Source organism: Hermetia illucens, chromosome 1 (genome assembly GCF_905115235.1).
Source record: "Hermetia illucens chromosome 1, iHerIll2.2.curated.20191125, whole genome shotgun sequence".
In the NCBI taxonomy this organism is placed as follows: Eukaryota; Metazoa; Arthropoda; class Insecta; order Diptera; family Stratiomyidae; genus Hermetia; species Hermetia illucens.
The window spans coordinates 44590222-44661004 of NC_051849.1; the positions used below are offsets into that span (position 1 = coordinate 44590222).

The 70783-nt window shown below is 41.8% G+C and overlaps 3 protein-coding genes across 4 annotated transcripts; 1 reads left to right on the forward strand and 2 right to left on the reverse strand.

Moving 5' to 3' along the window:
* The first annotated feature begins 7942 nt into the window (after nt 1–7942).
* Nucleotides 7943–16615, forward strand: LOC119661792 (N-alpha-acetyltransferase 35, NatC auxiliary subunit homolog). Of its 2 annotated transcripts, none has more exons than XM_038071276.1 (12): nt 7943–8095; nt 8154–8308; nt 8365–8513; nt 12930–13153; nt 13207–13357; nt 13423–13618; nt 14993–15174; nt 15237–15431; nt 15497–15646; nt 15703–15881; nt 15936–16398; nt 16455–16615. In XM_038071276.1, exons 1-12 carry the CDS (start codon nt 8070–8072, stop codon nt 16593–16595), a joined length of 2211 nt encoding a protein of 736 aa, XP_037927204.1. In that variant the 5' UTR covers nt 7943–8069; the 3' UTR covers nt 16596–16615. The 2 variants fall into 2 exon arrangements, with proteins under 2 accessions (XP_037927204.1, XP_037927205.1); XM_038071277.1 differs by having other exon boundaries at nt 8154–8303; nt 8360–8513.
* A 3562-nt stretch (nt 16616–20177) lies between these two features.
* On the reverse strand, nt 20178–38214 carry LOC119646383. Its single transcript, XM_038046827.1, has 9 exons — nt 37894–38214; nt 29407–29625; nt 29184–29346; nt 28105–29055; nt 27935–28050; nt 26813–27873; nt 21133–21263; nt 20548–21075; nt 20178–20497 (listed from the first exon to the last, which is right to left on the reverse strand). Exons 1-9 carry the CDS (start codon nt 38151–38153, stop codon nt 20348–20350), a joined length of 3579 nt encoding a protein of 1192 aa, XP_037902755.1. The 5' UTR covers nt 38154–38214; the 3' UTR covers nt 20178–20347.
* Nucleotides 38215–43947: 5733 nt separating this feature from the next.
* On the reverse strand, nt 43948–56580 carry LOC119661286 (tetraspanin-11-like). Its single transcript, XM_038070562.1, has 4 exons — nt 56359–56580; nt 44696–44884; nt 44318–44635; nt 43948–44263 (listed from the first exon to the last, which is right to left on the reverse strand). The coding sequence occupies exons 1-4, from the start codon at nt 56416–56418 to the stop codon at nt 44111–44113; spliced, it is 720 nt and encodes a 239-aa protein (XP_037926490.1). The 5' UTR covers nt 56419–56580; the 3' UTR covers nt 43948–44110.
* Between the last annotated feature and the right edge of the window lie 14203 nt (nt 56581–70783).

Sequence of the window (70783 nt, forward strand, 5' to 3'; positions counted from 1 at the left end):
GCTTGAACGGCACCACAGTTCTCCAATTTAGCTCTGCGTTGCAGGCTGATCTCATACCGAGTGATAATCTGCTTGATTACTTTGTCTCATGTGTTAAGTTAACTTCCATATTCAGAAGAGTAAATAATAAGAGATCATCCGGTATGGATGGCATTCCCTACGTGGTCCTCTGGCATTTTACCAGACATTGCCATTCGTAGTTATTGCATTTTGTTCAATAATTTATTGAACAATTCCTTCTTTCCAGAACAATGGAAGAAAGCCCGAGTATTCCCGATTTTAAACAGAGGGAAGGATTCATCCAGCCCTCAAAGCTACCGCCCAATCAGTTTGCTGCCTAACATCAGCAAGGTGTTTGAGGTTTTGGTATTGAAAGCCTTGAACGGGCATATAAAGAAGAAGGAATTATTGCCGAACGCGCAATTCGGATTTCGATCTGGACATTCGACAATACGTGCAATAACGAAGGTAACGTCTGATATTTGCTGGCGGATTAACAATGGTGAGTGCGTAGGCGCTTGCCTTATAGACATGGAGAAAGCCTTTGATACCGTCTGGTTGGATGGACTGATTTTCAGGCTCCTGAAGAATGAGTTTCCCAGTCACCTCGTAGCGATGATGTGTAGTATGCTGTATGGCAAGTGCTTTGTCATTACGGACGGAAATCTCACTACTAACAGAGAATTTCATGTTCTGAATGGATTACAGCAAGGGACAGTGACTGCGCCTACACTTTTTGCGGTATTTGCCGGCGAATTGCTCAATTCTTTCGATTTTAATAAATCTCCTAAAAGGTCGTTGGTTGCCTTTGCTGACGATCTGATAGCCTACACGGCGCACAAGAAGGTAACTGAGGTGCAAGTTGAACTTCAGAAAATGTTCAATGATATTAAGTTCTTCACGAACAGTTGGCGGATGAAAATCAATACGCAAAAGTGTGAAACGATTCTGTTTCGGAACTCCTTGGCGTATGCCAGTAGGAACTTGAAAAGGAATTGGAGAGATTTCCACATTGTCGCGAACGAGGATAGTTCTGAGCGCATTCCTCATAAGAAGTGCGTAAGATACCTGGGTGTGCGTCTTGGCGAACGTCTCCAATTTAACGAGCACGTTAAAGTCGCGCTAGAAAGCGCTCGCAAGGCATTCATGTCTCTTCGAAGACTCTTTTATGCTCCACATCTTAGCCGGAAGGTTAAGATTATTTGCTATCTTACTTTGGTTAAACCGGTGCTCACCTACGGGTGTGCTATCTGGTTTAATTTGAGTGCTAGCCAAATGGAGAAAATAAGGATCTTTGAAAGGAGATGTCTGCGTGCTTGCACGGGGCTTAATAGGACTGCTTCGTCAAACTATGAGCACTATATAACTAATGAAGTGGTGTATGCAGCTACTGCTGTGCCAAGAATCGACACAGTTATCGGTAGATTGATTCGGAATCATATAGTACGATCTGCTTCGCATGGTGAGAACCCTTGGGTTTCGCAGCCGTTCTACCCAAATGATGGGTATTTCGAGAAAACTCTCACGACACGCTTCATTCCTCCCGAAGCGTTCGTGTATCTTGACAGGAATGGTCTAATTCTTGATTCTGCCGGTGATCCGGTTATGTATCATATACATAGACGGGCCACGGACAAAAGGATAGAATACCCCCCGAATTTGACAGTGGGGGCTCCGGGATTCGACTGGAGATACACCAGAGCGAGAGCAATTGACATTAAGCGGGTGGTGGCTGCGGGATGCCGGTTAGCGGTGGCCGTGCTCAGTTCTGCCATTTGTTTCTTGGTGGGGCTTTGTAAATATGTACATATTGAACGGGTGCTGATTTTGTCTCCAGTTGTAACTTATAAATACATACGTTATTATTCTTTGTTTTTTTGTATGGATGTTATTGTAAAAAAAAGAAAAAATGTATAATATAAAATATATAATTATGATAGTTTTAAGAACAATAATTTAAGTTAAAAGTATCTTTTGAAGCGATCAAATATTTATTATTACTTTTATATTTCTTTATTTGCCACTAAGGCCAAGTGAATTCTGTCGGGTTTTTGACCATTTCCCGATAACTTATTGTAAAATTAGATTTTCATTTCTTACGGCTTCTCTTCTCTGTCTGTAAATCGTTATTCAAAAATTTTGAGAGCCCACAGTGGCCATTAGATTTAAGTTATTTTTTTGTTATTTTAAAAGATCGTTTTTTATTGTTCATTTTTCCAATCTATATACTATTGTTGCCTATTTCTTAAAAATAAAAATGATTTTAAAAACAAAAACAACGATGTCTAGGTAATCTGTTGAAGTTCTTTGGGTTTGAATAGTCATCTTTCTCAGACTTTGCTATGAAGACTACCTTAACCTTCTGCCAAGAGGTAGGCACGTCACCTAGAGCGAGACATGCGAGAAAAATATTTTGAACAATCGCTCTAGATGCTCTAAACTCTCCTTCAGTATCGGTGGATAGACACCGTCCATCCCAGTTGCTTTGAAGTGTCCAAAAAACATTATGATAGCTCTCACTTTTTCATTGGTAACAATCGTTCCTGCAGTATTCCAGTTCCCCTTGCAAAGCCCGGGGACCCGCCAACCCTCTCTGACAGAAGTACCTGTTCTCCCGAATGTTGTCCTTCTCAGAGTGTCTGTAGTAATTCCACTCTGGGGTTTCATGGGAGTACCATCTGATTTCTAAGAGAGTCCAACTTGGCCGACTTATCCCTTTTAGGGATTCGACACAACCATACAGACTCTCTTCGACTTCCAGTTCCTCTCAGTATGCTCTAAAGAAGTCTCGTTTTGAGCACTAACGAGCGTCTTAAATTCAGATTCTGAGTTCTGGAAGTTGCCTAGTTGATTTTCTGATTTTTTGCAGTGCTTAGTTCCACTAAGGAAAGACAAGCGTCTTCGTAGCACTCTGAAAGTGTGTGGCCCAGAGTTTCCAATTGATCTCCTACCGCCAAAGAAGTACTTAGTCGCTAAGGGAGCTGGACTTCATTTCCAATCTGGAGAGTGTTAGGCAAATTCTCACTCTCTGATTAGCATTACTTAGACTCTAATCTGACTATTACAGGCGAACAGTCTGTAATACAAAGGCGGAATCCTAGGAACATCGAATGGACAAAGTTCGATTAACTTCTTGGCGAAAAAGTGCTGGTACCTAGATGGCTTAGGACTCCTTTGGCGATAGAAAATCATTTGAAAACTCTAAATCGCCCGCTTTTAAAATGCTGCCAAGAGGCTTGTCCTATTTCCCCAGGCCAAAGCAGCAAAGCGGTTACTTGATGAAACCGAGAACTGCGAAGACTCAAGAAATTAACCAAGACCCTCTCGGAAGTAAATCCACCAGACTACTTCTGAATCGCGATTGTAAAAACAATAAAAATAAGAATTAGTTACACTTTCGGAACCCACAGTATGAAAATAAGATATAAGAGGTTCGTAAAACGTTCGAAGCGAGACTTCTTTTAAGCATACAGTGAGGCACTGAATAGTTCCAGACTGTGCTAAATCCTTCAAAAGGATGAGTCAGTCAAGTTGGACTCTCTTCAAAATCCGGATGAAACTTTCACGAACTCCAGAGTTGAGCCTATACAGATTCTCTTGGAAGTACACCACCCGGGGAAACATTAAGTACACCACTCGGGCAAACAGGTGACAGAAGTGGAGTGTGAGAGAATTGCCGGTTTCTGCAAACCTTTCAAGTATTGCAAGGGGAATGGAGACACTGCGAGAGTAGTTTTTACCAATGAAAAGGCAAGAGCCGCAATACTAACCTTTGAACACTTCAAAACACCTGGCTTGGATGGTATCTACTCCGCGATGCTGAAGGAGCATATAGAGCACTTAGATCAATTTTTGAGAAATATGTCTACCTCTTGGCAAAAGGTTAAGGTAGTCTTCGTTCCTAAGCCTAGGAAAGATAACTATTTAAATCCAAAGAACTTCAGACAAATCAGCTCAAAATCATTTTTGCTAAAACATCTGGAGAAACTGGTTGAGCATCACATTCGGGAGAAAGCGCACCCGCTAAATGAAAACCAACATGCTTACCAGCGTAGAAAGTCGTGTGAGTCGGCTCTTCACTATAGAAGACGCATCTCTGAAAGGCGAATTCGCGATAGGGGTATTCGTGGACATTGAAGGTGCGTTTAACTGAGCGCCATTCCAAAAGCTCTGTGAAGTCACCATAGGGCATGGTGTTGATGAAGCTTTAATTAAGTGGATCTATGTTATGCTAACGCAGAGATTGTTGTGTATTGAAGTGGGTGTTGATTGCTACCTAACACAAGAAGCGACGGAAGGCTGCCCACAAGAAGATGTGCTATCGCCACCTCTGTGGAGAATGGTGATCGACTCACTACTATGCCAACTGCAAAATGTTCCAATACACTCCTAAGCTTATGCTGATGACGTGGCTGTGCTAATTATTGATCAAGATCTCGGGACGGTGTGTAGAAATTAACACCGTGTCGTTGACTTGATTGACAGTTGGTACTTCAGGCATGGTTTTTCAGTAAATCCAAATAAAGCTACAATGGCAATATTGACAAAAAGAAATGGTCTTTGCCTCCCAGAGGTGACAGGTATAACCCTTCGACTCTCCGAAGAAGTGAATTATCTGGGAGTTATTCTATACAAAAAGCTTCTTTTGGACAAACATGTTGAGGTAAAGATGAAAGCCCTCACATCATATGGGCTGTGCAACGGACCTTTGCTTAGACATGGCGACTTATTCCTCAGGTTGTACTTTGCTATCATTAGACCGATGTTCGCTTATGTATCCATAGCGTGGTTGGTGAAGGTGAAATAAAAAAGTGTTCGCTGCAAACTAGCCACACTGCAAAGACCTGTGTATCTGGGTATTATTGTATTTAGCATTACTCAATTTACAGCCACTGGATATATCTATTCAAAGCACTGCAATGAAAGCAGCTCATAGACTAATTCGCTTAGAGCTATGGGAAAACAATGGACGTGGGGACACAGAGCATTGGGAAAGCTATTGGGAGAACTGAATCCAGTTTTCACGATGCCTTCCGATTCTCGGTAGAAGACAATATGCTACGGTCTTTCGGGCTTTGTATGGATGTGCATGCGATCCTGAGTGTGGCAAGCTGGTAATTGATGAGCGATTGAATAACAGCGATGATCCGACTGCATTGATGATGTCAGTCCTTTGATTAACTCGAAAAACGTTCAGGAATATAGAAACCGATTGGACTCTGTTTCTAGATTCAATTTAATACGGTGGAACTACTCTGGGTACCCGGTCATTCTTGTGTAGAGGGAAATGAAATCTCAGATGTTTTAGCAAAAGGGGGTCCAATTGCCCCCACACTCGGACCGAAACCAGCATTTGGGTTGCCAGTAGCATTGGTTAATGCGGCTATCAAAAACTAGGAATAAGTATCCCATAATGGCAGGTGGCAGAACCTTAATGCTGCTAAGCACACCAAACTCTTCCTGTCAAAACCTAACAAACATATTGCAAAGTTTATTTCGTCCAAAAGCAAAAAAACTTGCAGAAGTGTTGTGGGCATTCGGTGTGTAGAAATGGTCATAATTCACTAGCTGGACATATGTTAAGGATAGGAATTCTCCAAGATAGTACATGTCCATTCTGTAATAAGAAACCGGGCTCCACGGAATATTTTCCCCCATTAGACATCAGATTTTTGATGCTAATATGCTCCAATTGCAGCGAGTAGTATCACATCCACTAACGAAAATCCTACGATACATAAAAGGATTTGGATTGGATTGATCCGTTAGATGGTGGAATTGAGTACAATCGACCACTAGGATCTGAATGCTCAGAGGCCTTGCAACATCCGCCATTCTGTAATCAACTCTATCCTCTTTGAAATGCAGATTGTTAGGTCAATTACATCACTTCTTCTTGGACTCACGATCGTAGCGGCGCAACCTTACGTTCGCATTCATGAGACCAATTGAAGTGATGAAATCAAATATCAATATATCAAATGTTTTTTGCTCTCGCCATTAATCTGGTGATGTAAAATGACCATAACCTGAGGCCAGAGTGGTATCAGCATACCGGTCACGACCAGCCCCCCGGGCAAAGGCTAAAGAAAAAGGAAAGAAACATTTCGGAAGCTTAAGTAAGAACGGTAGTAGGAACTTTTAAACTTCTCAAAAATCACCCGGAGTGGATAGTATCTTCCCAGCACTACTCCAAACCAGCCTATAAATCAATATAGCCTCGAAGAGCATACCACGGTCATGGAGGCGAACAAACGTGGGTTCTATTCCGAAAGCGAGAAAAAGAATCCTTATCACCCTAAATCTTCCAAACCAATTTGCCTGATATCCTTTGGTCTTAAAACAGTTTTGTACAACTGCATCTCTTCTTTTTCTTCAGCTTTTGTCCCGTTCACAAGCGGGGTCGGCTCGTCGTGATCGGCTTCGCCATTTGGCTCTATCGAATGCCTGATCTGGGTGCAATCTCGAGGCTTTCAAATCCCCATCCAGCGTATCGACTTCGATGTTCAGATGTCCAGTCTTGGACAACTGCATAAGAACTAATATTCCAACATCCATGCTAGCGTTCTAACAATTATTAAAACATATTTATAAGGTTGAATGATCTAGCGAAACTCTTGCCACAGTGTCATCCACTAGCGTAAGCTTGATCACTTAAAACCCATTAGACTGCACAGGATAGGAGTTGGGAAGGAAATAAATATAAAATAATTGGAAATTATGCCACTCTGGAAGACACATGTCCAAAGAAAACTTACTTGAAATCGATGGGGGCATACAACTATATTTCTAACAGAAATATACGCCATAAATAGGTGTGCCTACTTTAGCCTGCGATCTAAATACTCCGAATTGCAGACCATATTTGGTTGGAAGGAAATGAGGGATTGGATGAACTGGTCAGGACTAGAACCCTCCTGTGGAATCGAGAAGGAGTTTATGATCAAGAAAATAAGGAAAGGAAAGGAACGGTTGAGGGAACTATACTGGGCGAACATTCTAGGAATGCAAGACACAAGGGTGCTCATGAAGAACTATAAACTAAAGTACTCGGAATGTTTTTTTAAACTTCACTTAAGGATCACTACAGGTTAAACTACCACCTATGGAAGTTAGTGGTATCTGCGGATACTGTCCTCATATTATTTGGGGAGAGCAATGAAACCTATAAGTTGAAAAAAGAGAACTAGGTTTTTTTTCCTTATCCTGTAAATATTTTGATTTTTTCCCGCATACGATCGTTTTGGAGACCACGTGCCTCCTTCCTCTTCCTCTCTTTTTTCAACTTATATACCGACTGTAAAAAAAAACATGGACACTAATTTCAACTTACAACGAAACCTCTTTACATATTTTGAAACAACGTCTGGCACTAATGGAAACTAGAAAACTCCACCTGGGAAATGTCGAATACCAGACGTAATGATCAGCATATGGAAACATAGAACATGCTAAAATTTCTGTCGGTTATAGGATAGCCCCATATGCTACATCTAACAAGTGCACTATAACCATCAACAGGGCTCAACAGTTGTTTAGAACGACCAGCACTTTTTACTTTTACTTCATTCTGTAGAATATCAGAAAAGCTTTGAATTCAGACAGATTCAAACGTGAAGCAATATGCCCGTCACCAGGCATTACTTTCTGCGACGCATCAGCGCGACCTAATGTAATTCACTAAAGAAAGTCAAAAATTTTAGCCCCAACTCATATCATAGTTGAATACATTAACAAAAAGGACGTCTGCACTTGTTTTCGTTTACTTTACTGCTTTTTCAAAATGGTTACTACTTGTTCCATGCCAGCAGTCTGAAACAATCTTCACCGCTTCCAATGTTATTGGCAGTTACAATAGTTCCAGTTACTCTCAAAATGACATTCACTAGCACGCCACTGAACAAATTCCACAATACCATCCAGTTTGCTGTCACTTGTCATATTGTACGCTGTCATTTTGGCAGGTTAGTAATGGTTAGCGGCGCAAGGTTTATTGGTTTAGTGTGTTTTCGAAATTCCTCGGTCCAATTTTAATTTTTTGTAGTTGGTGAAGTGCAATAGCAGCCGAGATGCCGGGCAATGAGTTGCAAACAGGGTAAGGAACGTGAACTAGTGCCATTGAACATATTTTCCAAGTTGTCAATTCATCGCAGATCGGAACAAGAGGGCGAAGTTAGAGGCGATGATGGGTTGGGTGCTGCCGAGGATCAGATGTCTTCCCGGGGAATCGCCCTGGGACAGTCGTATCGGCGATGCCCCAATTATGAATGGAAAAGTGTGACAACTGAATTCTTCGAGGCATGCTCGGGTGAGTTGACTGCATTTTTTCATGAAACCGCAGGAAAATCGAAATTAATTTTTCAGAACTGTCTCTGGGAGAGCTGGTCCACGATGAGATCTTCGGTTTGTTTGAAGCGATGTCAGCTATTGAAATGATGGACCCAAAGATGGATGTTGGCATAATTTTAAACAAAGACGAGCCTGTCCCGCATACATTTCAAACTGCCGTCTCCGTGAGTATGAAATAAGATATTCCTGTGTAGGGAGTTTCTCCCTGCAAAATATGCAAAAGGATTTAGATGTAAGAGGGAAGCCAACAGTCCAGAATCTTTTGAGTTGATAACACAATAACTAGGGCACCACCCCTTCCGGCTTGAATGAAAAGTTATATTTTATAACCTTCTGGAAAGTCCACACCCAACCAAGTTATTTGCGATTGACTCCCTCGAGTGAGTTTGATGATGGCTTTCTTAATAGTTTCTGATAGAGGGTGAGCTCCTTGAACACTGTTCGGGTAAAGTTGGGAGTTGAGTTGAGGTGCTAGATATGCATCCCGCCCCCTGGTGTGAACGTCAAGTGTACACATGGCGTTACTTCTAACTCAAGGGACATATGAGTTTTGTAAATTTCAATGTAACAAATTTTTTTTTGCTACATATTTCGACTCTAGAAAGTTATGCATTTCTAAATAGACTTTAACCCTATATACACAAGCAGATGTTCAAGTGATAAATAAAAAGAAGGCTTAGGCCTTGGCATGCTGCAGGTTAACCTTTATATCCGTAGCTATAAGTGTAGTCTAATGTGAAAACTGCCGCTACCTGAAAAATCTGCCGCGTTAATTGTGAGTCTCACCGGGGTTATCTACTTGTCCTCACCGCCGAAATTTCCGCTTTCTTGCGCCTAAATATCGCCAGACTTGGTGCTGTAGAAACGCCCATATCCTTATTCTCAAGAAACTTCGCCTTCTTTCGCAGTTCGCTCCGTTGTCGTCGGCTGGGAGCCCTCCTAGGTTCACAGTGTCCGGGCTGCGTGGATCTGTTTCCACCCCCCAGGTTCGATAAGTTGCGTTCATATCACAAGCTTTTTTTTGTTCCGTTTTCCCTGGAAGAGGCGAAGTGAGGGTTTTAACAGGGAAGCATGTCATCCCCTCTCCTTTACGGCTGAAGTTTCCTTCTGCCGAGGCTTCCTCTCCTATTTTCTGGAATAGTTAGGCAACAGTGTCACCGACAGGCCGGCGTAGTTAGGTTTCCAGTTTCTCTTATTAAAGGAGTTGCTGTCCTTTCTGGCTGACCGCACCTAGACACCGAGTGCAGGTTGTCCAACCTGTCTTCCACAGATTTCTCTGTGGGGTAACATGAATTTGATGAGGTCTCCAAAATCCATACCTCGGCCACGACCTAATTTCTCAAAGTCGCTGGTGGATTCGAAGTCTGTGGCTTCTTACCACTTGAAGAGTTACAATCCATTGCTTCCATCTAGATCTGTTTTTGGACACTCTTAGTATCCTAGTAAAATATCACGGACTCCCCCAAAAAGCCAAGGTGGTGTTCGAGGGGAAGGTCTAGAATGTTACTATGGCCGTATGGCTTCACTGTCCATCCGGACTCACGTAGTCTGACAGAACTATACGGTACAACGTATTTAATGTGGAGCTCTAGAGAGAGGAGGTGAAGAAGTGTATTAAGAGCCTCTGCAGGACTGCAGAGCTAAGAGCCTGCCACTATACAATAGAGCCCTACATGAAGATGAGAAGTACTAAATTGAAATCGATGGTAAGCGACCAAAAGGTCGGCCGAAAGAACGGTGGCTTGATACATTGGATGGGGATTTAAAAGCTTCGCGATTGCATCCAGATGAGATAGATAGAACCAAATGGCGAAACCGATCACGACAAGCCGGGACAAAGGCTGAAGAAAAAGAAGAAGTTAGGATGGGACGTACTACACCTGTATACATCCAGAAAACCATCCTCGGAGGAGACCCCATTTCTTAGCAAACGGGCAGTTTTATGTTCACTCTCCAATTTAACTTGGGATCCAGGATTACACCCAGATACTTTACATTGGAAGAAAGAACCAATCTTTGTTGATTCGGCCGCAGGAGGTGATGTAGCGGAGTGATACCAAACGTAGGCTAATGTGCGGCGTGCCATTGGCTGGAAAAAGTGCGACCACGAAGCCAGTTAAAAAAACCGTGACTAGTTTTCAGTCGTACCTGCTCGTTTGACGTAAGAAAAAGTTTTATGTGAGACTTTCAATTGAATAATTATACAATTTGTCCAATATCCATAAAATTTCGCCCATCACTATCAACCAGAGCGCCTCTGTTCACAGTTCTTGTCAAGTGACTACCTCCCAGACACGACTGAATTATCCTGGTTTTTAACATGGATGTTATCGTTTGCATAAGATACCCCTCTAATACTGATCAAGAATTCCTTCATGGCGTTGGTACTAACATTCAATATCCATCCATATCTTTCGCTGATTTCCGAACTGCCACAAAGCGTATGCCTTGCATTGGCGTCGCCGCCTATCAACAGGTTGGTCTTCTTCCCTGCAATGGTGAACGTTAAACATTGCAGTTTTTCTGGCGGAACTGATTGGTTGTGAGCTATGTAAGGCAAGGAAGTCTACACGTGTTCCGCTCTCGGTCAGTCGGGCTACGATTAGGTCGCTGAAGATATATGCTCTAAATTTGTCCCGATCCCCGTAAATTATAATATTTGCTTTGGAGCCCTTTGATGGTTCGATCGGCTCTGATCCAAGGCTCCTGTACTAGTGCGGCGTCGATGTTTTTCTCTAGGAGGAAAACAAGAAGATTAGCCGAGGCGCACTTCGAGTGTTGCAAATTTATCTGCGCCACCCTCTGCATGATCTGCTTGCGTAGGAGGTTCGTTAGTCCTCGTCAGATCGCCGATCCTCATCTTCTCCAACAATCCGTTGGCGGCGTCGATTGGACCCAAGTCATCGTCCGGTTTCGGGAAGTGAAACACTTCCACCTTTGCGTTTCTGACTCTGAACTGCATTTTTGAGTGTGGCTTTTCCAGTGCCGCCAGGCGTTCTCCGTTTATACAGAGCAAAAAAAGGTTACATGTTCGCCTGGGGTTCCTCCTCCTTGATAATTACTCAGTCGACCATGGGAAACCTGGGGTTTTGAGGACGCATGAATTGAACGAGCTTGTCCTCATCCATGGTATCTCCGTCAAATAGATGCGAGCGAGGTCTCTTAGGTATCTCATCATAGAGGATGGCTTTGAGCTTTATGTCCTCCCAGGTGTCGTCGGCTGGCTTTTACGGCTTATCGATTTGCAGAGGTTACTTAGCTTCCGAGCTTTTGCGCACACTGCTCCACTTGTGTTTTTGTTCGCCTGGCAACACCACCTCTTCCTCTATTGTCTTTTTTTGTTTTTTATTTGAGCCCATGTCTTGGTCCCACGAGTAGTATGGGAAGAATGTCCACCCTGGCCGAAACAACGGTGACTTGATACGCTGGATGGGAATTTAAAAGCTTCGCGATTGCATTCAAATCAGGGATTTGATAAAACCAAATGGCGAAACTGACCGCGACGAGCCTACCGCGCTTGTAAACGGGACAAGGGAAAAGAACAAGAAGTTTTCCATTGAGCTAGCAGCCTTCAGCATATGCTTTTCCGCCTTGACGAGAAGATCGTGTGAGGACTTGCCGAATTATGCAGTCTTAACCTGAAACATAATCACACCAGACCGCCGTTGTTCCTGTATATATCGGTTGTTTTGATCAACTACAAAATGGTCGGCGCGCAATTCATATGCTCCCCGAAAGATAGGAGAAATTCCTGACCGACCATAGGCAATATTTTGAATCATATTATAAAATTTATAATCAGTTTTTTTTTCGCAGTAACGGGTCGAATTTCAACAAAAGGTAAATGAAAGTTGGACACCAAATAATTCGGATGTTCGCCTAGTTTAGCACGTGCTATCTCCACTAAACCTAAACAGCGTTTCAGGAATGCAGCAAAGTTCTGAAGTGAATGCCCGAGGTATACTCATTGTCATTCAGTCTTTATTCAACAACGACTTGTTTATGAACCTTGGTTTGGGTACTCCAATGAAAGGATGAGTGGAAAATCTCGCATCATTACAGGTCACACTGCAGAATCTGATGTTGAAAAATTTGATACAACTCGTAATATTATCTGCAAAGTTGTAGTAGGCCAAAGTTCAGATTAATAAATGAAACGAACTTAAGAGAAAAAATCAACTTCCACCCTTAAATGTCTTGCTTCCTCACTTTCATATCTGAAGCGCCGATTTCCGATTTTTTACTTATTATTACTAATATTGTTCTTACCATTGAGCAAATGTTGGCCAAGACACTATGTCAGGCATTTGTTTCGGTACCAACGGAGTGAGGCCTCGATCCAGCTCAGATACCCCGTGAGGTACCGAGCTGAAAGTGCTACCTTCAGCTCTACAACGGGATTAACTTCCGCTGCAATATATGTATTAGATACTCTTAGATTTTCAAAGCTCCTAATTGAAAAGCTGTTTACCGGATCAAATTGTTGCCACGACCTAAGTTATTAATGTTAAATTTTCGTTTAACTAAATTTTCATGGTAAATTAGGATTTCGCGAATATATATTGTGGGCTATATTTCAGGCAGGTGTACTAAAGTTAGAAAACTTCACGAATGAAGAACTGATCGGCATCTTCGATTCAATCTATTCATGCTTGGTTTGCTGGTTGGAAGGGCACTCGCTAGATCAAATTCTATTCACTTGCCTTTATCTCCATAATCCACACGAAATTGCCGACAAAGTACTGAAAAGCTTTTGTTTAGCAATTCGGAAACTGATTCCCATCATAAAGGACTTCGTTATTGAGTATGTATAGGTCCTCGCAATTATGAACTGAGTTTTAATCCAAACTTTTTCAGAGGCAACGTTAGCGAAGAGGAAGATTTTCAGCTTTTTGGAGTATCAAATTTAGGTGTTATCGATAACCCAACGGAGACACAAGTCGTGGGTCTCTTGAAAGAGTCTGAAGATGAATTAGTCCGGAGGTCAAGAATTGAGAGTAATGCCGAAGTATGAATTTACATTATAAGTAAAGTACATGGACTTATTTGACACAATGGTTTTCCTGCCTGTAGGATGTTTTAGCGGTAATGCATCGAGTTCGACTTTTACGATTCCTTTTCCAGTCGCTATTTCTTCTCTGGCCGAGAAAAGATACGACATTTGGCGAACCGGTTCTTGTAGAAGTGCAGAAAAATTTGAATGCTGCTTTAGAGCTCCTGCCGTTTATCAAGAGGACTGTAGAAAAGGGAACACAACCTGATCCAAAATGTAAGTAATTCGTCATCGTAAAAACAACATAATTCAATCCCTAGTAGAAAGCATATGTACGTAGTCATGCCATAAGTTCTGGCCCTACTAGCGATGTATGTGTAACACATTTATGAATGGCAGTTATGCTTTGTATGTTGTTCAATATAAGACAAGTAGGTGCCACACTAGTCAACACAAATCATTGTTTCGCTATACTTCGTGCATTAGTCGGGTGTTAAAAAGAATCATATCGCTGTAATCAGTTTACATAAATGTCATTTTGGGTACTCTGGCCTTATACAATTTCAAATGATGCGCACAGCCCAATTATCCGTGGACGCATTGGTGAGAAGGCAGAAATGGCAGCTGATAGGTCACACATTATAGAAGGGCGACAGCTCCATCGCTGGTCATGCCATGCAGTGAAAACCACGATCCCAGAAGCACTTAGGACACAACAGTAGAAAAGGAGTGCGGACCTCCCGGGACGCATGTCAGCAAACCTTGAGCAATGATCCGTGGGTGTGGTTGACGGCTAAGGAGTGGTTGCCCCACTAAGGAGTGAACGGCAACCATATATATATAAAGCATTTAAAAATATCGAACAAATCTATTTACCGAGTCATTAAATGGTATAAGTAAGATCTCCTCTGTAGAAGGCAGATATAAAAGCGGGCAACCACGTAAGGCACGGACCGAAGTAGCAATCAAAGCAGTTGCTGGGAAAATTCGAAGAGGTCCCCTCCGTAAACTGAAAATTATGACTCGAAAGATGAAAATTACACCCATCGTCATGTCGTACATCATATAAAGATGACCCTATGCTCGGAGCTTACTGAAGAAGTACTGAGGATCGCCTGACAGTGGCATTGCGGCAAATAAGAGCTACAAGAGCAAAGCAGATAAGTTAGTTGGTTAGCCTTCAGGTAGTCCTGATTTCTGATCTTTTAGAGTGCCGATCGTGACATATTTTAGAAAAGAATGCCTGAGGTTTAGACCTCACCGAGATATCGAAGGATTAAACCCGATTTGGTGACGACAGCAGCCTCAATAACGCTAGAAGTAGTGCGTACGGCGACAGACGCAGGGTTCGAACGTTCAAAAAAGTGTGTAAACGTAAACGGTAGACATTTTGAATAGTTCTATTATTTTTGGATTAGTAAGTAAATAGAGGATCATACGTTTCATAGTTGTCATTACATTTATTAAATGTTTATATAAAAAAGACACTTTAATAAGAGGTAAAGAACTTATGGCAAAACTAAGTACACAGCACTTGCGGGGTTACCGATAACCTGCTCTGAAATACTTCCACTAAAGAACCCACAGTGATCCTACTTATTCGAATTTTGTATATTAAAATCGATGTTTCAATTTCTTCATTATGTTCAGCGGACGCACCCAACCCCATCGGCTACTCTCCACGTGTCAATCAAAGAAATTTACCTCCAACATTTCCACGGAGTGCTAGGATTAGAGATCGTCTGTCTAGTTTTGTATTCCTTGAAGGGCTATCGCAAAAGTTGAAATTGGCTTGCAAAGTCATACACCAAAAAGATTATTACGCCACTCTAGTAAGGCCCTCATGACAGAATGATATTCCAGATAGACCCCAAGGTGATAAATTTCTTTCTAGAATTTCTTCATTGACTTCAGCAAAAAATCGGGTCAGTGTTTATTATCTCGAAGCATTTTACAAATAATATTCTTCGGAAATAAAAAGAATGTGAAAGGTACCAATCCATTCGAGGAATTTCTGAAGGAGTCGATAAAATTATTCACAGCTCCTCCTATTTTGATGTCGAAAAACAACGTATCCAACAATATTGAGGTTAGTAGCAAGCATTTTGTCTTCTACAGGATTATTTACAGAGACATGATTTTTTATTTTAAAAGGCAAAAAAGTATGTTGACTCGTTCCTCAAATACTGCATAAACTTGCACACATTTACATATTTTCTGCAAATCTGCGGGTATAATCGGGCCCGCCAACGCGACAAATTGGCTCGTCTCATCGAAGAAGGATTTGGCAACTTACAAGATGAGGTTTGAAAGCAAGTTCTTGTTCAACTCCGTTTATTTAAATGCGTCTTCCATCTCAGGCTGGTCGCGTAGATACGTATCTAAATCTAATATGTCGACATACAGAGTCGTCTAGTCAACACATTTCCCACTTCGGAACCTGGACTTTGTACTATTGCTTGCGAGCCATGTCATTATATTTGCTTTCTGGCTTTGAACTGGAATTGTATAGTGTACACGAGTTCCTATACATTTACTGGTATGCGACTGATGAAGTGACCCTGACCTAATAATTAACGATAAATCCCCCCAGGTACCTATACGAATTCTTATTTGGGTTCATCGTCACTACACTGAGTCGTGCCGAGTCCCTGCTAGCCATGCAGGACATTACTTCTGAAAGTAAAACAAACACAAAGCAACGGAAATTGAAGGCGAAGAAAAAGAAACAATCAAAACCTTTCCTGCGCGAGATCATGTACAACCACGCCATGCAAATGATGAGCGGAGGATACTACAAGGCTATTGCAGCGTTTACGAAGGACGGACGTATACGGCAACCAAAATCAAAATTCGACAACGAAGAAATTCGTTTCAACCGTCGCTTTGCCCCATTCGCAAATCTCAACAGTCCACCACCGATGCCGTACATTGAATTTGCAAAAATCCGTTCTAGCCAATTCCGTGCACCATCAGCTGAACTGTTTCTATCGGCGGCGAATCATTTTCACCAAGCTCGTAACATATTGGAGTCAGTTTTGAATCCAGACACTGAGGTGAAGCTTAAGATTAATTCAAAATGTACTTAGTTCAATGTTAAGTCTCTTTTCAGATGCTGCAAATGATTCAAGTCGCCAAATTCAATTTCATAGTGACGAATCTCTTGGCGAATGGGCATAAAAAGGATTCCAAATTGCAGCCTGAGTTCGATTTCTCGCAACATTATTGTTTTCCGATTATAAAAATAAACTGAACATTTGAAATTTGTGGTAATTTTCGCTTTTATTCGTCATGATTTTTGATTGGCATTTCTGCTGTACTATTTATATTTATTCAATATCTAAATAAATAACGGAAAATGCGAATAGCTGGCATCATTAATTTATTGAAAACTTCCCTTTCAATGCAGACCTGGGCTGGTCAATAATGCAGCATTCAAACTTTTGTAATGAGCATAGAAATTGGTGATCATTCGAACTGACTATGGTGAATCACGGTGGCAAAGCTATCCCAAACACTGAATATGTATTAGCAAAAGTTGGCCTTGCAGATCCGCCAGCACCTAAGTGCAGCTCCACTAAAGTGCCTCGTCGACAGGTTTGTGAAATCATGAATATTTGTAGAAAATTCGCGGTACATGCCGGATTTGACCTAATACTAGCGTGTACTACAACCCTAACTACTTAAAAAATATATAGGGGTTCTGGTGGTGGTGGCCGATGGTAAGTTAATCGCAGAATTTGCATGGTTTGGACCAGAGTGTGTGAGACCTCGAGGGTACCAAACGAAGCCGTAAGGGATTTAGGAACAATACCTGTACATACATACATATTTTGGGAACTACAATCACCTGCTAGAGACGCTAAATTTCTTTGATTTCCCAAGCCAATGTTTACCTTATAGCTACATATATATAAGCGAAAGGAGCCATCTTCTCGACTAACAGTACGTCAGGCTTGGTATGCGGTATATTGCGGTCAGTTAGAACTTGCCGGTCCAAATAAATGTTGTAAGCAAAACTGTCAAGTGCCGCTTGGGGCTGTTATCGGTAAACCGAACATATTCTCGTCATTAGTCCATGCTTGTATGCTATCAGTGTATTGCACCAGCGCCATAAATGTGCAGCCAGAGATGAGATGGGCCAAAGTCTCTTACGCCGAAATACACATTCTGCACTTGTCCTTCTCCACCAGCTTTTTATAAGCTCCGGTGGCCAAAGACAACGTGTTTACCATACATTGCCTTCGATTTCCGTTCATCGATCCGCTCTTGGTCTAACTCCACTCCACTCGGGGGGTTGAAAGATCGATCCTTCAAGTTAAGTGCAGTCTGCCTTACAAACAGCCGCATGCATGAGACTCGCCTGTTGTGCCGTCTTGTCTCCAATGTCAAGAAGCAGATTCATCCGCTCCACGGTAGAGTTTGGATAACGCATAAAGAATTTGGACTTAGTATTCTGTATCCGTCGCTGGAGGTTTTTCAGATCGGTTTTAGTCCACTGCAATATTCCGAATGCATAAACCAGTAAAAGGATAGCAAATACATTCAATGCGCCCATTTTATTCTCCCCGAGAGATGCGATTTCAATACCAGCTTTACACGTTGCAGGAATTCGAACAGCAAAGCATCCTTCAGATAGCAACTCCAGCATGGGTTCCTTGCAGAATTTTTAGGTATTTGTAGAAGTCTATCACCGTCATAGCTTGGATGTGAAGGTCACCAATGCTATGTCCGGTATACGGCTCGTGAAAATCTTTCTGAATGGCTTGGATTCGACACCTGTCTATGCGCAACAAACTTCCGAGATGGTCATCAGCACGAGCATATAACATCAAGTGCAGCTAGCACCGAGCACGTAGACCATATTTGATTGCAAAACCATGCTCTCTAGCATCATTCAGTAGCCATGAAAAGGGGTCAGGACCGTACAAAGCCAAAAAGGAATGAATTCCCCTAGAAGATACCTCGTCGCATTCGAATGGGTTCTGAGGTGTTGATACTCTTAGATTAATGCACTGATAAGGTGACTGTAGCCAAAAAATTTATTAGTTTGTGATCAATCCTGTACAAGGCACTATCAAAAGCCTTGATGTAATCGAGGTATCAACTAAAGGAATTCCTTGGACCCCCACTTGGCTGTCCTACAACTACCGAGTGGACAACGAATTGTTCTTTGCAATGCCTTGATCCAAAAATGTTGTTGGTCTCAAGACAAATAACGGACGTTATGAATTTGTAAAGAACTGATAAGTACATAATCGGTCTTGTGTTTGCGGGGTCTTCGACCGTGTGCTTCATATGAATAAGGTAGGTAATTGCCGCAGTAAAGAAGGGTGAAAATTCCCCCGGCGGACTAATAACCTGATTTATGGTGCCAATCGTCCATGTATACTGATGAACTTTTTGTACCACAAATTCTGTACAAGATCCAGACCAGAGTCCCTCCAGTTCTTCGAACTGTTTATGACTCGTTGAAGCAGGAGATTCGGTAACGTCCGCAAAATTTATCCCAGCATGCTCAGCGTAGGTAGGGGTGCACTAGACGCTCTGTTGGGATTCGTTGAATGATCTGAAAATAACTTCGATTTGGTTCTGAGCACGCCTAGGGTGACTTTTCTTGTATCGACTCAACCGACTGCATGCGATAGAGAGTTTCTGCTTGAGTGTGTGAGCGACAGCCGCAACTCACCACAATACACAAGTGATTGTATATAGTTGCACGAACGATATATCAGCACGCATTCATGACGCAATCTCATCATTCATTTCAGAAGAAATTCTTGGTATTGCTAGAAATGTACAGACCCTATTAATACCGGAAATACCGAAAATTCTATACACACTTTTTAGAATTCGCCTCGAACCTCAGCGGAGACTTCAGCCGAACAGTGGCGAAGATTCCTTAAGCGAGCACTAAAACTGTTGCCCATCGACTCTTGGTCACCAGTTTCCGCGAAGACCTCAAGTCGAAAAGATTAGCGTTTTCAACGCCGTGCTATCCATTACAAGGGCCCGACTCAGTTATCAACTCAGACGATATATAGAGTGTTTCAAAACTACCGAACACCATAACCTCATGAAGTTCTAAGCAAAAACATATTAAGTAATTATTTTCGATAGAACCCTATATAACAGTTTGTTAATGTTGGGAAATATTTGTCGACCGTTCCTAGCTCTAGCACAATTTGCTGCACCAATCACTGCTGTACACGACTTCATCTTTATATACAAATTCCTGTTCTGTCCTCCTGACTGATGAGTCCATTCATGTGTTCCAGTACATGGGATCATGTACACTACCGCCAACCTTACCTAGTAGATCACATTTATGTTTTTTTTTTGATTCTGCGAAATGGTCAGCGTACCGTCTTATTCTAGCTAGTCATGTCTAGCTCTATTTTCGGACTTCCTTTCCGCCCATTTCAGCAGTCTTCACCGCTCTTACGCTCTCCATTGCGCGAATTCAACCTACGCATTCTCCAGACAGCGTATGGTGACAACCAGGTCCAAGTTCTCTGTGAGTTTGCCTTTGCTTGGACGATATGCACTGGAGCTCCATTATTAGTACACATTGTACAGAAGAGAACTGAGTGCTGACTTTATACATATCCCTAGCATGCCAAACGACTCTTCTGTATGTTACCGACATACGCGAGTAACACGTCCAACAATACTCGTCGCCTGACATTTATAGTTGGATCCTCATCAAGCCCCTCTCTGCATAACATAGAATTTAGGCGGGCTCGCTATACCTGCTAATGTGGTCTTCAACTTTGCGTTTCCTGTATTGCTTAGATCTATTATTCGCACTCCTGCATAAAAATATAAATACTTGCTCGATTACTAAATATGTTTAATTGCATTCTTCGGTGCCATATAATAAAAACAAGCGTATCGTGCTTTTTCCAAAAATAGCATGCATAAAAGATTCGACAAGGAAGGCAGGTGTGTAGCATCACCTATTTAAGAGGTCATTTCGGAAGCATTCAATGTTTGTGAACCTGATCACTTTCTCATTCCAACGTACTTCGTCCAAATATTCTTACTTTCAAAGCAAGGCTTGTTACGCAGACAAGTGATCGCGTTTTTGAACATATTTGAGTAACACTCAGGGATCGAATTATTTTTGTACATAGCGTAGAAAATATCTAGCACCTGAAAAAGGAGGATATTTTTATCAATTCAAAATTAAAATTTATACGTACTTTAGCTTCGTTGCTCTTCCAGAAGGCACGTTCAAGCAGAAGATTAACGCTTTGTGGGAAAACCATAATCCTGGTATTTCTCGCAGAAGCAATCGCCGTAAACTCTTCCAAAATAACAATGTAACCAGAGAAGGCCACAATGCTTACTACACACACATCGACTAGAAATGAGATCTTTTCATTATTCGTCTGGTTCCCAGAGTCAGCGAGCAAAATCTGTATTTGCCGAAACAAATCCATTATCCAATCATACGCATGGTTGTCCGACTTGAAAGCATAAAGAGTAGCAGCTAAATGCTGGAATAAAAATGTATGTTCGCCCTTCTGACCCACAAATACATCAACGATGGGATCAAGCCATGACAGAGGATTATCCAGAATTCGATTATTCAGGGCCAGATAGCAGCGAATTACTGTAGCCTTTTTCAGCTTCCCAACGGGTACTTCCCACCAAGTTGTTGGAGATGTGAGCCCATCAATTGAGCGCGGATGCAGGCATGCGACCACTTCAGTGTATTTTTGAAAAATCTGAAAATTTAAAATGAAGCCGATATGGTTCATTATAATCTTTTTTGTGAGACTTACCCTAGAATCAAGCTCCATAGAATCCATGTATCGTCCAATGATCAATGTAAATATATCCAGCGCCTCTGGTTCCTGATTTTTTTGGGTGAACACATATTTCACGTTTTCCAAAAACTTTTCGAAAAGACAACCTACGAATATGAAAAAGCCAGTATGAAGTTGGGATATGTTTTTAAAAATTATTACATTCAGTTTGTTAAGTAGGCCAACATAGGAGTTTACGTAAGTCGTAAACAGTTAACGCCGATATTTTCACATCACATACAATCATAAGTTAGCTCTTTGAAAATATGAAGCAAAAACTCAGATAATTTATTCTTGAAATCAGTGTTTCATTGAGTTGGACACATACCCAAAAAGTGGTAACTTTTATACAAACTTTTTGTGAAAAATTTGGAGGGGTGTCGAGCGAAATTCCCAAACCTTATCTTGAAAGCTATAACGAAACCACGATGCGGAGCGCCTTAAGTCTCCAGTGAAAAAAAGTTGAATGTATCAAATAGCATAGATTTCTCGACATCATTGTATCACCTCGAAACGATAGCCTTGTTGAAACATCCATTCTGGCACATGAGCCTCAGCCCACCCGAATCTCTCGGCATCTTTGCCAAAAACGAGGTCGAGTATTCCAAGATGACCCCAACAACGTTGGGTGGCCCAGGGGTATTCAAAACGTACCTACTATTCAAAGCCGCTCCTATCACAAGGTTTTCTCATTTAAATATTCTGAACTTGAGATCTAGCAAAGAGCAAATCAAATTCGATTATCTTGTACAGCACGAGCTCACGTTAAGACTACCCACGCATTTTCAGCTTGGCTTTATCCTCCTGCCGCTGGAGGGAAATATGGGTTTAAACCCATTTGCACTGAGTAACTGCCAGAGCGAATTCGATACGCCATCGCAACAAATGCGCGAAGGCGGTCTACCTTATTATCGAAATAGACCCAAGGGCCCACGATAGTAGCGATCCCAAAACACCTGGTAATAGCAGAGACTCAGCAAATACCCGACTCTTGGAAATGGAGCGCCAAAAAAGCTCGTACATAAGCTCCCAAGTTGGGCGCGAGTGCTGTAAATCTCGTCTACGTAGGTGCGGCGGGATTTAGCCAAAAAGTGCACCAAGCCGTGTGTATGGGTATTCCAAACCCTTGCGTCGAAAAACTAGAGAAGCTTTACGTCTAGACGATGGAACGTCTCATTCTATTTGACCATATTTCCGGTTGGAAGTTTCGTATCGACACTGTGAACGAGGTCTCAGTCATACCCCCTGGGAAAAAGACCATCACCATATGCAATATATCCGCTTTACCCTGACAACAACTCCCCAATTTGTATCTGCGGAAAAGAATTTTTTTCAGCCAACATCGAACTCGAACCTGCTCTCTCTCTGGCTTTTCACATTTGCAGATGTCCTACGAGCAACCATCGGAGCTCATTTCTGAGATCATTTCAAAATGCTCGGGAACCGGAAACTCTTTGATCAAGGTAGTAAAAGGAACACGCAAGTCACTTGAGAGCCATTTGTAAACATCTCCGCAAGTTTGGACTCAACATCAACTTCACTCAATATGACTTGGAACAACCAGAAACCAATTATCTCATCTATCAAATTCAACCATAGGGAACTCGACCTCATGCTGAACGGACCGAAGTCACTAGAGATTACCCTATACCTCTAATAGTCCTTTCCTTCCTTAAAAGCGCCAAAAATAAAACTCCGAGTCCCTGGACACTACACTGTGAAACGGTTTGCGCTGCGCTATTAGCTTAGGTTTTAAAGACCCAGTGGCAGATGACACACTATCAGTCATAAGCGATGCATCGTATAGAGCCATCAGAACTATTGCCACAAGGAACGTGGTACCGTTTTCAGTTTTTCTCTAAAAAAGTGCCTGAGATCATCCGCTCTTGATGAGGTGAACCAGAAAAGAGCTCATAGACCTTTAAGATGGAAGGAATGAAGCCGTTGTGTTGCAGAATATTGTTGCTGGAAAAATCGCCAATACTTTGTATAATACAACACTTTCATCGCAGATTTCGGCACATCCGCACGTCTGAAAGTCGATAAAAGCTCGAAATTTAAGGGCCTTATTTCCCAAGTACTAGCCCATTTCATCGAAGGTCTGAAGACAACGAGCTATTATCCCGCGTCCAATATTGCCATTGCTCGACGCATTCTACGTCTGCATATGGCTGGAAAGTGGTAAATTCGCACTAGTCCTCAAAAACAAAAGAAAACTTTACCGGTTGTCTATAAACCGATCATTCTGCTTGACACAGTCGGAATGGTGCTCGAAACGCTCATCAGGAGGGGACTCGCCATACCTACACGTACTGCCGGGGATTTATCCCCAAGACAGTTTGGTTTTATGCAGAACAAGACGATCCACAGTGGACCTCCTTGGCCGAGGTCGTAGATGCGGTTCCGATACAACCGTCGATCTCGACGGCCAGTGCTCCTCGTGACGCTCGATGTTAAAAATGCCTTCAATTCTGCAGGATGGGCTAATACACTAGACACACTTCTTTCCATGCGCTGGATATTGAGGGATTAACTAATAATTCACTTCATGTTCTATGAAACCTTGGAGGGTCAACGGAGGTTGGAAATCACAGGTATTCATACTAGGGCCGGATGTCTAAAACGCTTCTTTCGATTGTCTGCTAAGACTTGACATGGCAGAAGAATTGCGACTGGTTGATTACACAGATGATGTTACGAACAAGTGCAAAGAAGAATTGATATATTAATACGAAGAGTAAGCGGATGGATGATTGCCAAAATTGTCGGTTTGATATTGGAATAATCAAAGTAGCCATCTTGATTAAAATGTAAATCCCGATCCCGAAGTGAAGAGCGAGACTATTATAGAGTCAAAACCAAGGGTTAAGTACCTTGACTCGGACATAAGGTTTTTTTTACCGAAGCAAAATAGCGGCTTAAAGTCGGCTACTGGTAAATATTGGGAGCCCTACCTCGAACAAGGTGACGACGAATGATGTTCTTGGACAATGAATGTATCTTAAATGCCCAGCTCAAATCCAGAGACATAGAGCTTCGCGGATGGTGTCTGCTAATATTTTGCCTCAGAGCCCACTGTGATGGCAATCCAGGAGTATCCCGGACGACCTCCTTTATAAAAAGCACAAGAGCTTTTATAAGATCCAGGGAAAGGTCTCAAGAGAAGTAATTGCTCGTGAGGAATGGCGACATACACGGAACGAGTGGCAACTCTCTTAGGAATTTCGAGTCGGAAACCAGATGGACTGTGCGTTCCATTGAAAATGTATCTCCAGAGCTGAACCAAAACATTCTGCAGCATAGACATTTTCAATTTTACCTACTTGGGATCGACAGGGGACGATCCATTAAGTATGTGTTCTGCAATGGGGTGGTGGAGAACGCCAACCACAACCTTTTTCTTGTGGAAGGTGGGATGAGGCGTAAAGACTTAAAGGCTCCTTAGGGCAGGAGAGCGAGAAGGCTAACCCGAAATAATGTGTCAGTTCAAAAACTTCAGTTTTTGGAAGCGCCTTCAACCGTCTCGTTGCCGTCGAACAGAAGTCCTTTGGGCGGGTTTTTCCTAAGAACAACAAAAGCCACAAGAGACTGTGCCGGGACTGTCCGGTTGTCGAGTTAAAAACATGTACATGAACATGATTCGATGTCACCGTTTGAACAAAATGCAGTCGTTTTCTTCTCACCGGATCACTTATTGTTTCAAAATTCCAATTTAATATTCCAGATTAATTATCTAACCGCTCGGTGCATATTCGGAGTGCCGAATACCTTCATAACAAAAAAAAACATCGACTTGAATTGCTCCAACTTTGACGTGTTTCAGACAAATGTTTCCGCTATGAAGACTGTTATTTTGTTTTGGGACCATAACCATAAACCCAAATCATATTTTCATCATTTTTCACCATTCGAAGATGTCCTGAAAGATGATGAGAGATTTCAAAGCGAATCTTTTGATGCTCTGCACTGAGCTATTTCGGAACACGCGTTTTAGGTTAAAATTTCCCAAATTTAGTTTTAGGTATTTTAGGATTAGTTTAATGAAGAATTTCATCCTTGCCTAGCATCCTCACTAGCTAATTCATATCACGGAAAAAAATCCACAAGCTAACCAGGTATTCTATTTTAAACTTTGGGCATTTCCACAGAGGCAATATTAGGAGAAAAGCAATTCGCCACTGTTCTTGTGAAGAAACCCCTCAGAGCTCTAAAGGAGAAGGGCGTTTTACTTGTGTTTTGTTTAAGGTTTTGTGTAAAACAAAACCTAATTAGAATCGATTCACTGTCTGTCTGTCACACGCACTTTTCTCTAAAACGGCTAAACCGATCCGAACGAAATTTGGTAAACAGACGGGAACTATAAAATCCCAAGCACACAGCGAATGACATCAATTTAGATGGCATTTAAAGGGAGGATTTAAATTTTTTTTACCAGATATAGTCGTGTGGGGTATCAAATAAAAGGTCTCGGTTAGTACTGATGTTAGTTTTGACGTGAATTGTAAAGTACGCGAGTAAGGAGTTAAAATGTAAACGCTTAAAGTGAGAAAGGGCTCATTTTCGGAAACTACCCGGCCCGAAATTCCGAAAAGAATCAGGGTGGTGCGCTTAGATGCAATCTAGGCCTCGAAATATATATCATTTCGATTTCTGCTCAAATAAACTTACTAATAGTATATTACCAACTTTTAGAAATTGACTGATAAACCCTCCTTAAGTTCATCCTAGGCATACCAAATTTTGCAACAGCATAGAGGACAATATCTTGCATATGCATGCCAAATTTCATCAAAATTTCAAACGCCTTCTAAGAAATAGAGGGCAATGGAATTTTTGACTATGTACACCCGGAACTGTTATGCACTCATCGCTCCTCACATAGGGAAATACAAAACCTTTTATACCTGAAGCGTCAAGCTTCCGGTTTCCCGACTTGTTTTGTACTTCAGTTATTTTATTTCCTTATTTTTATAATTTTTTGTTTTATTCTTAGTTATTTTTAATTTGTTTCTTTATTTTTTCTGTTATTTTGCCTGAGACATGAAGACATGAAGATGAACCAGTTTTTTTTATTTGAGGATTCCCTCTTCACTTTCTCCTCTTTGACGCGCAAAACTCACAATAACAAAGGACATCCTTCAATATAACGGTGTGAGGAAGCTAATGCAGGGTGGAAACCCTAAAAGCCGCGTCTCATGAAAATCTGCAGCAGAGAAGCATCGGTTGAGACTGCGATCGTGGATCTTTCCTCTCGATCGCAACACTCAAATCCAGGATTTCATGGCCCCACGCGCGCGGTGATATATATTTTTAGTTTGCTTTCATTCCGATGGATAAGCGCAATGTCCCATGGTTTTTCGTTTCTCAGGTTGCGGACCCACGCATCGGTAAAAGCACACGTGGAGCTATGTTAAATGACACATGAGGGACCGAAGTGTTCAAATGAAGCAAATTGTAATGGAAAAATACTCAATGCAATAGTCAATCTGTTCTATGTAAACGAAGTTAGCTGCCTAGTAATATCGGCCACTGATAAGAATAACAATCGATCGCGTAACAACCCAATTTTGATCTAGTCCTTGAAGCGTGTTCACAATTAGATAAACTCAAAGAAAAATAAATCGTACAATTCATAAAACCCACAAATGGTACATACCTTCACTGAATCCATTTATCTGCGACTCCTTGAAACAATATATGGCAACTTTCTCAGCAAAAACCTTCAGCACTTGAGTGGGCATTTTTCCTGACACGACCGGCAATAGTCCCAAAAGGAGGAGTAGGTCCTCTTCAAAACAATTCGGTTCGAAATCAATTAAGAAATTCTCCAGTAATCTTTTCGCTGTTCCTGAATGTTCCATTTGATTTGTTGCAATCAATATACAATATTTTCTAGTCTGGAATCCGATGTGAAAGAAACATTGTAGGAAAGACCAATCAAGGGGCGGAATAGGTTTTGAAAATTTGCGAGAAATGGCTCTCAACGTGTTAATTATAAGCAGTTCGTCAATCGAATTATTCTCAAACCGTGACTGCTTTATCAAAAAGTTGAGAACGGCTCGTAATGTACTGCCACTGCCTAGGGTAAGTAACTTCTTCGGTTCCGGCATATGCTCTGGTAGATTGTACACTCCACTACGATATTCAGCTATTTCAAACTCTATGTAGTCCGAAATCAGATCTGCAACGTATGCTTTACATTTAGGTTTAATTCCTTTCAGAAGTTCTATCCAGCACTCTCCAGGTACAGCCTGCCAAGCCAACCCGTCAGTTATTTCAAGCTCCTTGCCTTTTAGTTTGGTTGCAACTTGAAATTGTTGTGGTATATGCTTGAAATACATCACTTTTCCAGGCTGAAAGTGGCCTAAAGCTTCTAACGCTGCTTTAATAAGTTCATTGCAATCCGACCGAGTAATGAAAAACCAAAGATGACTCAAAACTTCATCCACGACATTTTCATAGGCGGCAGATGCATTGTGAAAAGTCGGAATGTACGAAAAGAACTTGAAAAGGCTCTTTTGTGAAGCGATTCGTTTCTCTTGACGAAATTTTCCACTCAAAACTTTCCAGGTCGACAGGATGCTTACTGTATTGCTCTCGCAAAGAGCTGTTATTGCATCCAAGGCTATAGCTGTCGCCACGTCACCTTCCTCTGAAGAACAATGATTGAGAATATGAGAAAGAATAGGGACCAAGTCTGTACCATGCTGCGAGGGCCTGGAATATTTCATGGGCATAGTATATAAAAGAATTTTCAATGCGACAAAATTATAATTACTTTGCAATACAGACATCCCTTATCGTCATTGACTTAGTAATGTAAAATTCAAACTCCGAACATTTGTTGTCATACGGTGCACACAGCAACTTATGCAAGAATGGGTACGTCCGGTCCTGAAACGGAAATCTCAGCAAAGAACTAAAACACCATAACAGAACTCAAATTACCTCTATCTTCCATAATCTAGCATACAAATCCATGCAAACATTTATATTGACTCCAGTACTCAAAAGATCGAACGTATTGAGGATAAAAGGAATGCTCTCCTTCCTTGTAGCGAAATAAGGAAGTCCGCGGAGTAACTCCAGTTGGACTTCTGGGCATGGTTCCGTCGAAAGTTTATATAAGAATGTCATTAAAAAACTCAACGCGGACTCCTCTCTACTTATGACAATTGATAGAATCAGTTGGTAAACTTTAAACCAACAATCAATGGAAATATCTTTAGATAAAAAGATTGCACGCAAAAGCGAGACCAGCTGCTTGTTCAAATTCAAGTCCCCTCTAGTATTTAGAGTGTCAATGAAGTTGAAAACATTCTTATGATTCGTCTCTTCGAACTGTTCTGTTAAATGTGCAATATCATAGGCAACGGAAATATCAGGATGATAATTCGTAACAGTAAGTTTAGGATCTTTGATAGCTGGTGCTGATTGAGCAGAGTTATCGTCTCGTTCGACGATCGTTTTTACAATAGAATGGGCTATAGACAGGGCATTTGGTGTGATGAAATCGGGATGCGTCATCCATTTAATAATACCATCAAGAACCATATTTTGGATATACTTATTCCTGCAACATCCTTTTCTTATAATATCAAAAATTATTTCCATTATGTCCACGAAATTCGCTGGAGAAATCTGATGAAGGGTGTTTGAGAGGAGTACGAGAAGTACGTTGTAGTAATTTTCACTCGGCTCAGGAATAGAAGTTAAAACTTTACGGATACATTGAAAATTTCGAGTGGGATTCATTCCATAAATTAATTGATGGTTTGAAACTACTACAAGATATAGAATTAAGTCCCGCATTAACTTAGAATCATCCGTGGGACTGAGGCTGTTGAGCATTTTTATGAGAAAAATACTGGTTTGAAGGCACGTTCCAGGTGATGAGATCTGAAAACAAAAGTTAGATTACAATTCAAACACTTGACAGTGTGCACCCCTGGAAGGTTTGTTATAATGAAACCCATTGGTAAATATAGCCATGACATATAGTATGTATATTAAGAATTCTAACATACCTTAGACCACGATAAAATCTCACTGATTAACTCAGAAGTTCTGCTATTCGCGGAGTGAGTCAAAAGTGACGTCCAAATAGAATCTGAATGAGGAAGCGTCTCCGGATTGCATATAATATACAACAAGGCTGGTCGCAGAAACTCCACACATTCGTCCCTAATCCTGAAAGCAAAATAACTTAATCGAAATAATTCTCTAATTATCTACAACAATTCAGCATACTTCTCGTCAGGATGGTCACATACTCCGACAATTTTATCGATTAGGTAGGATAAACGCACGGGGTCTTTATCAATTATGGCAATCACGGGGTGTTGCTGCGTTTTTAGTCCATACGAACTTTTGTATTTTTGATTCGATTTCATTTTTGCGATATCTCGCTTTAGATCAAATAGTAAAACATTGAAAATTCCATCAATTAGCGCCGAGTACTGCTCAAAACTAGAAAACGGAAATATGCATAAGACGTAATAATCGTGAATAATGAGGTATAATGGAATTTTTCATCGATCTACGGCCCCAATGCCCAGAACTGAACGATTTAAATATCTCGGGTTAATGCGGTCAGCCAATGGAGAACTGCGTTTTGAAATTGCTTCACGCATTATCGCAGCATGGATAAAGTGGCGTTCCACAACTGGTGTTCTTTGTGATCGGTGTATCAACGAAAGTTTCAAATCTAAAATTTACCGCAATGTCGTCCACGATCGATATAGAGTTGCACCGATCGTGGAAAAATTGCGAGAGAGACGCCTTCGATGGTATGGTCACATAATACGCGCTAACGATAATTCACTTGCCAAGATTGGTCTGAACATCGAAGTCGATTTTAAACAACCAAAAAGCCGACCGAAACAACGGTGGATTAATATGCTGGATGGGGATTTGAAAGCCTCGCGATTGCATCCAGATCAGGCTTTTGATGGAACCAAATGACGAATCCGATCACGACGAGCCACGTGAGACGGGACTGAAGAAAAAAAAGAAAAATCTAACACATCACTCAACGACTTTTCCGCTATGCAAAGATCATCACATTGCACCATCAACGTATACGATAGCGTGAGAGCTATTTGATGATAGTTCTTGTCTAATTTCTCAAATACGGGATTTCTCCAACTGCTTTCAGTGGCTTAATGCCGAGAGCATATTCCCCAGCATTTATTCGACAAATTTATTCTCTGTAAGCGTGTCTTAGACTGTTCATACATCTTTGTGTAAATACCCCAAGTTATCGTGTTGAAATCTTCTTCTAATTCTTGGTGTGTCAGAATGTTAACTCCCAGTCAGTTTTCGGTACTGATTTTCACGACCAAATTGCATATTAAAATAAAATGCTAGTGAACAAGAAAAACGGCCAACATTTCCATTCGATAAAGCTGCTTTCATATTTCCTAAACCCAAACAAAAGCCTTACGTATTCATGCTGTTGCTTGGAAGAGTGCGTAGGTTCGTTGTACTTGGAAGCATGTGTACATTCCGCAAAAAATGGCGGCAGAAGGCCGATAAAAATGGCGAGACTTTAGGCTTAGACTCACCAAATAAAAGCTCGGCCACATTTCCGAATTTCCAGCTGTCGCATTGACACCCTTCATTTGATGCCCAACACAGATACATTTGAGGAAAAAAAGGTGCACTTCTTTTTGCATCTGTAGGGAACCCCTCTTTAAACACAACACAAATCTATGCCTCTCCTTGTGTGCGTTGAGTGTCACAGCTCCTATAAGCTCACCATGACTCGTTTCGATCAACATAGTTGCTTTCAAGAAAAGTGCGTGCAGTAGCCCCAATTAAACCCCCCTCACCCCTTTTCCAATTAACATTGCGATGTCCCATTTTGATGTCACAAACTTCTAAGACGCGACAGCTGTGGGAAGCGCAAGTGAAACAGAATCCAGCCGACTCAGATCGGACGGTAGCGTTTACGAAAGATTACAGTTCCCCCACCTTGCAATCAGAGATGTGTTTGAAATTCACAAATTCACAGCCTGGCAGTAGCCCCCTCCTCTTCGGGCGTTCGGCAATGCAAATTTTATGGTATGCCCAGTCTGGGGCCTGGTCTCTTAAAGCGACGACCCCGTGCTACCGTCGTGTGGCAGGCAGACAATAAACAGATTTTAATAAAGTTTGTTTTTACACAAAAAAGGATTAAAGGCATCAAGACATGTCATCAATCACAGTCATAGATATTCATATTTTTTTCAGCACTCCTCTCCTTCTCTTTTAGTTGGTAGCTCTGGATAAGCACCGGACACCGTCGCATTACGAACAAACATGAGCAAAATCTTAAAGTACTCCCTAATTCAGAAACAGCTGATTTTGGGAAACAAGTAAAGTAGACCAGTTAGCAATTAGATAACCCCAGTGAAGACCGTTAGAACGAAAAACGCAACCAAATTCAAAGAGGAACCACCTCCGCCGATTAATCCAGTCGGACCGAAAGTGGATGCGGACATAAGGCTCCTCAATCACAAAACACAACACAACACAAAAGTATCTGACACAGGCTAAATTTCAGCCTGAATTGCGGCGGATTTACATTCAATTCACACCCACGTTATTTTGCGAATTATATAAAGCCTGCGAACCGCTTGGATCACACTGCTCCCAAGACAGAGGTAAGGCAATGTCTAATGAGTTGTTTTTTCCCTGGCGCGAAAATGTAAACCATTTTCGACCTCTTTTAAACTAAATGTAGTTCTTGCAACCTACAACGTATGTCAACTTTTAATTAGGACAGGCAATCTATGTACTGCTTGTAAGTTGAAGATAGATCATCCTGTTTTTTCCCATCATTTCTAAGATTCTTTTAGGCAAGCATTCAAGCAGTCTCAATAGCTGATGTGACATTTATTAGTTTCTAATCTTTTAGGTTTTGATCGCCTTCGTATGGTTTAAGACTAGAAAAAAACCATAGCGCGATAAATCATCATCTGACGATTTAGAAATTCGAATATTTGTTCTACCAAAGAACTCCTTGACCTGTTCTGTCTGACGTCCAGCATTATCCTGTCAAACAGTTATGGATCTTTCGGCCACTTTCATTCACTAGTCACTGACTTGATTCTAGGTCATGCTGACGAACTCTCTACCTTTCATTCTACATGCAATATTTGTTACTCCCGTTTCAATTCATTCATCACATTCGATTATGACATTATTTTTCTTCCAATAGCCCCTTTTTTCTGAACCGAGCTTTAGCCGCAATTTTCCAAACCTTGAATGACCCATCTATTTCAATCCCTATAAATGTTATACATTTTAGGTGCTGCACACATTTATATAGTAATTGTGCCGATTTTCTCTTTTCACAATTTTTTACTAGCGTTTCTTTCCTTCAAGGTAACGTAGCCTGTACCACTACTACCGTTGCAGGTAGTTTACCAACTTTCTCCATAATTTTGCACTTTTACTGTTGTATTATACTTCCTCTTTCTTGATACCCTTATGTGTGTGTGTTTGTGGTGGGGAGAAACATAGCCTCTGAGCACTCAGACCGTGGTACCCCGTTATACCCGACTCCCCCGTCTAATGGAACATTCCGGATTCGTTTATATACCGCAGCATTTCCGCCAGTGAATGTGATGATACGCGCTGCAGGTGGACACATCAGCACCGAAGATTGGATGCATCCATAGATGGGGCATTCAGATAGAAAATTCTCCGTGAATTCCCCATTACAGGAGGGACGTATATCATCTTGTACAATTCCTATTCTGAACATATGTCCAGCTAGTGAATTACAATACCTATGCAAGTCTTCCTGTGTTTCGGCAGGATAAACTTTGCAATATGTCTGTTTAGTTTTGGCAGGAAAAGTCTGATATGTCTAGCAGCATTAAGGCTCTAAAACCTAACATTATGTCAAGCTTGTTCCCAGTTTATGTACACAGCCTTATCCAATGCTACTGATACCCATTGTGACCAGATACCCAGAGTAGTTCCACCGAATAGAATCTTGAAGTAGAGTTCAAACGATTTCTACATTCCTGAAGTATTTTTGAGGTGATCAAAGGAGGACTACTCAACGCCCCTGAATCCTGCTTATCGCTTTAGATTGCGATGCACCTGTCCTTCAACCACTCGTCAATCACTCAAGTTACCGCCCTTACGATCACATATACTTCATTATCATGAAAAACCGTTGTAAATTGTCCCAAAGGAAAAGCCAACTTCTCTTTTTTATTCGCAAGGAAGGCTCCAGACTTGCTGTTTTGAAACGGTCGGTGATCGGCAAAGGCTGTAAATCGTGTAATGTATTTAGAGTTGGGCGGGGATTGTGCCCATGGTACCGATAATAACCAAACTCTCAGTTCTTTGCAGTGTGACTAGTTTACAGTAAAAACTTTGTAATCTCACCTTACCACACCACACACACGGATGCATCAGGGAACATCATTACAGGAGCGTATATCTACATTACCACATTAAGCTTAAGTTCTTAATTAAAGTATTATCGACACCATACATTTTTTTGAACGGCGCACAGGCACCCCTTCAATATCCACGAAATTCCCCATCGCGTACTCACCTTTCAGAGCTGCATCCCCTATCTTTGAAACCAAAAAGTGAAGAGCAGACTCACATGACTTTGCGCCTTATTAAGCATATTGGCTTTCATTGACTGGATACGACCTTAACGCCTTCCTACAAATATGACGCCCAACCAGTCTCTCCAAATCTTTCAACAATAACGATCAAACTGATCTGTCTGAAGTTCTTTAGGTTTAAGTATTCATTTTTCTCAGACTTCAATATGAAGATTACCTTAACCAAGAGGTAGGCACGCAATCCAAAGAAAGACGCTAGGAAAATATTTCTTATCAAACGCTCTAAGTGCTCCACACTTTCCTTTAGTATTCCTGGATGGACATCATCTATGCCAAGTGCTTTGAAGTGTTCAAAGGACAGTATGGCGGCCCCTACTTTTTCGTTGGTGATAACCCCTCTCGCAGTGTTCTAATTTCTTGACACCCTCACTCATTTACACCTCGTTATTCCCTTTTAAGCTTTATGCTTTTCACTGTATGGTAATGTGTTACATTGATGATTTTTTCCAGCCCGCATTCGGAGTTTAAAAATTAAAATATGATGCTTCGGATTTAAGTCTTCGAACTTCGGCTACAGGAGAGGAATTTTTTCTTCGTAACAAATAGTATTACAGTGGAACCTGGATAATTCGAACCCGGGCAATTCGAAATCGTGGATAATTCCAATTATTCTTTGGGTCCCTTGAATTTCCCACTGCCAACTTTTTATTTTAAATAATTCGAAGTTTTTCATTGGTCTCTTCGATTTTGAATTAACCAGGTCCGACTGTATATCATCATCATAATCAACAGCGCAACAACCGGTTATCGGTCTAGACCTACCTTAGTAAGGAACTTCAGCCTCCCCGGTTTTGCGCCGAGGTTCACCAGTTCGATATCCCTAAAAGGTGTCTGTAGTCCTGACCTACGCCATCGCCCCATCTCAGGCAGGGTCTGCCTTATCTTCTTTTTCTACCATAGATATTGCCCTTATGGACTTTCCGGGTGGAATCATCCTCATCCATACGGATTAGGTGACCCCCCCCCCCCCCCCCAAATTGCTGAACCGGATTTTATCCACAACCAGACGGTTATGGTATCGCTCATCGATTTCGTTGTTATGTAGACTACGGAATCGTCCATCCTCACGTAGGGGGCCAAAAATTCTTCGGAGGATTCTTATCCCGAACGCGGCCAATTTTTCTTGCTAAGAACCCAGGTCTCCGAGGAATACATAGTTTTGTACAGTAAAAGCTTTGACTCTATGGTGAGGCGTTTCGAGCGAAACAGTTTTTGTAAGCTGAAATACGCAGCCAACAACCGTGCGCAGATTTCGTCGTCATAGCTGTTATGGATTGTGATTTACGACCTTAGAGAGAAATTTTTAAATGGGCTCAGTGCGATTCGATGTTGTGTGTCCTTTGGTTTTTGGCGCGGACGTTGCAACCATGTACTTCATCTTACTTTCATTAATGTGCAGCCCAAGATCTCACGCCACCTGCTCGATTTGGAAGAAACTAAACTGTACACAGGTTGTTCTTCCCATGATGTCAATATCGTCAGCGTAGGCTGGTAGTTGGGTGGACTTGGAAAGGATGATGCCTCTCGCAATAACATCTGCATCACGTATCACTTTTCCCAGAGCTAGGCTAAAGAGAACGCATGATAGGGCATCCCCTTGTCTTAGACCGTTGTTGATGTTGAATGGTCTCGAGAGTGATCCTGTTGCTTTTATCTGGTCTCGCATATTGGTCAGGCTCAGCCTAGTCAATCTTATTAATTTCGTCGGGATACCGAATTCTCTCATGGCCGTGTACAGTTTTACCCTGGCTATGCTATCATAGGCGGCTTTAAAATCGATGAATAGATGGTGCAACTGTTGTCCATATTCCAACAGTTTTTCCATCGCTTGCCGCAGAGAGAAAATCTGATCCGTTGCTGATTTGCCTGGAGTGAAGCCTCTTTGGTATGGGCCAATGATATTCTGGACGTATGGGGCTATCCGGCCTAGCAAGATGGCGGAGAATATCTTATAGATGGTACTCAGCAACGTGATACCTCTATAATTGCTGCACTGTGCGATATCTCCCTTTCTATGTACGAGACAGATAATGCCTCGTTGCCATCATTAACAGCCAAACGTAAACTACTTTCAAGCTACTCAGCCTGTTGTCACAGAGAATATAAAAGAATTAATGACAGTATTGTTGCTAACAATCCAAGAATTTACATTAAGGCATTTGGATGGACATAAACGGATGGGCTGCAGTGTGGTCTGCAGAAACTGCCCTCTAAAGCAAGAGACTTTTTGAAAGGACAGATTCGGAACCATGGGGAGGTGCATATAAATCGTGGCTTGAACCCATTGTTCCCCCAGAATTAAATAACTATCTTGTTCTGTTCGTGGACCAAACCAGATACTTCCACCATTTCATGCGATACTGCTTACTGAATAATCCGCAAACCGTTATCATTCGAGTCCTTATGTAAAATATGAGAACCAACGTATCGCCTGACTACTGATTCCGTCCCTACTTGACTGTTAAAATCTCCAAGTATGATTTTGATATCATACTTTAGACAGGCTTCGAGGGTCCGCTCAACTGCCTCATAGAAGATATCCTTCTCCGTCTCTGCAGTCTCCTCTGTAGGGGTGTGAACGTTTATGAGGCTTACATTTCTAAATTTGCCTTGTCAATGCAGAGTGCATAGCCTTTCGCTTATAGGGCATAGCGCGACAACCACACATACGCACCATCGCGTTGGTTCAATTTTCTGAGAAACTTGCACTCTTCCTCCATTATACTTCAGTACGTAAGTCTAGAGCGACACATCCGCCGGCACTTCTGAGATAAATCATAATAAGAGTTGCAACCCTTTCTGAATGCGTGAGCTATCCACTGCCACCTCCGCCTTCTCATAAACACTTCGACAGACATCTGGCCCGTGAGCTGGCACATTTCGTCATTTCAGATCAGAATACCGCGTTGATATGATGCACGCATAAATTATTGAAAGCTACTTCCATATAGCAATAGAAAAAAAACATTGATGTTGATGTTCAAAAAATTGCATTTACAAATTTCGTTGAAAACACCAAAAGTGGATTTAACGCTATTAATACGGTGAGCATCATCAAGTACGGTGTTGCCTCGGCAGATATAATGTTTCCTAAAAATGTAAACCGTCCGACGCCTTCGATGTTCGGGTGTGATGATAAATCACAGTGAGAACATTGATTTTGTCGGCGTTTATCTTCAGTCCGTCTGTGCTTTCTTCCTTCGGCGAATCCAAAGTCATTTGCCCAAAGTCATAACTCAATAACAGAGTAAGATGTCAGTAACGTGGTTGCGGTGTTTGACGGAATATAATATCGTCCACTGAAACCCTCTATATCCTTGGTAATATGTAGTATGAAGAACAGTTCGATTTTGAAAAAAACTGCGTCCAATAGGACGATATCGACAAATTGAACGGTTACACTGGGTTGCATTAATTTATATGATTATGAGTTTTGATCTCTTCAAGACCTAAGAAACTAGGGCAACATTGGATTTTTGGGGTATTGCTTCGGTAGTACGCTGGGCGGTCGTGGGTTATATCGTCTAATCTAATCATCACAATCTGTCATAATTCTGTTCAGAATAGGATAAATTGAAGACCACCTTGTCTTGTCATTTCACATAGTAAAGTCTAAATCGGATGTGTTCGTTTCTCCACGAATTGGTCCTTCTAAACCTTGCAATTGCTGCAATCGTTCGCACCTCCTCTGTGTAAAGTTATAAAGTAGAAAGATATTTATCATTAGCCCTCACACTGGACCGGGTTTAGAAAAGCGAATTTCAGGTATCAGAATAAGTATTGCAAATCCTCAACATCCTGAGACTCCCAACTCTGTTGTCGTATCGGGAAATATTGGTGAAATGTGCTACATTATTTTTCTAAAAACGCTACGCATCCTTTTCTAATCCTTCCTGCTTTCAATTTTATTATGCAGTAATACTTCTAGGAAATGAGATTGCCTTAATATAAGTTTCACAAAGATTTTTACAAAATACAGTTTTGACCAGGAGACTCAAATCATGTGTCCATATTTAGAAAACCTCGGTTACATCGCGAATTAATTCATCCCTTCAACAAATTCACCATTTCATAGGCAACATTAATGGGTTAGACTTACGTCGATTTCGGAAGTAAGGACACCATTACAGCCAAAACCGTCCCAGATTCGACGACTCCTCGCTCGACCAAACTTACGAATGCCTGGCAACCAAGGACACATGTTTGCACGTTGGTTACTTTGCATTGGAGTTTCAGCAGTTCAATTTCCTTAATATTCTCGACAGCTTTGCCTTCTTTCTGGCGGTTTACAATCAATTTGTACACACGCCGAACACATAATGGATTTTCTAAATCAAACGAACTATCGACCGAATCCATTTAGGACGAGTACCAATTCGTAGCTGCAGCGGGAGGAAAACACTAAACACAAACAATGTTCTGTCACTTTTCAACTGCACTGTTGAGAAATGTCAAGAAAACAATCAGCTGATATTTCTCCTCGCTATGGGATTTAATCCGGTGAGTAGAACTCACGTTTGACTTTTAAGCAAACGCCCACCATTTGAATAGCAACAGCTAACGTGGTAGTCAGAGTGAAATTATGCGGTGTTTCCAACGATTAATTAATTGAAATAATAAAAACTTGTTGTTTCTTTTTCGTTGGTGTGGGTATTTATTCTTGCAAATACCGATATTTCGGGAACCACTTGTTCCCTTCATCAGTGCAAACAAGTTCGGTATTTGCAAGAATAAATACCCACACCAACGAAAAAGAAACAACAAGTTTTTATTATTTCAACTAACGTGGTAGATTGTTTCTCTCCAATTGGTCCGGTTGGCCATCAAGTGGATACAGACTCGAGACTCCCTCAATCCTTAAATAAAGTCTGTTTCGGCAAACTTAGCCCCTAACCAAGCGCCTGAATGTAATTCACACTCATCTTGTATTGTAGCTGCATACAAAAAAGCAAACAATCCCTGATAATCACCTTCGATCCTGCTTCTTCCAGAGGCAGGGTGCACAAAACCGCCAATCGTTTTCTTTAAATATTCTAATTATTATTCAATTTTTTTCCTATAACAAACCTAATGGAGTTTTAACTAAAATTTGAATCTAATTCACGTTCAAAACCTCTAATCAAAGTTACCTCATTGTTCCATCTCAAGAAGGGTCTGCCACGTCTTTTTCTCTTACCAAACTCTTCGGACTGAATTATCCTCCCATGCGGATTAAGTGGCATGTCCACCGCAATCTATTAAACTGGATTTTATCTACAACCAAACGGTCGTGGTATCGCTCATAAATTTCATCGTTATATAGGCTACGAAATCGTCCATTCTCTTGTAGGAGGCCAACAATTCTCCGTAGAACTCTTTTCTTGGACGCGACTAAGTCTTTGTAATTTTCCTTGCTAAGAATCCATTACAACACATGAGGACTGTAAAGATCATTTTCTTGCACAGTAAAAACTTTGGCCCTATGATGATACACTTCGAGCTGAATGGTTGTTGTAGGGGTGTGGGAGTGATCCAGGAGTGATGAGTAATGGCTCTTTGGTATGGTCCGATGATATTCTAGACGTATGGGGCTATCCAGCTTAGCAAGAGGGTGAAGAATATCTTATACATGGTACTCAGCAAAGCCATACCTCTATAATTGCTCTAATGCGTAATATCCACCTTGTACGGGACAGATAATATCTCATTGTCAGTCATTAGGCATTGATTCGCTGTTTCAAACCTTGAACATCAATTGATGAACTGCTTGGTTTAGTTGGTTGGCTCCATATTTGACAATTTCGGCTGTAATTCCTTCGGCTTCTAGCGACTTGAATGATGACGGACTATTTGTTCCATTCTGGATAGTAGCAGCATTTGTCCGTCATCTTCAGTTAGCGAGACCTCCAACTCGCCGTTTTTCTGGTTATTGCACCATTCATCACAATACTCAATCCGACGCTCCAATGCAAAATTACTCTTGGAAATCATTAACAGCCAAACGTAAACTACTTCCAAGCTACTCAGCCTTTTGTCACAGAAAATATGAAAGAATTAATGACAGTATTGTTGCCAACAATCCAAGAATTTACATCAAGGCATTTGGATGGACATAAACGGATGGGCTACGGTATGGTCTGTAGAAACTGAGAGACTTTTTGAAAGGACAGATTCGGAACCATGGAGAGGTTCATATTAGTCGTCCCTCCTGTATCACAAACTCTAGCTTCATATGGGAGATAGTTACGACATTGTTCCCCCAGCATCAAATAACTACCTTACCAACGGAAACAAGAAGTACGGAGAGCACTTTTCCAGTGAACGGGGACAAAGTTCCAGATGCAATGAAAAGAGTTTGAGATAATACAACCTCTGGTATTGATCGAATCTCTAATAAAACGCTGAAACCAGCAAGTTCCCCCAGGTTTTCAAAATCTGCATAAAGGAGAGGTCTTTCCTCACAAAGTGTCGGTGTGTTCATAATATCCCATCACCTCGGTAAAGCCGAAATTCATGCCAGTAAGACTATCTGAACGGTCAAGCCTTAGCTTGAAAACTTTGGGCTGGGTGTAATCGAACCTGAAATTGAAACATTAGTGTTAAGGGAAAAGTCCATAATGAATTGCTCTTTGCAACCGCTTCACCCGACTTGGCAGCCCTTGTGCTCCTCGAACAGAATGTTGTTGGTCTCGAAGTGCGCATTGACCCTTGCCCTAATAAAGGACATATGAATTTGTAGAGGGTTGGTAAGCAAGTAATCGGTCTTGTGTCTGCGGGGTTATCGACCGTGTCCTTTTTAAGGATAAGGTAGGCTTATTCCCATGGCGGGTGCCTTCGGCAGTGATCCACTTAGCATGGTCATCATGCGGGCGGGTAACCCCCAAAATCCACCCCAGTATTCTTTCGCTTCCGTTACCGAATACTGTACTGTCTGGACGCTCTATTGGGATTCGTTAAGAGATCTGAAAAAGCTCCGCTGGTTCCTCGTGTATGTTGCATTCTGGACACGTCTGGAATGACTTTCACCATACCGTCGTAACCGACTGCATGTGACAGAAAGTTTCTGCTTTAGAGTGTCCAGAATCTCAACTACGGGTGTCTCACTGGGGATGGCATAGTTTCTGTAAACCCTTTGCACTTTATTTCTCACCCGCCTGCTGGCATTCCCAGTGCTGATCTGAATCAGTCTAGCAATGTCCTGCTTTAGTGAGCCCCGCCGACGTTCCAGACGATTATTAATTATAATTAATTATGGCGATTTGATATCAAATACCCGTCAACTTAGCTATGAGTGAGTACTTGAGTCAAATCGCGGTAACAATCTCGGACAAGCACAATGCTGACCACATTGCCTCCTTTAGGGTACTGTAATCCTGTAGTATAGCGTTACGGTCTTGAATGAAGTGCTCTAACACACTTCAACGCCCTGATCCAATTAGATTATTAAGCCAACGATTATTATATTAAAACAAAACCTTATTATAATCGGTTTACTGTCTTTCAGTCCGTCCGTCTGTCTGTCCATCCGTCTATCTGTCCCGCTGTTACAACAACAGTTACTCTTATTGATATAAAATTTGGTGGAACCTGTGAATCCGGTTGCATACAGTGAGTAACATAGTTGCACGTTGAGTTTAAGGGGGATGTAAAATTTTTTTCACCGAGACTACTTGTGTGGAGTATCAAATAAAAGGTCTCGATTGGTGCTTTGCGAAACCGTTTAGTTCCGAAATTAGTTGCAAAGAGGAGGAGTGCGATGGTCCGAAATGGGTCAGTTACTTCAAGGACCCAATCTCAGAAACTACCCCACCGAAATATTCGAAAAAATACGGTGGTTCATGCATATAGTATCTATTATACATGAACTGTGGAGAAAAATATCAATCAATCAATAACATACGCGGAGAGACCCGTCTTTTCAACCAACAGCACGTCAGGCATGTAATGTGGCGATCAGTTAGAACTTGCCGGTCCCAATACATGATGTAAGCAGAACTATCAAGTACTGCTTGTAACTCTTATCGGTAAACCGGACATGTTCCCGTGATTAGCTCATGCTTGTATGTAAGGTTTTGATGGATGACCTGACATACAGCACTATGCCTGTTCGTATATTGCACCGGTACCATAACAGTGCAGCCAGAGATAAAATGGTCCAACGTTTCTAACGCCGAACCACACATTCTGCACTGGTCGTTCTCCACACATGATTCCCTCCGTCTCAGCAAAAAGTTCCCCCTCACACAGCCATCTGTTCGACAAATGCAAATCGACAAATGGCTGCCAAAGACAATTCACATGTTTACCATACATTGCCTTCGTTCCATTCATCGATCCGCACTTGGTCCGACTTCACCCCACTCAGAGGATTAAAACATCGGTCCTTCAAATTAAGTGGAGTCAGCCGGCAGTCTGCCTTATAAAAAGCCGCATACAAGGGACTCGTCTGCTCTTTGCTGTAAAAATAAGCACGCAACGAGTCAACTTGGCGGTGATGTTGCGTCGCCATGTCAATCATGCCCCTGCCTCCGTTGTGACGAGGCAGGTTCATCAGCTCCACGGCAAAGTTTGGATATCGCATTAGGAATTTGGACGTCGTATTCCGTATCCACCGCTAGGCTTTTTCAAGATCGGGTTTTGTCCACGGCAATATTCCGAATGCATAAGCCAATAAAGGGATAGCGAATACATTCAATGCGTTAAAAATATTAGGCGATCACAGCTTTACGGTTTCTTACCAGGGCAGAGGCAAACCTTCAGATGCGGCCTCACCTCTGCCCTGGAGCAGCGTGACCGAAGCGGCTCGCAGGTGTTCCTTTATATAATTCGCAGAACAAACTACTGACTACGAATTATATTGAGCGCAAATCCGCCTATACTATTGACCAAAGCTTGGCCAGAGCTGAAAATATTTTTTTTCTTGAGAATTGCGGGATCCTAAGTCCGGATCAACTTGATGTCGGACCGGATCAAATGGGGAGTAACTTACTCCCTCTTTTTTGGTCCAGGGACCCCTCGTTTAGGACTTAGCACCCAAACGGAATTAAAAAAAAAATATATTCAATGCGCTTATTTTATTCTTCCCCGAGAGATACAATTTCAGCATCAGTTTTACACGTCGCAGGAATTCGGACAGAAGAGCATCCTTCAGATCACCAATTCAAGCATGGGTTCCTTGCAGAATTCCTAGATAATTGTAGAAGTCTGTCTCAATCATATCTTGGATGTGAAGGTCACCAATGCTATTTCCCGCATGCGGCTCGTAATGACCCTTGCAGATGGCTTGGATTTGACACCTGTCTAATCCAAATCTCATCCAAATATCACGACTAATCATATTCCAAACAGACTTCTAAGGTGGTCGTCAGTACCAGCATACAGCTTGATGTCATCTAAGTACATCAAGTGTGCATATACATATTATTATTATGCCGCATCATGATCTAAAGCTAACGATAGACTCCTCATCCACGATAACAAGCAGTCGATGTGGTGGAAGGAGTCCTTCACCGCAAGTTTTAATCTTACAATATCAAATCATACAAAGTAATATGTAGATACGAAGTGCTCCTGCAAATAAAAGTCAAATTTTCGTTGCCATAAAGCGCAAAAATGCAGTAAAATCACCGACTTTGACGTTTTCCCCGCGAAACTATGCTTCGCAGCTGCCGGGGTTCCTGCTACTGCCACTTCTACAGTGTGTTCTCTTCTCACCGAAGAAGGAGGCAATTCCCGAAATACGGTATTTCTCTTCATTACTAAATTTTTAAGCAATACAGGAACTACTCTTCGGAACCTGTTTAATTTGATCAAGTTGAGGTTGTTCTGTGCTATTATTTAGGAGTAGAACATGGAAAATAATGACCATGACTACTGAGAGCTCCAAGCCGTGAGCCGAAGCTGCCATTACTATTTGCTTTTGGCATGTTATTGGGGTTCCGACAAAATCTCGAACGAAAAATCATTTCAGCTTACGAGCCAGGTACAGGTAGATGTGTTTGCGGAAGTCGCAGCAAATAGGTCACACTCGATAACTCCATTGTTGACTATGGCATATAATGAAACCTACATACTATCGCAGAGTAGCACCTCACTTTGCCTTTAGTTAAGTACCCCAATTTGAAATCTAAAGATTAGAATTAGAGAAGCAACATTAAAACTATTAAGTGGTGTGAACTCTACCAGTTTCTCTATATTATATTTGCAGCCCGTCATTTTTGTGCTAACAACAATTTTAATTAACAAAGATAAATTATAAATTTGTGATACATTAAAAATTGAGCAAAGAATTATGAGATTTCTACAGACTAAGCCGTGATACAAATCATGGAGATTGTTTATTGAGCCGACGATTTTTTCTCGTAGTAAGAGGCGAGAAGGAAGGCAGAAATTATGAAGATGATTTGTACAATCGCGAAGCCAAGCAGAATATACGTTAAGAGATCTGCATTCATCGTGAGGTAATCCTTGAGCTTTGTTAGACAGCCAACCTGAAAATAACAAAAGTAAATGGAGGAAGCTCTCTTTCTTAGCCTACTATATACTTGGAAATATTTATCCTTGAATAGGGGTTGAGCATCCTTGCAGTCATTTGTACTAGCATCTATGTGTTCCGGGACGCAACAGCTGTTTCGGAGCGACTTAGTAGGCGATTGATCAATCCAATCTGCTGGCGATTCTACGCCACAACATTTCAAGTCGCGCTGGATAGTGTCCATTGTTTTCAAGTCCTCTTCATTGTTACCGTCAATCATGCGGTGCATATGATCGGAAAGCTTCTCCACGAAAAATGGTTTACATATGAAGAACGCTATCACTAAGGCGATCTCGGCTATAAATATAATCAAAATTAACCCGCCATACTGGGTGTTTTCAAAGTAAATGATATGATTAACTTCCGATGGATTCATGAATTGTCTTACGATTTTCAGAAGACGTGGCGACTTTTTCATGACGCTATATAGACCAAACAGAGCCACTGCCAATATGACGATACCGAGAACCAAGATAATGATGGCGCCTGTTCGAACCTCATCATTCTTCAGGCCGCTGAAATACCTCATATCCGCTATCACGATTCCAGCTACTATGATCAACACTATGCCGGAGAGCTGAAAATCAGACATTGTTTAAAAAAAGAAAACAGATGAATAATCTTGCACCTGAGTCACATATTTACAAATCAGTTAAATGGTGTAAATAACTGAGTTAACGAAATCAACGTCAGAATTGATATAGATAACGCTATCACCACTATTTGCAGGTATGTCCCCGTATATTAGTCATTGGAATAAAAAATTGTAAGAAGAAATGTTGAACCCCTGATGACATGTCTAGGCTTTGGTATTTAATAATAATGTGAAATTGCTAAGACGAAATAATATCGACCACCTCTAATTCATTTAGAAATATCTCAGTCCAAGCATTTTCAAAAATGTGGAAAATTATCACAATCTCTACAATAAAGGGTATCCCCCGATCTTATCAAAACAATATAAATAGTAAATTTAATGAAATTTAATTATAGATGCCGTATCCTGATAATTGGGGTTGTGTTTATAGGGGGGATTGTATATTGTGGCAAAGTTTTTGCTGTAGTGAGAAAGTTAAATGCATGCCGAGCTTCTATCTTAAAACTTCATCCTTAGTCACTTTTTTGAATTTACCTAAAAAAAAGGGGTTCGTGGACCAGAAATATGGAGGAAAGTTTCTTCCCAATTGGTCCGAGCCGACATTAACTGGATGCGGACAAGGACTCTCTCAATTCTCAAACAATTCCCAGCTTCGCCTACAGTACTGATCTATTAATAGGAGGAGAAACCGGCCACTTCCAAGCATATATTGAACATGCCGATTGGCACATCTCGCTGAAGCTTAAGCAGTAGTGAATCGGTCTGCACCAGAGTGTCTAGGTAGCCAGTATTCATGTATAATACTTCATATCTTCCACCAGTAGCATGTTGGAACATTCTTTTTCATCTTCAATGGCTCGTCAGATCAAAGTGAACCTTGGCATCCACTTAAGTCTGACAAGAGTCGGGTGAAAAGGAGTATTTTCCAAGGATCACAGCTTCCTTGGGGGCCCGGGATAGAAATTTCAATGAAAAAAAGGAATAATATAGGGGTCCCACATAATTTTCATCTTAGATCCGTATAATTTTCACCCCTGACACGTTTTTTCCCATAATTTTCACCTCGGCCCGGATTTCCTCTCTACGGCCCTGCAATCACTGAAACCACTTCATCTTCTTCTTGTCTTTATGCCACCGTGGGTTTGACCAGTACGTCCTTGTTTGCCAGCGTTTTTCGGGTGCACTTTAATTTTCGGAATTGGTTTTGTACAAGAATTTTTGCTTGTACCACTTGGTGGCTGAAGCTAGTTGCGAAGGGTTGAACTAGACTAGTGCACTAGGTAGAAAATGTCCAGAGACCGGCAAATTGCAGAGTTTAAACTGTCTAAATCCAAATAAACCAGGTTAGGCAATAGAAAGTACAAGGTTGTTAGCACTAAATATTAGAAAAATCGCTTCGCAGGTGGACTACATATTATCATACTGTAAAAGTCCCAAAGAAGTTGTGGAAATCATTATGCCCACCAGTATATAGACTAATACGATTTTCGTTAGAAGGCAAGATGTTTCCAGCACACCTGTATGATCAGACCATGGGCGCCATTATATAGAAGACGTGTCTGTTGGTAGGGATCTTATCACCACTATATGCATATGCAAACTACTGGTCTCAATTGGTCAGGGTATTTCGCCCAAAGATGATGAAATCAGTATATTCATTATGGGAAAATTCTCAAATCATGTTCTACAATAATAATAACAACTCCGCTGCAGCCAGTGCCAAGCCCAATTGTGAAAGGAGGAAGAATGGGTAGCTTCAGTCTGAATGGCTGTCCGCCACCCACCTGCTAGTTAGGTATAAAATGCAAACCCATCTAATGAGAAGAAGGAGAAACTTAAAGTCCGGTACGGATACCCGGTGAGAGCCGTCTAAGTTGATGACTGGCTCGAGCTCCTGTAATGCACAGCACGGCGTCGGAACCATTGCTCAGCCTGCTGCAGCTATTTCGGCATAATCTGCGGCGACCACGAAATAACGGCAGGGACGGGTACAACATCTTACCACCCCTTGTTACAACAGAGATTCCTCGAGCGTTTTCCGCAATTCGCGCACGTGAATGTGCAGCGAGTCGCAGACCAGTACCGCTTTATAGCACGCAGCGACACAATCCCGGCCATTATCAGGGAACCAGTTCGACTTGAGGTCATCGCGGAAACTGGTGATCAAGAGTCGATGGAGGCAGAGGCAGAATTCTATCTCGAATTAATGATGAAGTTGCATCTCGGCTGTGTGCTGATATGTCGCTGCTGCAACTACAATCACTTGTGTATTGTGGTGCAATTGCGGCTGCCAGATGGCACGATCAGCAGATTCGTTTTCGCATTATTGGTTTGAATGATCGATGAGATCCACCATGGAAAATTTGTCTGGAACGTCGACCGGACTCACTAAGGTAATGCCAGCAGACGGGTGAGAAATAAAGTGCAGAGGGTTTACAGGAGCTATGCCATCCCCAGTGAAGCACCCCTAGTTGAAATTCTGGACACACTAAAGCAGAAACTTTCTGTTATATGCAGTCGGTTAAGAGGGTATGGCGAAAGTTACTCCAGACGTGTCCAGAATGCAACGTACGCGAGGAACCAGCGGAGTTTTTTCAGATAACTCAAAGAATCCCAACAGAGCGCCCAGAAAGTAAGGTTTTCGGTAGCGGAAGCTTATGACTCCAAAACCCTCCTATATCAGAAGGCGTTTCGAATTTGAGTTCTCATTTCTTTTTGGAAAATAGCTTGAGCTATCAAATGAACGATACCTAATGCAAAATCCAATTAAAACATACCTATTGAGCATATGAGAAACAAAGGCAATTGAGCACTCTTTGTCCCAAGAAGGACTGTAGATTAGACATCATCATCATCAACGGCGCGACAACCGGTATCCGGTCTAGGCCTGCCTTAATAAGGAGCTCCAGACATCCCGGTTTTGCGCCGAGGTCCACCAATTCGATATTTCTAAAAGCTGTCTGGCGTTCTGACCTATGCCATCGCTCCATCTTCGCTCCTCGTCTTCTTTTTCTACCATAGATATTGCCCTTATAGACTTTCCGGGTGGGATCATCCTTATCCATACGGATTAAGTGACCCGCCCACCGTAACCTATTGAGCCGGATTTTGCCCACAACCGGACGATCATGGTATCGCTCATTGATTTCGTCATTGTGTAGGCTACGAAATCATCGATGCTCATGTAGATTAGACATAAAAAACAATAAGAGGAAAACCAAGAAAACAAAACTATATATGTGATGCTGAATGTATCAAGTCATGGCAAGGCTCATTCTTACTTATGGGATCTTAATAGGGGCGCACCAATCTTGCCCGGGAAGCAATGTTGTGGCTACCATCCTTTGACCTCATAATAAAGGGAAAGGCGCGACTTGTAGCATACTGACTCCAACTAAGTGGCATGTGGTCAGATAAAGCACATAAACCCAGTAAGGTAAAAAACAAACTCTGGACCAAAGTCTGAAAGGATTTGTGATTTCATGTTGCCAAAGTTCCATCTAATTACTAAAATGGAGTTCTCAACACCCATGGAATTCCTGGAAGGAAGATGGGTCCAAAACAGAATATGAGGTAGGGGCAGAGATGCATGCAATAAATCCGAAACCGGGCATGTAACTAACATACCAGTGTGTTCTGGGCAGAAGTGTATGTTATAAACCTGTGCGCCAAGAGAAATTTTCGCATAAAGTATAGGCGTACTAAGATATTCTCTTTGATAGCCAGGCAATTTTAAAAGTTACTGCATTACCTCGAACCAGACGTAAATTAATATAGGCATGGCATGGTGGAGGCATGGATGGTAATTAAAAAGCGGATGAATTTGTAAGAGAAGGATTCCAGTTATCATTTGAAAGATCAGAACCTGAACTTGGAGTTAATACATCCGCAGTTGCGGGAACCATAATTGACAATGGAAATCATAGGCAAATCGAAATTGTCGGAATCCTGAAACTGAGTAAAATGAAATGAAGGCAGTGATAGCTCTAATAACCGGTTGCTGTCCTCCATGGAACCAGCCTGTGTACTAGAGAGACCAAAAATGCAACCTTTGCAATAAGGAGGGCGAAAGGACCTCTCATATCATACCTTGCAAATCCCTTGACTCCTTGAAGGCTTGGCCACCTGAATCTAGTCGAATATTTTCTGAGCCTAACGAATAAGATGTGACTGAATCTAGAAGTCAAAACTCGGCCTCTACATCACTACGTGCCATAATGGAATTGGAGAATTATCTCACCCATCTGCTCTGCTTTTCGAAATAATTAACTGACCTACCTTAAAAAATAAACATGTTTTTTATGTCTACTGTGCTGTGCTGACATATCTGTTGCAATAAAAAAAATTCAGAAGTTCGAATGAAATCCATATTATATCGTTAGAATGGGATCACAAGCAAGTGGTAAGGAGAATTTCTGTGATCCTTTGCCATTCATATCCTGTTGTAATTATGTTCATTTCGACCTCGTTCTAAATTTCGACGCATTGAAGCGTAGAGGTGGAATCATTTATTTCAATAACTTTCACCTTGTTCCGAAATTTACTAATTACTTGGCGATTTATGCTGCTATCTAAATCGCATTATAGCGTTTGGATTTGGATCTGTATAATCACACTACAACTGTTACAGACATTTAGACTAGAATAACATTTCCATTTTCTTTTCTAATCGAACATTAGATCGTACTCTAAGAAATTGGTGTACATTCGGTAAGGACTATGAAAGGTTTTGTTGATTTTTTATGAAATGGATCGGCGAGAGAACTTCCTTATTTGAATTGCGCCACACATAGCGGCCGTTAATCTTATGAAAGTTGACGTGTGCGCATCCAAAAGGGCGCAGCCCAGCGTTTTTGGTATGGTTAGTTTAGTTACGACCATGCAAGGGATAAGACAAGAGCGTCCATTCGCCGTAACAACTTACTTTTCCAACAATCGTTCGACTATTGCAACTCAACGTGCATTTGGAAAAAAAATTTAAAATCGGGCTTGCAGGTCCTGTTCCTGATGGGAAATCGATTTTTCAGTGGGTGGATACGTTTATGAATACCGGCAGTGTGCGTAAAAAAGCCAGACCCCTCAAAAACTGATTTTAAAATCTCTCAAGCGATCTGCACGCAAATATTCAGTTCCTCTTCTGATTTCTGATCGCACAGTAAAACGAATTTTTCATGGAGACCTTAAATTTCATCCATAGGAACTGGCAATGGTGCAATTTAATATACGCAATTTCGATTCACGAAAAAGGGATTGTGAATCCTTGTGTGTTTCAGTGATGAGGCACATTTTTAAGGTTTTGTGTAAAACAAAACCTTATTAAAATCGGTTTACTGTCTGTCTGTCTTTTTTTTTGAGGAAGTGCAAATCTTCAAAAGACACTGGTCTGGACACACCAGTCTGTGGGATTTTTACCCACTAAAAGCACCTCCGACTCTGTTCCTGTCCCGCGGAACCACCCTAAGGTTTTACATCATGGGGCGGAGTGAGCTCATTCAAGCGTAATCCTTTCCTTTCCTTTCTTCTATACGTGGCGTACGTGACCGCGCTTTTCTCCTCTCCCCTGCCTCTCGCAATTTATTTTGGATAGATGGATCATCGAGTTGATCGCATCTCTCCAACCAATCCGTGATAGTCGGAATGAGCCTGTGAGTCCACCGACCCTTTCCCGAGCGTTGCCACCGCTTTTGCCATCTATTTATAGATCTCTTCCTCTCAGCGTTCTTCGTCTGCGATAATGGAGAGGTTGGCTTCGCATTGTATATATTCGCCATCTCATCTGCCAAGATGTCAATCGGCATCACTCCAAAGATGACGAATGCTGCATCATCAGAGATAGTCTTAAAAGCAGAGCATACCATCAGGACTGTCCTTCTGTAGAGTGCACTCAGTTTGATAGTGTTAACTAACATCCGCAACGCCTCGCTCCAAACTGGGGTCGCATAGAGTATGATTGGGGTCACCACCCTGGCTATAAGCAACCTAGAGGTATGCCGCGGCCCTCCCACGTTCAGCATCATCTTTGAGATGCTTTGCCACGACAACCAGCGCTATGTCTTCAGTGTAAGGGGAAGATTAACTACATCGTTGTACATGATGTTTCGCTGTAGTGGGCCCAATAAGAAGCCATGCAGGACACCCGCGAAAACAACGTACTTTAGCAGTTTGCAAGTAGACTTTCCAATCAAACCGATTGCTTCGTGCAAAAGTATAACAGCATTAGCACTTACAACATAATGAATAGAAAATTGCCTTCCTTCTCAATGGCATCAATTTCAAATTTAACGCTGCGCATTCGAACTTAACGACACGGGGGGGATCCGACATCGGTGTCATACCAGAGCCACCTTTCAATTAAATAACTATCGACGATAGTAGCGAGATAGGCGGGAATACCAACCTTTGCTAGGGATTTCTGTATAAAATTCTAATTGCTCGAATTGAATGCATTTGGCACGTCCAGGGTTACTACCACGCAATATTTGCTGGTACTACCCTTTCCGTAAATTGCATCTTCGGCCAAGCCAGTAACCAATTTAATAGTATCATTGGTTGATCTGACTTTACGGAACCCATACTGCCGATCTGAAAGGCCGCCTTGGCTCTCAACAAAAGGGAGTACATTTTATAGATTACCCGCTCTAATCTTTTCGCCACAGTATCTAAAAGACATGTGGGTCGGTATGAGGATGGTTCATCTGGAGGTTTACCAGGCATAGGCAGAAGTACCAACTTCTGCCGCTTCCATGCCGCTGGAAATATTCCCTCAGACATGCACGCTTCGAACATCTCAGCGAACATGTCTGGCCTGGATTTCCCGCAAGCTTAAGGGCTTTATTCGGTACTCCGTCCAGGCCTGGCACTTTATTGTCTCCTATTCACCAACAGATCTCCAGCAGCTCATCTCTGGTGACTGGCAGAATCGCTGTCACATTCAGGGGTGGTTGGAATGTGTGGATGCCCTCCTTTTGCTGGAGGAATAACCCCTGGATGATTTTCAGCAAGAGGATGGGACACGTGATCTGCGTAGATGAAAGGCCTCTGAATCGTCCTATCACGATTGTATAAGCACTCCCCCACGGGTTTACGTCCGCTTCTAAACAGACCTCCTTAAGGCATTTCCCTTTGCTTCGCTGGATGGCGAGGTTGAGGGTTTTGCGGGCTGCCTTATAGGGGCACTCTTTTTGCTCCTGATCGACTTTACCTACCGCCCTCTGAGCCACTCTGCTGGCTCGGTGGCAGGTCAGTTCATCATTCCACCAGGAGTTTGGTTTTCTACTGGGAATGAGCATCACATGCTTTGGCGATGCATTGAGCCACATGAATGACTCTTTCTGTAGAGGCGCCTGCTTTATCAAAACTGCTTAACCAAAGCTTTTGCAGACCAGCCTGAAATCTTTTTCGGTTTCTGGCATGATATGTTAGTCTTTGCCCTGTGGCTCGACACATGTCTCAAAGGATATTGCCTGGTGATCGCTGTGAATGTAACGTTCACTGACGCACCAGGACATACCACGCAGGGCTGACAAGATGAATGGGCACGAGAATCGGAGGGCATTGTAAGAACTGGATTCAGTGCTCCCAGTAACTCTTCCAATGTTCTGTGCCCCCTACACCCGTTGTTTCTCCATAGATCTAATCGAATTAGTCTATCAGCTGCTCTCGTTGCAGTGCTTTGAATAAATATATCCAGGGGCTGCGAATTGAGTAGTGCATTCAGAGCTGCGCTGGATGTCGTGCTCATGGCACTAGTGATACCCAGACACACAGTTTTTTGCAGTGCGGATAGTTTACGGTGAAAACCTTTTTGCCTCACCTTAATCCATCACACTACGGATGCATATACGAATATCGGCCTAATGATGGCAACGTATATCCACATTACCATATGAGGTGTGAGTCCCCATGCCGAGACAAAGGTCCGTCTGCACAGCCTATAAGCTGTGAGAGCTCGTTTCATCTTTACCTCTACATGTTCCAAAGAAGTTTTTTATCTAAAGTGACCCCCAGATATTTGACTTCTTTGGAGAGTTGAAGGGTAGTACCCCTCATCTCAGGGGGGCAACGACCATCCAATTTTCTCCCTTTTGTGAATAAAACCATTGTGGTTTTATTTGGATTAACTGGCAGACCAGGTCTGGGACACCAGCTGCCTATCAAATCAACGGCACGTTGTATATTCCTACATACCGTTTCAAGATCCCGATCAACAGCAAGCACAGCCACGTCATCAGCATAAGCTTGAGCGTGTTTTGGCAAATTTTGCAGTTCGCATAGTAGTGAGTCGATCAGCATACTCCACAGAAGTGGCGAAAGCACACCTCCTTGGGGGCAGCCCTTCGTTACTTCTGCAGTCAGATAGGGATCGACACCCACCTCAGCGCACAGCAATCTCTACGTTAACATAACATGGATCCACTTAATTAAAACATCATCAACACCATGCTCTCTGGCGGCATCACAAAGTTTTTGAGAAGGCGCACAGTCAAAAGCCCCTTCAATGTCCACGAACACCCCAATCGCGTACTCACCATTCAAAGTTGCATCCTCTACCTTTGTGACCAAAGAATGAAGTACGCTCCACCAGTCTCTCCAAACCTTTCAGCAAGAATGAAGTCAAGCTGATCTGTCTGAAGTTCTTTGGATTAGAATCTTTCTTAGGTTTCGGTATGAAGTTAGGTAGTCTGCCAAGAGGAAGGCACGTAGCCCAGAGCAAGAGATTCTCGAAAAATATTTCTTATAGGTCACTCTAAGTGCTCCATATCCTCCTTTAGCATTGCCGGATAGATGCCATCCATGCCAGGTGCTTTGAAATGTTCAAAGGACAGTATGGCAGCTCTAACCTTTTCATGGGTAACAACCGCTTTCGCAGTGTTCCAGTTCCCCTTGCAGCACTTGCGTGTTGAAGAGGTTGCAAGAACCGTCAACTATCCCCCTGCCACTTCTCTCACCCGTTCTCCCGGATGGTGTACTTCCAAGAGGGTCTGTACTGAATCCAGTCTGGAGCTCGTGAAAGTACCGCCGGGTTTTCTAAGAGAATCCAACTTGTCCGACTAATCCTTTTTGAGGACTCTGCACAGCCTTGAAGTCTCTCTTTCGCCTTCCAGTTCCTCACAGTACGCTCTAAAGGAGTTTCGTTTCGAACACCTAACGAGCCTCTTATATTCACGCTATGAGTTTCTGAAATTTAACCAGTCTTCGTTTTTGTTACTTTTGCAGTTTGGAAGTCGTCTGGTTGATTGCCTGAGTTTCTGCAGTTCCCGGTTCCACCAAGGAACCGTTTTACCGCTTTGGCCTCGGGAAATAGGACAAGCCTCTTCATAGCACTCTAAAAGTGTGCAGTTCAGAGTTTTCAATTCATCTTCCAGGGCCAAAGGAGTTCTTAGTCGCCTAGCGAACTGTACTTTATTGCTAAGAAGTTCATTGAACTTTCTCCAATCCGTTTTCCTAGGGTTCCGTCTTTGTACTGCAGACTGTTCGCCCACAATAGTCAGATTGAATTTTAGGTATCGGTGATCTGACAGTGAGACCTTGTCTAGCACTCGCCAGTGTGTGATCAACTCTAACACTTTTGAGGTACAGATTATTAGGTCAATTATTTCGCTTCTTCTCGGTCCCATGAACGTAGGGCGCACCCTACCTTTGCACTCATAAGACCAGCTGAAGTGATGAAATCAAATAGCTTCTCTCCTCTTGCATTTGCTACTGCCCCAACAAATGTGTAGAGCATTCGCATCGCAACCTATTAAGAGCTCGAGGCCACTTGATTCTACATACGTCACCAGAGATCCCTAAGCTCTTGACTCGGTGGAGAATACAAAGAATCATAGGGTAAATAAGCGGAGGCAACGATGATGTTTTTCCTCTCGCCATTTATCTGGTATTATATGATGACCGTAGCTAAATCCTGGGAACAGTACTGTCTCAGCATGGTTGCCTCTAACTGTCTTGACATCAGGACGCAAGCTCTCGGTCTTATGGATCTTTCATCGTAGAAGATCTTAGCCCCCTTGACTGATCCAATGCCACAGATTCAGTTAACAACAAACCCTTAAAAAGATGACAAAAGGACACTTTAATGAATATTTATGTGTAACCAAATAAAAGACTTTTAGCAGACCCACCGCAAAAATAGGGGGAAGGGTTTCACTATGCAAAAAGTTTCTAAGGCGGAGAAACGTTCAAATGGGGGGAATCAGCATGTAGCATCATAGAAAGGACAAACATCTGCCAATTTGAAGAAATAAGAGGAATTTTGCTATTCGTTGATGTTAGTTAAGTTTGCATTGTTCCAGAAATATCGGCATTTGCGAAGTTAAAAAAGTACTAGCGAACAGCAAAATTCATCTTATTGCTTCAATGTGGTTTAATTGCTGGAAACACTAGGAGTATACATTTAGTTGTCTGCCAATGATTTATATGGAAGAGAATTTTCGAAAGAATTGGTGAAGACATTTTTCCATATGTAGGCATACACACAAATTTACGAGAATGACGCGTTTACAACTCCCCAAAATATCCTGAAGTTCGTCTCTTCCAATTAAAGGTGAATAACCGGGAAATTGCTATCAATTAGGAAAGTTTCTTTTGTCTTGCATTCCAAAAGAAGAGTTCAACATTCAATAACCAATTACAGGACATCCAAGCATGTGTGGCTAATTTTAAAATTTATCACTTATTCATACAAGTGTTGGATTGTTGCTGGCTATATTTAACCCACATCGTGTTAGCTATGCAAATGCTGCCTAACACCTTGCCCCATTCAAATCAGAATGCTCTTATTACCACAGTATTGATCAAATGACCACCGCAGGAATTCTTTGAATTTATTATTCAGGATTCGTGGGCACTAGGACAAAGAGTACTTTGACTCATGTCAAGCAGGTTCAACGTCCATTTCACGGACTTGTGGAGTCACGAAAATGTTATCGATTTGCGTTTTGCGGTGTGAATTTTTTCTAGCCCTCCCCCCCTCTTAAACTTAATTGCAGATACGCATACCTACATATATGCGAAATAAGTAGATACATGCGAAATATAAATGTGGACAATGAACAATACTTAAATGGACGCATATAACACTTTTATCAAGATTGGCACCTTTGACGAGCCGATGTGGCCCAAATGTGACTCATATTTCGAAAATTTTAGTTAGCTACGACAATAAAAAGGTGAAGCCAAGTTGTATTACGTGTGGTTTAGCGATAACACAAATCTACTCATTAAATTTTTTCTCGAAAGTCACTTATCTCTCACCATAGTCTTAAAACTTTAACAATTAATCATCAATTTCAAAATTTTACGTTGGTAACCGTTAATATATTTAGAATTTAAAAACCCCTTTTCCATGCAAAGCGAATATCTTATTTTAAAAAAATCTAAGATTCTAAACCGGAATACACACTAAGTTTTCCTAAATTACCGTGAAATATTTTTAAAAAATCAACTCATCTTACCGCAAAAAATATGTTAACAATAATTAACAAGATTTTCAAAAAATTACTGGTTAAATTCATTTTGAATTTTTTTAAACGCACAAATGTAGCAAATAAACTTGTAAACTTGAAGAAATGTCACGATATTCTAATAGAACTCGCAGATAAGCCCTTTCTCAATCGATTCGGTATATGCGCAGACCAAATCAGTAGATTCCTTCTACTTCTACCACTATCGGGCTCATACTCCTATTCCGATTCCTAGAAAACTAGTTAGAAGCAAAGATTTGCTACTTTGGGAGTGGGTCAAATTCAATTATGACCAGTGATGAATTGTGCTGGTCGTAATATGATTGTAGGCACTGGCTTTTTGGATTTCCCGTAAAATGGCCTTTAAACTAGGATAGGAGAGCGCCTTGTTAGTTTGTTTAACGGACAAACTTTGCCACCTTTTAGTCAACTTTCCACCTATCCTTTTTTATTTAAGAGGCACTTTGGGGATAATAAAGTTTATTCAATTCGGTGGGAGACCATTTAGTTAATTGCATTGCATACAAAAGGGTAATGACACTTCTCCTTGAATAGCCCAAAAATAATTTCGTGGGGTATTGAATGGAAGAATTTAATCAGTCCCCATCCATCAAATTACCTTTCACTTTCGATCGAAGGATAATTAGGTAAGAATACTGCCAATACAATTTCTACCACAATACTATTCGTGATCTAGATAAAATCGTCCCCTCTTTTTTTTTTTATCTTTACATTTCAACTAGATATCCATCCCAGAAATGATAAAAAAGCATCTTTTTTCCCATCATATGTCAAGATTTTGCTCGCCGCTACCATCGTAACTAGTATTTTCATCAGCATCAAGATCACAACAACTGGTATCCGGTCTAGGTCTCCCTTAGTAAGGAACTCCAGACATATGGGAATTGCGCCGAGGTCCATCAATTCGACATCCCTAAAAGCTGTCTAGCGTCTTGACCTATCTTGTCGCTCCATCTCAGGCAGGATTTAATATGTCTTCTTTTTCTATCAGAGATGCCCTTACTGACTTTCCTGCTAGATCTTCACCCATATAGGTTGTGTACCCTGCGCACCGCAGCTTATTAGCCGGAGTTTGTCTAGAACTATAGGGTCGTGGCATCGCTCAGAAATTTTGTCTTTATATAGGATACGTCCATCCTCTTGTGGGGAACTAAATTTCTTCAGATGATTCTCCTCTCAAATGTGACTAAACAGTGGGTGCGTTACTCTGGGGAGCATATGAGAACTGACAAGATCATCTTCTTGTACAACTCCTGCTTGATCTGGATGAAGGCAGTTTGTATATCTGAGGTTATTCTTTCCATTATGTCACTATCGTCAGCATAGGCAAGTATTTGGGTGGACTTGAAGAGGATAGTCCCTTTCGAATTTACAGCAGCATCGTGGATCAGTTTTTTTTGGAACAGCGTAAGGATAGGATATCGATTTAGTCAGGATACCGAATTCTCTAATGACCACGTACAGTTTAAAGTGGATGGACTGGCCATATTCCAATTGTTTTTCCATCGCCAGCCGTCGAGAGAAAATCTGATCTATTCCTGATTTGTCTGAAGTTAAGCTTCGTTCGTTTATGCCGATGTATAAGTGGCTATCCGGCGTAGCAAAAAAATGGTGACTCGATTACATAAAAATCGAAGTAATTGGTATATATATACGTTTATGATCGATAGACTACGAAATTGTTCAACCGATCACTATGATTGGTAAATTGATATATATGTATATGTATTTTCCATTGAAAATAATTTTTTCCCATCCAAGTTGTTGAAACTTGTCCCTAGATGAGAGAGTCTCTACTTTAAGAGCTGCTGCCCTTTGACTTGTGAGCATTAACCTGTCAAAACGGAGTTTTGAATAGGTAATTATTTAGGAAATACTATATGTAATTGTATGTATTGTATGCAATGTGATTTTTTGGAATATTCTGTTTGTTCCTCAGCTGATTTAATATTTCGTTGCAATGTTTTTAAGTCACAACGAGAAGGCTATCCAAAACTGACGTAATGCTCGCGATTAGACGCAAATCTCAAACGGTACGCTTTGCGTGCACACTGCGGGGCTCGCGACTAATACCGGAACCCAGCTTTGTATACGAATGACAAATCTTCGAGCAAAAACGTCTACTTTGTGAGCTGCTGCGATTTCCGCAGACACATGACGTGAAGCTGAACGTTCACAACAAGCTCGAACAAGATTGAGAATTAATCCGAATAAAGCAGCATTCAATTACAATTGAGACTACGATTATAAAATACGTCGAAATGTCCTTATTAGTTTCATGGCTGTATTGTTCTTACATAGTCGCACTTTTAAATTTCAGAAAGAAATGCCTGGTATGTGTTGTTCTATTGGGAAGATCAGTTTGCTGCTACTGACTGAGCCACTAGAGCCAACTCATATTGCTAGAGCTACTCAAAAATACAAACCCTTTTACAACATATTCGGAAATACAATGTATGCTTCCAAATCATATCGTTTGGGACGACGAATATTTCAAAATATGGTAATTTTCATGTTGCAAGGACATGAAGTTCCCAAGGGTTTAACAGAAATGCCTGTCGCGTAGGCATTATCCCACAGTCCCCTTCAGACACACATTGATTTGGAGACCACAACCAGAGTCCCTCCTAGAGTGAGCGAGTGCATGAAACTCCACATTAAGCCCCCCAAGAAGTTATGCTCACGCTCGGCCCCACAAGGGGGCAAATAATCGGGCCGAGAACACATCTCCCAAAAATTCTTCTGGAGCATATGCTTCCGACGACCATCTCGATTCCGATGATACCAGATAGCCTACGGTAAGCTTCGTGGCAAAAGCCACTTCATCGGTATATATGTATATGTATTTCTTAATGGAGAAGATTTAAACGTTATACCTTTACGTTGCTGTAAGTCGGCACAGGATGGCGCTGCAAAGGATCAATTTCTACACCGTCCACTGGATGCTTTGAAAATTTTTGTGTATATATTTATTTTCCCATGAAAAATATTTCACTCCAATCCACGTTGTTGCAGCTCGTCGCTAGATCAACTTCTACACCGTTCACACATGTGGCTGCTGAAACATGAGAAGAATAAGACCTATCGGATAAGAGCTTCTACTTCAAGGGTGTCAAAACATCTCAACAACATGGTGTACGAATTATAAATCTTCAAACATGTGTTGTTCCACTGGCAAGGCCAATTTGCTACCACTGACTGACCTGCCAGATCTACTTCTAACTCATATTGCTGGAACTACTCGGGAATCCAAACACTATTTACAGCATATTTGGAAATACTACAATTTCAAATTACATGGTTTGGATCGACGAATATTGCGAAAAATGGTAATTTCACACCCACCAGGAAGTTTAACGTAAATGCTTGTCGTGTAGGCATATTCCCACAGTTCTCTTCAAACACGAATTGATTTCGAGATCACAACCAGAGTCTCAAAGAGATTCGCATTGTCCTGGTTTATACTAAGTGCATAAGAGACCTATTTAATACCCCTGCCGCAATTAAGGGGTATAGCACCCGAATTGCACAGCGTAACTCCATACTGGAGCCCATAATGAGCCTGCTCGCGATATTGGCACAGCCACAACTACTTTGAAACTCCACAAGGATGCCAATCGCAAATAATCGCGCCGGAAGCACATCCCCCATCCCGGTTCCGACCTTATCAGATAACCATTGGTGAGCTTAGTGGTTAGAGCCCCTTAAGATGAGGCCCATTGCAGACTTGGATCTGATCGTCCTCCTCGACTACGTGGCGACGAAGTGCAAATTTATCATCTAATTTATTTATTTCTTCCATTACACGAAGAAGATTCACAGTTTATGCAGGCACAAAAACGTCTGCCGGATTCAGCTAGTATCTTATAGATAGTACACAGCAACGGCTGAATCCTGCTAACTTGTTGGTAAAACTTGAGCGCCTCGTGCCGTTGCCCCCTATACTTCTCGAGTTCACAAACCTGTTGGTTCTCCTAGGCTTCCTACGAAATGAAGCATAGATCTGAACTCCGAACATTTTTCCAAAATGATCGGCAGTATTAATGTGACCAGTACAAGAGAATGGAGAGTAGAAACTAGCCAGCTTTCGATGTTCTTCAAGATTATTTGAATTTTGTGACGGTAGCGAACAGGCATTACCCCCTCAATTCTCGTAGTTAAGACGAGGATTCCCAAAATTTACGAATTATCATCATCACCAACAGCGCAACAACCATTATCCGGCCTAGGCCTGCCTTAATAAGGAACTCCAGACACCCCGGTTTTGGACAGAGGTCCACCAATTCGATATCCCCAAAAGCTATCTGCCATCCTGACCTACGCCATCGCTCCATCTCAGGTAGAGTCTGCCTCGTCTTCTTTTTCTACTATAGATATTGGCCTTATAGACTTTCCGAGTTGGATCATCCTCATCCATATGGATTAACTACATAGTTTCTGTAAGCTGAAATAGACTCTGTGGGCAGCCAACAACTGTGCGCGCATTTCATTTCGAGTGAGTGGAAGAAACAGCTCTTCAGAGATAGTAGAGGCTAAGATATGCCGTTCTATGGAGAGACCATCAAACCCAGAAGCTTTCATCCGTTTGAACGCATTAATAGCTAAAATGATTCTACTTTTATTTGGCGGAGCAATCCATATCCGCATGTTACAGTGGTTCACTATTTCACACTATGTATTTCACACTTTGACTTCCCATTGCTGCTCTCATATAGTCACACAGAGAGAACACTTGCGCCGAACAGTCTGAACTCGATTTTGTTGTGGAGATAACTACATTTCCAGATTTTAGACAGTGCTGCTAAAGCGGATCTAGCGCTGTTAATGTGTCGGGAAACATCCAGTTCGGTGCCACAGTTGGCAGAAACCACGCTTCCTAGATATTCAAACTGATCGACGCGTTCGATTCTCTGACTATTAATGCAAATTGAGAGAATGCGATGACCTGTCAGGCTGAGAACCTTGGTTTTGTTGATGTTTATCTTCAGTCCAATTCTACTTGCCCCTTTTTTACCAAATCCAGAGCAATGTCCATGACCCGGTGAGAGTTGTGAGAAAGCCAACAGATGCCATCAGCGTAGTCGAGCTGTTTGAGGAAAGATGTCATAGCCCATTGAATTCCTCCGCGCCCTCCGGACAAAGAAGCATGGAGAACGCCACCGACAACAAGAAAAAATAATATTCGCGACAAGATGCAATCCTGGCAGACTCCGCGTTAGAGGTCAAAATCCTCTGAAAGTTTACCTCGGTACAGCACGTAACACTTTGAAGGATCCCGAGCGAAAACCAACCTACTCTCCAACGATCAAACTTTCGAAATATTTTTTGATGAGTTACAGGATTATTTTAGTTATTATCTATGCAATGACAGGAAACATATAGATATCTCTCCAATATTCGCACTCAAGACGGGTGCCTTTCTTTGCAATCTTAACTCTCTTGGATTCCCAGAATTTGCGTACGAGTGGAATCAGCAAATCTGCAGTAACTGCAGGTGCAGCGATAAATAACTCTGCGAGGAGACCGGCAAAACCAACGGCTTTACTCCGTTTGAGTGCATTGATGGCGAAATAGTTTCCCTTCTGCTTGGAGAAACAGTCCGTATCCGTCGAAAGATTTGCGACCATATGCAAGCCCTTTGGCGCACTTCCGCTTCCCTGGCGAGCGCAATAATAAATTCTCTCTTGTCATCGCATACGCTACGCTGAACTTCTCGGGATTGCGATCGGTATTGAAGTTCGTTTGAGGTGCGCTCCCAGCGATCAATGAAGCTTTCAAACCCTTCAACGACTCGCTTTCACGATTCCGCAGTCAGCCAGATCTTATGACCCAAATCCGGGACGTGGCGCAAGACCTGTGTAGCATCCGAGAAAAGTACACTTTTGATGGTAGCCCAATGTTCATCAGCAAGATAGTTCTCCCACTTTCGAGGGGTTCACAGCTCCCCAACCCTGCAATCAGTGCCGGACGCCACAAGCAAGCGAACGCAAGTCAATACCAACGCCTCTCTTGTTATACACATCCAGGAGACAACTCATAAATCTAATGCTGATCTCGGAGTGGTCGATCTGATTGCTCGTAAAATACGTCGGTCGGTCAGTTGAAACCCAATTAACCTTTTGGCAGGCTCTGCGCTCAAACAATATGGTACCAATAACGAGGCGATACAAATTGCAGGGGAAAGATGCGGACGCAATACGTCAGGCAAGGCAAGTGACCAAGTGGCCCCCAAAACAACAGGCCATCAGAAGAGCAAGTAGCATATTGTCCTCTTAGCGTCTTGGTGTAATAGGGTAGATGATGGAAAGGGTCATCTACCCATCAAGAAAAGCGGCAGTTGCTTCTAAGTATTATGTGTTTGGTATGTGTACTTCACGATAAATGCAATAAACATATTTCTAGGCCTGACAAGAGGCTCAATCAATTCTGTCAAGTGTTTGACGTTGGATGGAGAAAATATAGTCAATTTCACAAATTGAAAACTTGTTGCCTTTGCAAATAACTTTGCGGTGATTATCACTAGTTAGCAGATCATCCTTGTGGAACTCCTTGCAACGAAAACTCAGCGGTGAAATTCCGGATAAGAGCAGCCGAATCTTGACGAAGGAGAAGACTGTAGCGGTCATGATCACAAATCGCGGGATATGGAATTTGGACGTGGATAGTGGTTTCCAGCTCGCCAGATAAAAAGGACAACTTCCTTTTGTATCTGGTTCACAATCGGTAATCTTCCCTCACTGTTCCTGAAATTGGTTCGAGGACTCATCGCTCGAATACATTGAGTGTCTTCTTGCCGGCTTTATTCGTCGTCCAGATCTGGTTGCCATAGCACAGGATTTGGCAAATCAGTGTCTTGTAGGTGGTCAGTTATTTAGGTTTAACCTTCTTCTTCTTCTTCCTTAGCCTTTGTCCCGTTCGGAGCGGGGCGACTCGAGGTGCCAATTTCTATTCTTTAGTATAGCTTACTTTAGCGCCAGCCCACAACCTTGTTTTAGTCCAGAGTCTATTTGAAAATATCTTGTTAGTCTGAACAACCGCCTATTAAGCTCAGGCCTTAGCCGGCCGAGGCTGATCTAATTTTTTTTTGTAAGAATATGGGAGAATCCTGAGTGCGTCATCCATTGGATGACGCTTTCTTCTAGGTTTCTGGTCCGCGGACTCCTCTGCTCTATCCTAGAACCCAAATTCAAAAAAATATATATATAATGGATGATGGATTCAGAACTACCTCGTATCCTTAAAAAAAAAATTAGGTCGGCTTCGCCCCCCATCTGGGACTGTTTTTATTTTTTTGTGGACAACATCCTGTTTCGTTCCTATGGAAATTATATTGTTTCTTTTGGGTCTATACTTTCTTATGCTCAGTTCATTTCTGTCCTCGACACATTGACAACGTCTCGCAAAAGGCCCCCACCCTGTTATTACATCAAATATGTGTCACCTCCATTGTCCGAAACGGACAAAATGACGTACACCGAGGGTATCCGGCAGATAGAGGTTTCATTGTATTATTACTATATATTTTGTCTTAAAAACTTACATTTGATTTTAATTTTTTATCTTCATTTTACCTTTGTTTTTTTTATTGTTTTTATTTGTTCTATAGCAGTAAGAATTCAATCTAAAATGCTTGATGTGAGAACCCTCTCTTTCCTTCTTCCTTTCTAATTGGCGAAACTCTCGGAAATAAAGGGACATCCTTCACTTTAATTGCCTGAACATGGCTAGGCTGGGTGGGAAATGCAGATATTCGCGAGGCTGGCCAGCAAAGAGGCGACGAAGCACGTATCGACGGAATACTTCAATAGACCTTCAATATATGCGCGCGTACCTTCACAATCAATTTCACCAAATTTTTAGGTTTTTGAGATAACTCTAGGTCGACTTCGGTCAACTTTGATGGTCTTTTGACCATCGACGAATCCATAGAGCGAGAAGCAAAGCCAAGAAAAATTCCCGTGTCCCAAGAATCACCGCGGTTTTATCTACAAACATCTTGAAGGAAAATTTACTGTTAATTAACTTAAACCTGATAAAGTAAAATGAAGTGGATTTGAAGAGAATTGCGAATGTGAAAAAATTATCAAAAATGGAATAAATTGTTACCAGCAGATAAGGAAAATTGATAAGGAAAAAATGAAAAGCATAGCAGCCAACAATACACGCGTTCTTTAAAAAGGTTTCAACCTAACTTTTCAAGGCATTCTAGCCCTAAGTGACTAGTTTGTGCAGTAAAACTTCATATTCAATGTTCATATTTTATCGCGTTTACCACGTTTTACTCCAAATGTATTTTGTGGCGAAAAATGAATATAATAAAACCGTATAGTCTTTGGTTTATTAAATTTATAATTAAAATGTATGAAACCCGGCTTAGCGCGAGTTTCGCTTGCCTCAAATTCATCGGAAACGCATTGATCGTTTAGGCAGGGTATGTCTGCACTCGACAATAACCATAAAATCTCTTGCACAACGTGAACATCTTTCGTAAGACCCATAAGGCATAAACTAGATGTGGCAGAAAACCTCCAATTATTCAATATGCCGAGGTTGTTGAATATCGCCATAGGCAACTGTACGTCTAGCCTGTTCTGAATACTTCTCCCCAGATAATCTAATATATAAAAAGTTGGAATCCGGAAGCTGGACGCTTCACGCATGAAAAGTTTCGTTTCGGGCCAGGTTCATCCGCTCCACGACCGAATTTGGATGATGCATTCGGAATTTGGACATAGTAATCCGTTGTAAAAGAGGAGTTTCTTTCGCTTGGAGAACGCATAAACGAATTCTGTGAGTTCATCAAGTAGGCGCGAAATATACACCAAAATATCAGAGCTCCGATACGGGCCAGTAAGTTGTCCTATATTAAGGCGGTGGAAGAGAAAAACGCCCAAGGGTCATGCGGCAAAGGCACGCAGGACACACAGGTGCCGCCCCCGCATCATAAAATAGGTCAGAACGCTGGCAAACGGATTAGCGACGGAATAGGTGAAGTCCCTTCGTCAAAAAAAGCTGAACTGGCGAAAGTTCGCGGGGCACTCACATGGAAAATGTTCCGTGAATTCCACTCCCTCATTACAGGATGAATACGTATCATCTCGGGGAATTTCTGTTCTGAACATATGTCCAGTTAGTGAATTACTCAGAATGCCCACAATACTTCTGCAAGTCTTCCTGTTTTTTGACTAGATAAACTTTAAAGTAACATGTTTGTTTGGTTCTGATAGGAAAAGTTTGGTGTGTCTAGCAGCATTAAGCTCTGCCATCTGCCATTATGGGAAACTTATTCCCAGTTTTTGATAGCAGCATTAGCCAATGGTACTGACACCCCAATTGCTGGCTTCGGTCAGAGTATGGGGGAAATTGGACTCCCTTTTGGTAAAACATCTGTAGTTCCATCGTATTGAATCTAGAAACAGAATTCAATTGATTTCTACATTCCTGAACGATTTTTTTGATCAAAGGACTGTTCAACGCCCTCAATACGGCTTGACGATCGCTACAGATTGCGATGCGACTGCCTTTCAACCTCTTCAAAGCACTCTAAAAGAGTGCGGTTCAGAGTTTCCAATTGAGCTTATATCGCCAAAGGAGTCCTTAGTCGTCTAGGGGCTTCTAATTTGTCGCCAAGAAGCTCATTGAACTTTATCCGTTTTTCTAGATTTCAAATTTGATTCGTCAAGCTTCGGGCACGGAAGCGAAATTTATCGTGGTAGCAGCCCTGATTTGCTTTGCGGCGGAATGTCGTTGGGGAATTTGGGGCCTGGCAGGAAAAAAAGAGGGAGACGACGGGTGGGAAGAGGAGAGGAGAGAAAGAAAGAATTTTGATGGGGGGAGAGATATTTCGATCTTGGGCCCGATTGAGTGTGATTTTATCATCGTCATCATCACATCATCGTAAAGAAAATATTTTTCTAATGGATTTTTCACGATTTATACTATAATACTTTGCAGTGTGCACGTTACATCCGCAATTGACATTTAACCCCTTGGCCGGAAATGTGAAATTCGCCGAAGGGGGGAACTGATGCCATTCGAAGTTCATCACAGTGCATTCTCACGACAAAAGTGCCGTCGCAAAGGGAAGAGGGCCCAATAAACAACCCGCTTAGCTGCAAATACACATTTTCTGGTACTGTTTGCCGACATGGGGTTCTATTCTCAAGTTTGGCAAATAAATCATTACGGATTCTTCTGGAGTGATTCTCAGAATACTCCGAAAATTCAAAGGACATCCCAAGGCAGCGGCCATCTTGCGTCCTGCCGGAATTCCATGTTAAAGAATCTGAAATGTGCTTTTACATAAGACGGGGCCAGTGAATTCTTCAAGCATATTGTCGATTGTGGTGAATATTTAGTTTGCTGATTAAAAAAACTAAAGATGGGGTGGGATTGAGGTGGATGGGGGCGCGAGGTAGTGCACGAACCGAGTGTGAGAACACAAGAATCGACTTGACAAAACTTGTGGCTTCCCCTAATTCTGGTTCGGCGAAGTTGTATCGGCTGAAAAGGATATTTCTTGGATGCGAGGTGGCGTACATAATTTTTGAATAGAATTTTGTTTTTTTTTTTATCTCAACTATGCAAAGAACTACAAAAATAGTTCTCTTGACCTAAAGAAGTTGACGTAATATCCACTCTGCTGCTATTAGCCTCAATTGGAGCAACAGCCGATAACAGTTCATGATGGATTGTATGGGGCAGCGAATCAATGCCTGACGATTGGCATTATCTGTCTCATACATATAAAGGGAGATTATCACACAGTGCAGCAATTATAGAGGTATCTCGTTGCTGAGTACCATCAATAATTATTTGTCTAGGGTTCCCCCAGTATGTTTAAAGCGACGGGAAGCGAACAATTAAAAAGGAAAGGAAGACGGAGGCCAGTCGTCGCGTAGATGCCAAAACCAGCTCAGAGCTAATCTTTCTCCGACCATCCCGCGCTCGATGAGTTTCTTTGTGATTATGTCCCCTTCCCGTTTGGCAGCTTAGCTCCTTTGAGATCGAAATTTTCGGTGGTATCAATCTGTCTCGGGTGGGTTTAGTTTAGTTAGAGAACCAAGAACCTCTGCTCTCATCTCGCCGAATTGCTAACATTCGGGTAAGCACCAGAACGTGCCGTCCGGTCCCGTAAATTATCCCGCGTAGTCGATATTCACGTCTGGCAAACCTGTTAGGAGAATTTGGTTGGTTGACAGCCTTGGTGACCGTGATGACGCAAGTAACTAAAATAAACTATGTATTGTAAAATTAGAACTGAGGAAAGACATATGTGTATTGTCCGAAGCACGTGCTTTCCTCAAAAAAACAGCAGTATAAAAGGAAACTCTTTATAATGACCTATAGTGGTCAAAAAAAGTTTGTTGTTATGAGAAAAATAGGTTGAGTATGCCCAAATTTTTGGTAGCATACTAAAGAAACAACTGAATACATGGGCACAGGAAAAAATAAAAAGCAAAATGACACAATAGGAAAATGAAAACAAAGTCTAACTTCACAATCCAAAAAAGTATGTCATAAGAGAATTGTTTGTACCCTATCCTGCTAATGAGGTCTTCCAACAGATGGATAATATCTACAACGGTATAACACAACAAATTACCGTTGCGTGAGATAATTGATGCAGTTTATGTGAAAATATTACCCAAGTGGCCGCGTAAAATAACACAAAGTGAAAGATGTCGTGTTAATTCCATGATACTTCATTTGAAAAGCGCCAGTTGGTGATTTTTAATTTTAAAAGGTTCATCGGGTTACAAAATTGTAGAATTATTGCGCATTTGACCATGTATTGTTTATAAAATACTTCGGGCTTATAAAAACGAGGATAGGATTGACAGGAAACCGCACTCTGGTCGACCTGAAAACCTGTCGTTGCAAGATAAGCGAAAAGTTCAGTGTAACCCTAAAGTAAGTGCTGAACAGGTTAGCCGGAACGTATTGTAAACAAATTTCGAGTCAAACAATTAGAAACCTGTTGAAAAGTACCGGTTTTAATTCCCGAACCGCTCGCAATAAACCATACATCTCCTCTGTGAATTAGAAAAAGTGAGTTTGCAGAAAAGTATTAGGTTGTTGCATATGAAATGGCCGATTTGGCAATCAAGTGAAGTTAGTTGCGATTTTGCTGTATCAAACGATCACCAGTTGGCGCTATTGCTGATGAATAATGAAGTATAGATACTCCTACATTTAATCAAGTAGTCATTTTAGTTTTGACTAACGTTGTGATAACAGTAAATAAAAAGAAAAAAAAGGATGGAAAAGAGCCAAGAACGTATACTTTTTCTGTATGAATTCAAACTCGGTCATAAAGCAGCGGAGGCGACCAGGAACATTAACAGCGCATTTGGACCTGATACGATAAGCGAACGAACCACACGGCGGTGATTCGAAAAATTCCGATCAGACGACGTAAACCTTCACAGTGAGCCACGTGGACATCCAGGGCCATCGATTGATAACGACGAGCTGCGTTTGCTAGTCGAATCCGACGCAGGTCAGTCTGTAGGAGACATTGCAGAGAAACTGGGCGTAAACTATTCGCCAGTTTCCCGGCACTTGCAACAATTTGGAAGGGTAAAAAAATTGACTAATGGGTTCCGCATACCCTTACGGAGCAAAACATTGCGCTTCGAATGGAAATTTGCAATTCTTTTCTCTCCCGCAACATAAGCGAACCCTTTCTCCACAGAATAGTGACATGTGATGAAAAGTGGATATTATACTGCAATCGTCGGCGATCAGCACACACGCTAGATGCTGATGAGCCACCGAAGCAGATGCCGAATCCGAGCCTCCATCCGAAGAAGGTAATGGTGAATGTTTGGTGGGCTACAGCTGGAGTTGTCCACTATTCTTTTTTGGCACCTGGCGAAACGATAAATGCACAGAAATACTGTGCCCAACTCGAAGAAATGCATCAAAAAATGAGTATACAACGGCCAAAGTTAGTCATTAAAGATGGTGTGATACTCCTTCACGACCATGTACGGCCCCATGTATCAAGAACAACGGTTCAAAAGTTGAACGAATTCCAGTAAGAGACTCTGCCTTATCCACCATATTCACCGGACCTTTCGCCAACCGATTACCACTTGTTTAAGCATTTGGATCATTTTTTGGCGGAAACACAATTTAGGAATGAAGACGACATCAAAATTACCTTCGACGAGTTTATCAACTCCTGAAAATTGGTCTTCTACGAAACTGGCATACATGCTCTTGTATCTCGCTGGGAGAAGTGTTTTGAATCGACTGGCACCTATTTTTATTAATTAAATAAACTTTTGTAAGCTTTACAGTCGTTTCAAATTTTAGTACCAAATCGGCCATTTCATGTGCAACAACCTAACATATCTCGAAGGACGAAACTTTTTGGAGAACGGTTATCTTCTGTGATGAGTCAAAATTCAATTTGTTCGGTAGCGACGGGAAGGTAAAAATCTGGCGAAAATCAAACACTGAATTTAATGAGAAAAATATGAATGCGAACATTAAACATGGTGGCGGAAATGTCATGGTTTGGGGGTAGGCGCACTGCAGTTTATTGAAGGAATGATGATTTCCAAAGACTACATCAAAATTTAAAAAAAAAAAATCTGCGCCAGAGTACTGACAAATTAGGCATTTTAGACTCGGTCCAGCCTTTATCAGGATAACGATCCGCAACATAAAGCGTATGCAACCCGAGCATGGCTCCTTTACAAATGTCCTAAGCCTCATCAATCACCGGATCTCAATCCCATTGAAAACCTATGGGACCAATTATACTGCGATATTCATAAAGCAGAAATAAGAATGCGACTCCTCGAAGAATGGAATAATCGTCCCACATATTACCTTCGAACCCTGGTGGAATCGATGCCTTGCCAGTTGTTAGCCGTAATTAAAGCCAACGGTGGATTATTATTATTCTATTAAGGGAAAGTCGCACCGCGTCCTTGTTGAACTATTGTGCCCCTTTTACTGGTTATAGTGTACCTATTGATCATAGTATCTCAAGCAGGCCTATAACCGTTAGAAACTTTAGTATGCTCCCTACTTCCAGATCTTTCAGCTTTGCATCTGGTATTAAGTGTTCTCCCAGATGCATCGACCTACTTTGCACAAGTGCCGGACACTGTCCCAGGACGTGTATAGAGGTTTCGTCCTTCTCCTCACAAAACTTGCAGGCAGTGTCCGTAGATATCCCTAGCTTCCCTAGGTGAAAGTTCAGCCGACAATGACCAGTGAGAATTCCCACTATGATTCAGAGGTTCTTTCTGGTGAGGTTTAAGCAATCCTTTGTGCGCATGGGTTCGTATCCCCCAATAAGCACCCTGGACTGCTCCATCCCTGGTAGGCCCGCCCAGTATAGTTCCCTCAACCGTTCCTCTTCATTTCTTAGATT

What these genes read in the sequence shown, in the direction of transcription:
- LOC119661792 (XM_038071276.1), top strand. Translation starts at nt 8,070, where the DNA reads ATGCCGGGCAATGAGTTGCAAACAGG. An exon ending in TTGGCAACTTACAAGATGAG is followed by an intron (nt 15,647 to 15,702) that starts GTTTGAAAGCAA and finishes CTTCCATCTCAG; the next exon opens with GCTGGTCGCGTAGATACGTA. An exon ending in TTTTGAATCCAGACACTGAG is followed by an intron (nt 16,399 to 16,454) that starts GTGAAGCTTAAG and finishes GTCTCTTTTCAG; the next exon opens with ATGCTGCAAATGATTCAAGT.
- LOC119646383 (XM_038046827.1), bottom strand. Translation starts at nt 38,153, where the DNA reads ATGGATTCGGTCGATAGTTCGTTTGATTTAGAAAATCCATTATGTGTT. An exon ending in TGTGACCATCCTGACGAGAA is followed by an intron (nt 29,347 to 29,406) that starts GTATGCTGAATT and finishes TTTTGCTTTCAG; the next exon opens with GATTAGGGACGAATGTGTGG. An exon ending in GATAAATGGATTCAGTGAAG is followed by an intron (nt 21,264 to 26,812) that starts GTATGTACCATT and finishes TCATATTCGTAG; the next exon opens with GTTGTCTTTTCGAAAAGTTT.
- LOC119661286 (XM_038070562.1), bottom strand. Translation starts at nt 56,418, where the DNA reads ATGAATTTAACCAGTAATTTTTTGAAAATCTTGTTAATTATTGTTAAC. An exon ending in TTGTTAACATATTTTTTGCG is followed by an intron (nt 44,885 to 56,358) that starts GTAAGATGAGTT and finishes TCTGATTTTCAG; the next exon opens with CTCTCCGGCATAGTGTTGAT. An exon ending in TCAAGGATAAATATTTCCAA is followed by an intron (nt 44,264 to 44,317) that starts GTATATAGTAGG and finishes TGTTATTTTCAG; the next exon opens with GTTGGCTGTCTAACAAAGCT.